Source organism: Dioscorea cayenensis, chromosome 9, assembly GCF_009730915.1.
Source record: "Dioscorea cayenensis subsp. rotundata cultivar TDr96_F1 chromosome 9, TDr96_F1_v2_PseudoChromosome.rev07_lg8_w22 25.fasta, whole genome shotgun sequence".
NCBI classification, from domain to species: Eukaryota; Viridiplantae; Streptophyta; class Magnoliopsida; order Dioscoreales; family Dioscoreaceae; genus Dioscorea; species Dioscorea cayenensis.
This window is the reverse complement of record NC_052479.1, coordinates 16,526,530-16,598,618: the sequence shown is the minus strand read 5'-3', so window position 1 is coordinate 16,598,618 and position 72,089 is coordinate 16,526,530. Positions and strand designations below refer to the sequence as shown.

Genomic DNA, 72,089 nt, shown 5'->3' with positions numbered 1-72,089 from the left:
CAGGGTCAGTATACTAAGATCGGTGTCCTTTTCTCCGGCCCATACATCACTAGACTCATCATTGGTATGGGCCTATGAGATGCTATTAGAGGGATGCGGAAGACAATCATGCCGATCCCCTTGGGTGTAGAAACGATTTGACAGATGGGGATGCTTCGCAAGTATGGGCACGGAGTGCATGTACTGATCGTACCTGATGATGGGAGTGGTGACATGATAGAGGGATCTCGGTTGGCACAGGATCTTCCGCCTACGCAGACAGAGACTAACGCACCACCGGTGGCGGAGGATCCACCCCGAATGCATATGTTTTCATAATCTCGAGCTTCTGATTGTTTTTAGAGGCTTGAGAATGCTGTGGGGGTCAAACCGTCGTAGATTGTTGAGACCCGCACAGAGATTGCTGAGGTTTGAGTGACGCAGGTGATTGATCGGCCACAAGTGTACGAGGTTGCCAAGTAATACCTTGTGTAAAAGCCCAAGGATCACATTCCACGGGGCTAAGGAGTTCCTATTACTCCTCCATCACTCACTTTCTAACCATACAACTTAAGCATTGTATACTACTCTAATACATGCAAGAATATAAATAAAACACAAGAATAACAATTCCAAGGCCAGCAATAAAATCACAAGAGCAATGATGATAAGAACAGGACTAGGGATGAGGATTCCCAAGAGGGGTCATCATGATGTATGGATGCATAGGAATAAAATAGAAATGGTGATTTAGACCGACGGACCTCAATAATAGTTCAACCCCAATTTCTCGGTGGTTAAACCCTAAGCCTGTACAAATGATGACAAGGATCTCTCCTTAATCATATTCCTATGATTGCATTAAGTGAATGGAGATTACGCAACAAGGATAAACTTAACCTACGTTTTTCCTCATGGTTCGGAGGGGCTACCTACACCTAATTTCTCGGTATGTTGGTCAACAAATACCAATATTAGCTCATTAACGATCTAGTACACGCGAGTAGGCCACGTCTACATGTACAACTCAAACAAGAACTAAGGATTTCTCCACATAATAGTTCTAGGCATGAAACACAATGAGCCAAACCATAAATCACACCAATGAATACCAAATAGAAGTGCAGCATCCAAAATACAAGATGAACCCCCCAAGGTTCACCTACATCAGGTGGCCTTGGGGGTCTATTGTGCCATCATACAAACAAGCATCTCAAACTCAACAAAAACAAGAAGTAAATGCATAAATGACACTCCCTAGTCTGAATGATGATGAGGATGGAGAATGCCGGCCGAATGACGATTCAACTAACACAAGGAAGGCCGAATGCTCCTCCTCCTTTGATGATGAAGCTCTCCCCTTGAAGTTCAAGCTCTTGATCTCTCCAAGCCTCAAGCCAAAACACTCTCCAAAATGATGTCTTCCTTTCACCTCTTCTTCCTAAGTGTTGGCTGCCAAGAAGTCCCCAAAAATTCTTCCAAAAGTCCCTCATATACCCCCACAATTACTCTCCAAAAATGGGCTCAATGAGGACCTCATTCGGGTGGTATACTGGCTCAATGAGGACCACATTGAGCCCCTCATTGACATTGTTTGGGGTAGGCAAACTCCACAAATGCTCTCAGAATAGTATCCATACAGGCTCAATGAGCACCTCATTGATCCAGTATGCCTTCAAACAAACATCTTCTTTTGTAGCTACAGTGATCATCCCAAGCTCAATCCAAGGCAACATTGAGGCCATATGCCATGATTAGATTCCTGACTCGAAAACCCACCAGGTGCTACAGTGCAGCTACAGTATCTTTGCTACAGTGCACTGCTATAGTACTCCAGCTACAGTACCATGACCTGGTTTTCTTCTCTTTTTCGCCCAAATCATATCTTCGTGTCCTCCATGGCGTTCCCGTGCCCTACAAAGCAAATAACACATGATTAAACAGAAAACGGGCATCAATTCTAATAAAAATACATGCTAGAGATAACAAATACATATATTAAAATACGTACATTTAGATACTTATCAAGTATCTCCACACTTAAGCATTTTCTTGTCCCCAAGTAAACACATCATGAAAAACAAAGATAATGATAAGTGGCTAAATGTATTACCTCTGGCTCAAATATATACAAGACTCTACAAGCATTGGAAAATAATAAATAGATAATGAGTTACAAACATTAAGCAAATATAAGAAAGATCCTGTCTCACCTCTTGTATGTCTATGCCATGTGTGCAAACATTGTATTTCATCTGCCCTAACTTGGTCCAGCGTACTGACTTTAATCAGAATAGCTCTAGATGCTAATCACTCCACATGCAAGAGTACTCAGTCTTAAAATGCTAAGTGCTAATTCAATGAACAAGTAAGATCCTTCCAAGTCTTGAACTCGAACTAACTCCCTTTTGTTTTCTCAAAGCCTCTAGTAGGTAGCCAAAAAGATCACTAGGGTTTTTATTTTCATTTTATTTCATTTTTTCTTTCTTTTTTGAGTCCGACTAACATAGACTGCACCAAAAAATCTTTCTGGATGGTGCACATGCTCGTTGGGCACAAGAGCCACCCAACTACTCGATTACAGTCTACATAGACACATTCATTCTTCATTAGCAGAAGAATACTTACATAGACTCATTTTTCTCTTTTCATTCATTCTTTTTTTGTTTGTTTGTTTGTTTTTTTTCATCATTTTCTTTTTCACATTCATCCCAGATCATGTCTTCAGACTACTCTACATGCCACAAAACTAGAGCTAGCTCAACAAGTCTCAGAAGTTCTTAAGAGTTCATTGAATGAAGGAACTTAGTACTCTAAGACTAAACATTCAAAGATGTGTGTTAAGCATTCAAGAGATATAGAGTAGTCATGTTGGCTATTCCCAGGGCATTAACATAAGATTCAGTGCACAAGACAATACTAGAGGTGAAACATGATTCAATAGAGAGTACAACAACAAATATGTAACTCAAATCAATCATTAATCCATGCTATAAGAGTCTTACAATAATGAACAAGCCATCATGGGTAACACTAGCATGCAAACAATAACACTAATACATACAATATACCCATCCCCCACCTAGTGTTGTACATTATCCCCAATATACACTAGTCATGAAAAACACAATAATATTTGCAATGAAAACAATGGAGGAGGGTGAAACAAACTTCCCCGGTTAAATCTTGTGCACACAGTGAGGGGTGACCCGAACAAAAGGTGTTGCAAGCTTTTCATGTCGTGTCCGGCTTCCATGGAATGTGGAGAGGCTCACCAAGCTCCCTTAATGCCCTGCACACCATAAAGGGGCATCATCATTCCAAATAAAAATTAAGATGACAAAAATAAATGCTAGGAAGTAGTCAAAACACACAAATACTAGATGTAGAGTAGCAAAGTTCTACACAAGGTTGGTACGAAATCCCCTTCCCAACTTATTACAACCAAACAAACACACTTGCATCAAAATTAAAGTCAAAATAAACAAACTACAGAAATAAAAATAAAAATAAACAAATACCCATGCTCAGAAGTGAAAGATATCATCAAATGGTGCTGAAGATGGCGGGGGAATGGAGCAGGAGGCAGTAGTGGCCTGCGATGATGATCCACGGTGGGAGATAACAAACTGATGAGAATGCTCTGTGAGCTGGTGCTGACCATCTAAAATCTGGTAAATTTGTCCTCGCATTTTGCTCTGCTCATGACGAATAGCCTGAATGTCATCCTCCGTATCCTTGAATCTAGAGTCGAAGTCTGAGGGAAATGAAGTGCCAGGTGGGTCCTGAGTGGGTGCTCCATCAGATTCGAACTCTGACTCACCATGGTCATGCTGACTAGACTCTCCCGTGGTCAAGTGTGAAGCAAGTCTGCATGTGCCACTCTTTTTCTGTAACAAACCAATTGCTCACAAGACAGGTGCTCCAAGGGTGGCACTTCCCCGACCATAGCCATACCTCGAGTACGGTCCAACAAATTCATGCCACGGATCAACCTTGTGATGTAGGGTCCTACAAAGATAGCTCCCAGACAAACAAATTGACCCTGATGAATGAATGATTCAGCGATAAGATACCCAAGATGGATAGGATACTCCTCAAGGATGTCAGTACATGGTGAACAAGTCAGATTGTGTAACTACACCTGTGCTATCTTTCCGACCTCCAATAGAGCGGATAATGAGAGCATGAATGTATCTATGGAGGGGGTCCACCAAATGAGTAGCCTTCCACGTATTTCTGGTGTCACTTGGCGCTAAAGAATTCCAATACTTGCTTGCATTCATGCTAAGTGGATAATCAATGCGGGGCCGATTAAGTAATGAAGCGCTAATGAACTCATCATCATAAATTCCCAAGTATTTCGCAAACTCCATGTGGTTCATTGCATGAGTCTTTCCAAAAGCTTGGAATTTAATGGCATCCGGTCTTCGAATAAGAACACTCATCTCATCTTGCCTCGCCTTGACTGTGCTCAACACCTCCAATGTAAGTTGGCGAAAAAGTAGGTTCATCAATGGAAAATAATTCCGTCCAACCATTGCAAGAAAATAAATCTCTCACTTGCTCATCGCATCCAAGTTCTCTAAGAACACTCCAATCAATATGCCGAAAAGTAGCAAATGGTTTAGTCTAACGTCACGAGCTTGACGTACCTTTTCACTTACCTTACGGGGCTTGAATAATTTCAAATCTCCCCCGGTCATCTTTGAATTGTTGGTGTTTCTTCCCGGTAAATTCAAGGACATCAATGAATAAACTTCACATTTTACATGAGTGAGAGGAGATGGATATTGTACCTCCTTTTCTTGATGTGTTGGATGGGATTGAGTGATACCTTTCTTCTTCTTTCCCCAAACCTCCCTCCAAATATTTTTCAACATTGAATCTTTCTTTTCTTTATCTTTGGCATTGGTACACATAACTTTCTCCTTTGGCTTCTTCAAATTGGAACTTGGAAGAGGAGAGTGAGGTTCTTCTTGATCTTTATTTCCTAGCTCTTCCAAGTATTCATCCAATGGGTTTAATGATAACTGATAAGTGCTTGTGCGATATGAATGTGAAGCGTTCTTTCCTTATGTTGAGCATTACTTTTCTTGGGTTTTTACACTAATATGTGTGTTCTATGTTACTTTTATGAAGGTTGGGTTGTGAAACCAATTATGAAGGAAAGAAGCCAATGTGGATCATAATGCACCGATTTTGTAGGAAATCTTGCTAAAGTTCAAACGCGAAGGTATGAGTCGGGTGCGAGATGCTAGAGTGTGTGCCAACCTCCCCGTATTTGAGTTAGTACAACCATTTGGAGGGGCACAAGGGCAGTCACACTCAAGCATTCCGACTTATGCACATATAACAAGATCTCCATCAACTTATCCGTCATTGAAGAAGCAAAGTGATCCACGGCATAAACGTGTGCCCGTTTATGTTACCTCGATGAAAAGTATGGACTCGGGAATTATTCTAGACCAGGTACTGTAGCAGAACACTGCAGCAAAGTATTTTAGCAACACTGTTCACAGCCGGCCGAGAAAACAAGAATTCAAAGAATCCACATGGGCGTGTGGAAATTATACACGCACGTGTGGAAATTCCACATGGGCGTGTGTGAAATCCATAGTCCCGTATGGTCGACCGATTCCAGCCCTATTTAAATCCGATTCAGCCCCGATTTCAGCATTCTTTTCTCCATCTTTTCCCTAACTTGAGAGAAGGTTTCGGCTAGGGTTTTGAGAGGTATTGGCTAAGGTATTGGAGAGGTTCTATGGCTCCAACATCGTCATTCATTAGGAAGAAGGTTGGTAGGGGAGCCTCCGTTGGATTGATTCGCGAGGCGTATCTTATACCGGATAAAGGGAATCTTGCGACGAGTAGAGGACTCTCCACAAGACCATCGCCACGACTATCGAGGGGGTTTTTCCTATGGATTGCTTTCTTTTGCATTTGATTTCATTATCATTTGTATTGTGCTCCATGGAGAGCTAAACCCCTAGTGGATACTTGGGTATTTGTGAACCCTAGGATGTATTAGTTTCATTGAATCTCTATATTATGATTGAGGGGAGTTCACATTGCACATGTCCTTTACATAAATTTTGATTGACATACATGCTCACATAGCCAATGGCAGTTCACCTTTGTTGCGATGTTTGTATTCTTGAGTTTAGTAGAAGTTTTAACATTGAATGTTTTCATGCTCTAGTTTCTTCTTGAATTTCTAAGAATTTTTGCCCGATTGACACTTGTTGCACCACCTACTCATTAAACTCTTTTGGAAACTCAAGTTTGTGCTTAAGGGACTAATTAGTTTGTTTCTTGTTCTATTTTATAAAAAAAAATTGTAAAAGAGAAAAGAAAGAAGGTTTAGTTGTGCATTTGGGGTGGAAAGACCTACCACCTATGAAATATGAAGCTACTCTCATTATTCGGATACTAGTTATGCCCTAATGAGAGAAAGAGCTATCTCATTGGATGACTGAAAGCTACCACCCCGGTAGAAAGAGCTACCACCTCGAAAGTGTCAAGGCCACCTTAGTGGATGCTTTAGAAAGGGCTATCTTAGAGGATGTGTGAAGCTGCTACCATCTTTTTGGTTTGTTATGTTTTGAAGTTAAATAAGTTCCTTATACTTAGAACTTTGAGGAGTATACTTTGGGATTGAATTGATTCAAGTTTTTAGCTAGAGCATTGATTTATCGTATTTAGTGTTAAAATTTTCCTTACTTGTAGAATGCTCGCCTTGCATGCTTTGGTGAACCTATGGCCAAGCACTTTCAATCTTTCCTTCATCTACACTTCAATGTTTTATTTCTTTGCTTGAGGACAAGCAAAAGCTTAAGTGTGGGGGAGTGTTATAAGTGCTTGTGAGTTAAGAATGCAAAGTGTTCTTTACTTATGATGAGCATTATTTTTATCAGGTTTAAGTCCTAATACATGTGTTTTTGTATTCTTTTGTGCATGTAGGTTTCTGAATCTAAGTATTAAGAAAAGAAGCTAAAAGTAGATCGTGAACACACTATTTGATGGAATCATGGAAGGAACAAACGTGAAGACACAAATGTAGCTCTAATATACCGGAATGTGTGCCAACCTCCATGTATTCAAGCTATTACAATGAGTTGGAGGGGAACGAAGGTAGTTACATTTGCGTATCCTTGATTGAAGAAGAGTTGCGATCTATGGCATAAACATGTGCCTGTTTATGTTGCCTCGATGAAAAGTGTGGAATTGGGAGTGTTTCGGCGGAGTACTGTTTCAAGATACTATAGCAGTTACTGTTTACAGCCTGCCAAAAATCATAATTCAAGAGAATCCACAGTGGCGTATGGATGCCCGATTCCAGCCCTATTTAAGCCGCGATTCAGCCCAATTTTGGGGATCTTCTTTCCTCCTTCTCTCCAACTTTTCTCCATCTTTTGAGAGGTCGTCAGCTAGGGTATTAAGAGGCTTTGGCATATCTTTGGAGTAGTTCTCTAGATTCAACACTGCGCTTCACTTGGGAGAAGGTTATTGGGGGAGCTTTCGTTGGCACCGATCCGTCGAGATGTGCCCTAGGCCGGACAAGGGGACCCTTGGATAAGATGAGGCTACTCCACAAGACCATCGACATGAATATCGAGGGATTTTCCTATGGATTGCTTATATTTACTTTCGATTTCATTGTTGATTGTATTGTGCTCCATGAAGAGCTAAACCCCCTAGTGGGTACTTGGATTTTGTAAACCTTAGGATATTATTGTGTCATTCACTTTCCATTGTGCTTTCCTTAATTGATGCTTTTATTTGAGTTCCAATCTTGAATGCTTTTTGAATGATTTCTCCCTTAGAGTGACACTAGGATTGAGAGTGAATATTGGTAATCTTTATGGATGGCTGACACGCCATGAGGGTTAGACAAAGCTGGATTGGAGAGGGTTGAGAGGATGAGTCGAGAGGTAGCGGAGCGTCCCCTTTCCCATCCGGTGTGATTTATACTACATCCATTTCCTAGAGTTGTTTGTAGTTACAATAAAGTGAAGTGCTAAGGGATGAACTCCGCTGGGGCTTAGTTGCGTGAGCAACAGAGTGAAGCGTTGAAGTCACCTTAGTATCTGGGGCTTAATTGTAATTAGGGGTATTTCTCCTTGATGAAAGGGCTAGATCTACACATAGGAATATGGTTTATCACTTGGAATCACTAGAACTCATGCAACTTTGTGCAGTGTGAGGTGTTGGGACTAAACGATTTCTCCATCGGGACAAAGTGTAGGGTTAGTCATGGTTGACCTTAGGTTTGTGACCGTGTTCTTTAGGATTTCCACGACTCATTGAGCATTAATTAGGAAGTATAATGGTAGGTCTTACACTTGAAGCATAAGTCTTAGGGGGAGCATTGACCGAGTACCCCATTTCTATCGATTGCCTTACCTCTCATTTACTTGTACCTCTCATTCTTGTTCCTTTTACTTCTGTTTACCTCACATCTTATCAACATAATCATTATTCATCTTCACATGGTTAAGTAGCAATTTAGATATTTTTATTTTCTACTCTCTGTGGATACGATACCCTATTCACTTGGAATTTATTACTCTGACAAACCCGTGCACTTGCGGGTCACAAGCAAGGGGCATTGTCACTTAGACAGATTACTCCTTTGTAATTACTAAAACTTGGTTTCCTAGAGTAGTGAGAACATCAACCTCATAAATCCCAGCCGACTTAACTAGATTATTCCTCTCGGAACTCAATTGATACTCATTGGTGCCAATTTCTACAATCAAAATCTGAGCGGTATCGGGTTTCTTGCTATGCAGAAAACAATCGGTGGTTGCATCAAACATTTGGCTACTTGCAACATTTAATTTATTTTAGAAAATATGAATTTGTATCCATTTAATAATGTAATGCTATGAATATTTTCTCAAGGGCTCTTTGTACCTTTCCAATGTGTCATAAAGAGTTTCTGACTCCATTTAATATAGGAAGAGATATCACTCCGCAATTTCATGATCTTTGCAGGTGGGAATATTGGGTAAGGAACTTCTCTACTAATTGTGCCCATGTAGTAATTGATCCTTAGGGCAAGGAACTTAGCCACTATTTGGCTCTTCCTTTCACCAAAAAGGGAAAAAGTCGAAGGTGAATAGCATCCTCAGACACTCCATTCGCCTAGCATGTGTCACAACTTTCCAAGAAGATTTTCACTTAATCATACAGAACCTCATCATGAAATTCATCAATTTGGCACAATTTTTGAACCATCTAAATAAAATTTGGCTTCAGCTCAAAGTTGTTCACTGCAATTAGAGGTCAAATGATGCTAGAAGTGGCACCCTCAATCTCAAATATTAGGTTACAGGGATGCCATTGGATTTAATTGCCCAACCTCAACTCTAACCTCAAAAGAATTCATTCCTCTCAAGACTGTTGTCCTTAAATTACATAAGAAAGTAAGTTCAATTTTAGTATCTTCCTCTATAAGTTGAGAAGTCCTCGAGTTATGCAATAGTACTTCACAAGAGAAAAACAAAATTAGCACATAACCAAGACAAATCTCAACAAAAAAAAGTGATTATGACAGATAAAAAGATTAAAAAAAAGGTAAAATAAAATGGCTAGACTAACAGAATCTCAAGATTCCTAGAATGTTGGTCCCCAGCAACGGTTCCAAAAACTTGATACACCCCTTGCGTATACTCTACAAATGCATGGATCATAACAAATAGTATAATGTACCTAAGGTTGAGTAGTCAAATCAATAGGGACAAGCTCTACTAGTACTTTTTCATCCTCTATTATCTAACTTATGAAAACAGATTGAAGTTGTTAAAACTAAATGGAAAATTCAAGAATTAAGGTGGAGAGAGATAACAAATTTTGATAAAATTAGAGAATGGAGTGGTACCCTAGGCTCAGTCCAGTGAAAACACATGTCCAGATTTCCTATATTGGCTATAGGTATAATACTTTTTAACAATGGAGATTCCTTAAGTAGTTGATTGCTTTGGTCCAAGCAATCAACACTAATCCCATATGATAATGATACATTACCATATAATTTCATGACACTCTGTGAATCCTTCTATTATGTTTAACCCTAATCCAGAGACACCATACACCCTATCTCTAGGTGTACACTCAACTTACAAAGAGTTCTACACCATACACCTTAGCTCTAAGCGTACACTTAACCCTTATCTTTTATGTATAACCTAAATTGATAGATTTCTTGATCATCATCATTCCAATCAAGTATGTAATTAAGGCTTTCATACAATGTAAATTTCACACATGAAACAACATGGAAGATTCACAAGAACATTCATAGACAATATATAAGAATAAAGAAATCAAATACCATAAGGCTTGACATTCATGAGCCAAGGCACCGAATGATGGTTTTGCCTCCCATGTTCTGTAACAACAAGATATAATCCATGATTAAATACAAAAATATCATAATGAAAACTCCTTCAAGCTCCCCACAATGGTTGAATTGAAATCTAAGGATAGAGAAGCAAATTTGTCAAACACTCTCCTCCAGGCCTTAAAAGAAGCTACAATCGACCCTTGATTGATGGCCTTTAGCTCTTCCTTTAAAGCTACAATCTTTAAAGGATACTGGCAAAATTTGGGGCTTGGATTATGCAAAAAAATCCATCTCTAGATATATACATGGGTTGAAGCATAGCTTGAAATACGGTCACACAAAGAGTTGGTTGCCCATTTTTCTTTTAATGCTTTAAAACCTTGTAAACTACAAGGGCATAAGAATGTTTGTGCAAGGAGAATAAGGCCATGTTGGTTCAATATACTCTGAATTCTTTACTCCTATGATCTACACAGCTTAGGCATGGCCTTAGCACGGTAGTGCTTCTCTATGGATTGCTTTGTCCTTCCATGTTTAGCTCCAATTCACACATATTCTCCTTCATTTACCATAAAATCTGTCTTTTTACTCATTAGTGTACAAAATACCAAAAGTAGCACTAAAATATAAAAAATTATGCAAGAAGTCAAGCAAAGTGTATACAAAATATATGTAAATCATGTATATAATATGCACTCATCAACTTTGTTTCAATAATGCATAGTAAACCTCATCATGGTTTCTGCAACAAGATCTTTGCAGTCTGTCTAAACTTGTTTTTAAAGTTTTGAATTAACACTTGTTGATTTCTCCAAATTGTTTCATGATTGTGAAACATGATTACTGTGGATTGGAAAAATTTAGACATTTACTATTCTAAGCTTGGTTTCTTTTCCATGAGGTGGTTGTACTTGATTGGAAAGTTTGGTTTTTGTTGTCCTTGATTACTCTATTCAAAGTTTGGATGATTCCTTCAACCCGGATTGTAAGTTTTGCCAAATGGATTGTTTAGTGGAAGAGTTGTTAACAATGCCCCTTGCGTATGTCCCACTAGTGCACAGGTTTGTCTAAGTAATAAAATCCCAGATGAGTGGGGTATCGTATCCACAGGGAGTAGGGAATAAAAACACTAAAATTTTTTCTTAACTAAGTGAAAGATGAATAGTGATATGTGTGACAAGATGTGAAATAACAAAAGTAAAAGAACAAGAAAGAGAGCACAAGTAAAGGAGAAGATAAGGCAATCAATATAAATGGGGTACCCGGATATTGTTCCGCCTAGGACAACTGTTTCAAGTGCAAGAACCCTCTATTATACTTTCTAACTAATGCTATATGAGTCATGGAGATCCTTAAATACATGGTCCCAAATCTAAGGTCAACCATGCCTAACTCTATACATGTCCCGGAGGAGAAATTGAATAACCTCTCAACCTCGCACTAGTATAGAATTGCAATGAGTTCTAGTGATTCCAAGTGATAAATCCTCTTCCTAGATGTAGACCTAACCCTTTGGTCCAGGTGGAAGGTCCCTAGCCACAATTAAGCCCTAGATGCTAAAATCACTTCAACGCTTCACTCCGTTACACCCGCAACTATCCCCAATGGAAGGTCATCCTTTAGCCATTTCACTCTACTATGACCGCAAAGAACTTGAGAAAATGGAGGTAGAATAAATCACATCGGAGGGGAAATGGGACGCTCCGCTACCTCTCGACTCATCCTCTCAACCCTCTCCAATCTATCTTTGTCTACCTCTCGTGGTGTAATACTCACTCACAAAGGTTACCAATAAGAACTCTAAACCCTAGTGTCACTCTAAGGGAGTATTCATACAATCAAGTATTCAAGATTGGAACTCAAGTAAAACATCAATTAATTAAAAGCATAATAAAGAGGTTCAATGAAACGAATACATCCAAGGGTTCACAAATACCCAAGTACCCACTAGGGGGTTTAGCTCTCCATGGACCTAATTTCAATCAATGAAATCAAACGTAAATGCAAAGAATCCGTAGGAAATCCCATCGATAGTCGTGGCGATGGTCTTGTGGAGAGTCCTCCACTCGTCCAGGGGTACCTTTGTCCGGCCTAGGATACAGCTCGCGGGATCGGTGCCAACGAAAGCTCTCCCACTAACCTTCTTCAAAACAAAGCGCGATATCGGAGCCATAGAACCTTTCCAAATCCCTAACCAATACCTCTCAAAACCTTAGCTGTCTCTCTCTCTCAAGTTGCGGAAAAAATGGAGAAAAGAATCCTGAAATCAGGGCTGAAATCGGCCTTAAATAGGGCTAGAATCGGGAATCCACATGCGCATGTGGGCGCCCCTATGGATTTTTTGCACGGCCATGTAGAATTTCCATAAACTAGCACATGTTTATGTCATAGATAACTTTGCTTCTTCAATAACGGACATGTTGGTGGAGATTTTGCATATATGCACAAGCCGGAATGCTTGAATGTGACTGTCCTTGCGCCCCTCCAAATTGTTGTGCTAACTTGAATACAAGGAGGTTGACACACATTCCCGCATTTCGAACCCAACTTATGTGATCACGTTTGAACCTTCTCAAGATTTCCTCCAAATGGTGCATTTACGATCCAAATTGGCTTCTTTCTCTAATACTCAGCCTCACAACACTCTCTGCATGAAAGTAACATAAATACACACATATTAGTGTTAAAACCCGATAAAAGTAATGCTCATCATAAGGAAAGAACACTTCGCATTCTTATCGCACAATCACTTATCAAACTCCCCCACACTTAAGCTTTTGCTTGTCCTCAAGCAAAAATTAAAACATTATGTGCATAGATGACGGAAATATTGGAAATTCTTGGCCTAAGGTTCACCAAAGCATACAAAGAGAGCATCCTACAAGCAAGGGAAATTTCAACACTAAATACGAAAAATCAATGCTCTAGCTAAAAACTTGAATAAAAATGGACAACAAACCCGAAATCGTGTAAGTGTGTGAACTCACTCAAAACAACCCAAAGTATACTCCTCAAAGTTCTAAGTACAAGGGACTTATTTATCTATAAACAGTAATAAAATTTCAAAGATGGTAGTAGCTTCACACATCCTCTAAGGTAGCCCTTTCCAAAGAGGCCGCTAAGGTGACTTTCACACTTTCGAGGTGGTAGCTCTTTCTACCGGAGTGGTAGCTTTCATTCATTCTATGAGATAACTCTTTTTCTCATTAGGACATAACTAGTATCCCACTTATGAGAGTAGCTTCGTACTTCATAGGCGGTAGCTCTTTCCACCCAAAAGCTCAACTAAACAATAAAACTATTTTTGTTCTTTTTTTCTCAGAATTTATAAAAGGAACGACCATAACTAGTCCCTTTAACATCAGACTTGAGTTTCCAAAAGAGTTTAAGGAGTGTGTAGTGCAACAAGTGTCAATCGGGCAAAAATTCCTAGAAATTCAAGCAAAAAGAGATGTGTGCACGATGAAACTCCCCTCCTCCCCCCCCAACACACACACACTTAAGTTGTACATTGTCTCCAATGTACACATGCAAGCTCACTCATAATATATATCAATCAAGAACAAATGTGGGAGAAGCAATCAAAACAATACTCCCCTGACTCCTAGTGTTGCATTTGATGGAGCTAAATCCTTGGGAGTAATGTTCCAACGAGTTGTGAAGCTCACACGGCCAAGTGCCGAAACGCCTTGGCCGTGTCCATGACAAGTTCTCAATTCCCATGTTGACAAGACCATCTACACACATACACAAGGGGGTTCAGTGAAGCACAATAAAACAAAAACAACTCAAGTATATAAATGATAAGGCAATGAATACCACTCGAGAACACAAAATGAAAATAAACTTAGAAGGAAAGTCCTTTCTGAGTATACAAGTCCGGAATAAAATGCAAAAGTAATAAGATGAAAGAAAATAAATCAAGTGTCGATGTCATCAGGTCTCTGCTCCACTACTGATGCTGGTAGTAGATTAAAGTCGCGGTGGAGGTGGTGATGGTGATGCTGGAGGGGCCCGAGATCTGCCAATCTGTAACTGATGTAACACATCAAAATGGGCCACCATCTCAGTATACTTTGCTGACTGTATCGCCTAAATCTTGATGATCTCAAACCACAATACATTCAAAGTGCTCTTGAGCCTCTCAATACAATCATAGGCTCCAGAAAGCGTACTCGGGCATCCTGAGGTCTTGGTCACCGTCGGTGTGGAATCCCCTGCTGCATCCCCTCCACCCTCGGTGCTCTCAGTGGTGGACGTGGCCAAAATAAAAATTCTAGACCCATATCTGCGCACTAATCCCATCATCGTGAGAGTATCGAGTCCAATTAGCGAAGGAATAACTGTCTTGTCGGCATCCCGAATGGCATCCACGAGACCCATCCCCTGAATAATTCTAGTGATTTAGGGACCAACAAATAATACTCCAATTTTCCCAAGCTGGCCCTGGTGTCACAAAAAGTCAGCCACAATGTGCCCCAGGTGAATCGGCATGGTCCGGACCATTGAATACAAATAAAGTAACCCCTCATTGCGCAGAACCCTTGTGTGGTAGCCCAGTCATTTAGAGATCTGCTAAGGATGGCGAATAAATACCTGTAGCTCAGTCGGGACAAACATGTGGCTTTGGACAATCACGGTTTATACTGCTCTTATCCGCACAAAGCTTGGTAAGCATGCTGTGAGGCCAAGGTGTTAGGGAAATCTGTCGACAAGTGTCTATACTCCTCGGTACCTATGTATGTCTCATCATAGAAGCCCATACGAACTGAAAAACTCAGTAACACTGATGTTAAAATGACGCCCGAATGCTCTGAACTATATGACATCTCTCCCATATGGCTGCCCGAACTCAAAAGATACCAATACTTCCAGTGTCAATGTGCGAATAACTGGCTCTCGTATCGACAATAGTCTCCTCCAACTTCCCACGTCCATCAGCGCATCAATCTCCCTAACCAACTCATCACCTCGCTGGACCATACTCAGGACACTCAGGTCAACAAATCGGGATTGTCCAAACCCAAGTCTCGATAGCCACTCGAATCGAGCTTGATGCTCGGGGTTCGAAAATTCAATATGCGCCAATTCTGGTAAAGTCTCTCGAGGGCACTTACCTTCTTGCTTCTTCAAATGTGGTACCATACCTATGATAAATGATGAAGAAAATGATCAGAGAAGGAAAAAAAATTCATACTGCAAAATTCCATGCGGGCTTGTGGAAATTACCCACGCCCGTGTGGATCTGCGGGGAATGAAAACCGCACGGTTGCACATCAATTCTCCAAAAATACAACTTAAAAATACTATTGAATGCTATCTAAACATGCATAAACCATAATAAAGTGAAAATTGGTGCAACTCAAGACTTTTGATCTATTAAAAACAAGAATTGGCAAAGAAGAGAGGGTAAAAAGGTTTACCGATGAAATAGGTATGAAAACTTCGAATTCGGCATGGAAATTGACTGGAAAACCCTCTAAAACAGCAATATGTGTGCCTGGAGACTAATCAAAGTCGATCTTCAAGTGATTGAAGAGAATTCAAGAAGATTTTAAAGAAAAACTCGCATATCTTGGAATTCTGCGCATCCACACGGGCGTGCAGAAATTACCCATGCCCGTGCGCCTCGACAAGAGAACTTCATAATGGCAGATGCACGCCCCTGTGCACTCTCGGGAAAACACTCATTGTTTCTAAATGCAACTGCACAAGTGTGCGAAAACTACCCACGCCTGTGCTCCGAACCCAAAGAGACAGCCGCACGCCCATGTGGCTTCTCTATCAAACCGAGAGAATCATCTAAGTGTTCCATATGCCCATGCGGAAATTATACATGGGCGTGGACTGACACGCCCGTATATATGTGTAAACCACAAGTACACGGGTGTTGAAGTAATAATCCTAGATGAGTGGGTATCGTATCCATAGAGAGTAGGGAATAAAGGCACTTCCTTAACTAATGTGGAAGATGAATAGTGATAAGTGTGACAAAATATGAAATAACAAAACTAAAAGCAACAAGATAGAGAGCACAAGTAAAGGAGAAAGTAAGAAAATCGATAAAGATGGGGTACCCGAACATTGATCCACCTAGGACAATCATTTCAAGTGCAAGAGCCCTCTATTATACTTCCGAATTGATGCAACAATGAGTCATGGAAATCCTTAATTACATGAGCCCAAATCTAAGGTCAACCATGCATAACTCTATACATATCTCAGAGGAGAGATTGAATAGCCTCTCAACCTCATACTCACATAGAATTCCAATGAGCTCTAGGGATTCCAAGGATAAATCCTATTCCTATGTATAGACTTAACACTTTAGTCCAGATGGAAGATCCCTAGCCACAATTAAGCCCTAGGTGTTAAAATCACTTCAACGCTTCACTCCGTTGCACTCGCAACTAAGCCCCAGCAGAAGGCCATCCCTTAGCCCATTCACTCTACTATGGCCGTAAAGAACTCTTGGAACGTGGAGGTAGGATAGATCATACCGGTGGGGAAAGGGGATGCTCCACTACCTCTCGACTCATCCTCTCAACCCTCTCCAATCTAGCTTTGTCTAAGTCTCATGGTGTGTCACTCACTCACAAGAGTTACCAACAAGAACTCTCAACCATAGTGTCACTCTAGGGGAGTATTTATACAATCAAGTCTCCAAGATTGAAACTCACAATAAACATCAATTAATTGAAAGCATAATAAAGAGATTTAATAAAACAAATACATCCTAGCATTCACAAATACTCAAGTACCCACTAGGGGTTTAACTCTCCATGGAGCTAGATACAATCAATGAAATCGAATGTAAAAACAAAGCATCCATAGAAAACTCCCCCGATAGTCATGGCAATGGTCTTGTGGAGAGTCCTCTACTCGTCCAAGGGTCCCTTTGTCCGGCCTAGGATACACCTCGCCGGATCGGTGTTGACGAAAGCTCTCCAACTAACCTTTCTTCCAAACGGCAAGCGAATTTTGGAGCCGTAGAATCTCTCCAAAGCCCTAGCCAATACCTCTCAAAACCCTAGCCACCGCCCTCTCTCAAGTTGGGAAAAAGATGGAGAAAAAAAAATTGCTGAAATCAGGGCTGAAATCGGCCTTTAAAGGGCTAGAATCGGGAATCCACACACCCATGTGGGTGTCCCTGTGGATTTTTTCACACGGGCGTGTGGAATTTTCACACATCTGTGTGGATTCTCTATTTTTCAGTTTTCTTGACCGGCTGTAAACAATGTTGCTGCGGTATTTTTGCTATAGTGTTTTCTACAATACCCTGCTATAGTATTGTCCTGAAATACTCCCGAATCCATACTTTCATCGAGGTAACGAAAAGGGGCACACATTTACATCGTTGATCGCCTTGCTTCTTTAATAATGGACATGTTGGTGGAGATCTTGTTCTATATGCCAAGTCAGAATGCTTGAATGTGACTGCCCTTGTGCCCCTCCAAATAGTTGTGCTAACTCGAGTACAAGGAGGTTGGCACACATTCCTGCATCTGGAACCCGACCTATGTCTTCGCGTTTGAACCTTAGCAAGATTTCCTACAAATTAGTGCATTACGACCCACATTGGCTTCTTTCTCTCATAATTGGCCTCACAACCCTACGTGCATAAAAGTAACATAAATACATCCATATTAGCATTAAAACCCGAGAAAAGTAATGCTCAACACAAGGAAAGAATACTTCGTATTCTTATCGCACAAGCACTTATCAAACTTCCCCACACTTAAGCTTTTGCTTGTCCTCAAGCAAAGATTAAAACATTATATGCATAGATGAAGGAAACATTGGAAGTTCTTGGCCTTAGGTTCACCAAAGCATACAAAGAGAGCATTCTACAAGTAAGGAAAATTTCAACACTAAATACAAAAAATCAATGCTCTAGTTAAAAACTTTAATAAAAAAGGACAACAAACCCGAAATCGTTTAATTGCGTAAGCTCACTCAAAACAACCCATAGTATACTCCTCAAAGTTCTAAGCACAAGGGATATTTTGATCTACACAAAGTAACAAAAACATTTCAAAGGTGGTAGTGGCTTCACACATCGTTTAAGGTAACTCTTTCCAAAGTGGCCGCTAAGGTGGCTTTGACACTTTCGAGGTGGTAGCTCTTTCTACTGGTGTGGTAGCTTTCGCCCATCCTATAAGATAGCTCTTTCTCTCATTAGGGAATAACTAGTATCCGAGTTATGATAGTAGATTCATACCTCGTAGGTGGTAGCTCTTTCCACCCAACAAGCACAAATAAGAAATAAAACTATTTTGATCCTTTTTTTTTGAATTAATGAAAGAAACAACTATACTTAGTCCCTTTAACATGAAACTTGAGTTTCCAAAAGGGTTTCATGATTGAGAAGTACAAGTGTTAATCGGGCAAAAATTCCTAGAAATTCAAGCAAAAACTAGAGCATGGGGATATTCAATGTTAAAAATTCTCCTAAACTCACGAATACAATCATTGCAACTAAGGTGAACCGTCATTGCCTATGTGAGCATGTATATTAATCAAAACTAATGTAAAAGATGTGTGTACTATGAAACTCCCCCCATACTTAAGTTGTACATTATCCCCAATGTACTCATGTAAGCTCACTCATAATGTATATCAATTAAATTCAAATGTGGGACAAGCAATCAAAACAATACTCCCCTGACTCCTAGTGTTGCATTTGATGGAGCTAAGTCCTTGGGAGTGTTGTTTCAATGGGTTGTGAAACTCACACGGCCAAGTGCCAAAACACCTTGGCCGTGCCCATGACAAAGTTCTCAGTTTCCATGATGACAAGACCATCAGCACGTATACACGAGAGGGTTCAGTGAAGCTCAATAAAAATAAAACAACTTGAGTATATAAAAGATGAAGCAATGAATACAACTCGAGACAACAAAATAAAAGATAAACTTAGAAGGGGTGTCCTTTATGAGAATACAAGTCCAAAATATAAGTGTAAAAGTAAAAGAAATGAAAAAAAAACAAATCAAGTGTCGGTGTCATGCTCTGGCTCCTCTGCTGGTGCTGGTGCTGGTGATGAAGTACATGGTGGGTCAACCGGTGCTGGAATAGGGGATGGAGGTTCTGGATATGCCGGGGGAGTTCTCGGGCGCAAGACAAAGGATGACATGACGTCTCGCTCTAAAATCCGCTGTAACATGTCGAAACGTGCCATGATCTCTGTATGCTGTGTGGCCTGTGTAGCCCGAATCTTAGCGATCTCTGCTCGGGCCTCAGCAACCTCTGTCCATATCACCCTACAACACTCTCGAGACTCTCAAAACGATCATGGGCTTGATATGGTGAAAACATGTGTAATGGGGTGGATCCTCTGCCATATGACGTGCCTTAGTCTCTATCAGTGCTAGCTGAGGCTCGGGGGTAGGCTTGGAAGCCTCGCCATCATCACCGACCTGCTCATGATGCCATGTAGATATCGATAAGTAGGTCAGGAAAGACACGTGGCCTTGGACACCCCCAGCTCATAGCCCTGACAACATAATGCTCTATAAGCACTGTGCAGGATTAAAGCTCCAAGATAATCTGTCGGTAAATGAGAATACTCCTCAGTGTCTGTAAATGCTTCCTCGTACAAGCTGAGCCGAACTCGAGAACTGAGTGATACTCAGACTATAGCGATGTCCAAGTGCTCTGAACTGAAACAATGTTAAGACTGTTAAATCTCGCATAGGATCTGGCAAACTCAAATAACGACAAGACCTCCAATGTAAGCTCACAGATGGCTGGCTATTTAATTGACAATAACTGCCTCCAACCACCCACCAAAATGAGATCCTCGACCTCATCTGCCAATTCATCTCCCTGCTGAAAGTCTCTCAGTATACTCGTGTCCAAGAATCGACTCTGTCCGAACCGAAGTCTCGATAGACGCTCAAACCGAGCCTGGTGCTCGAGAATGGTGAATCTCATGCTCTCGTACTCAGGAGATGACTCTCGCGGTCACTTATCAGCTTGCTTCATTGACCTGGGTGCCATAATCTGTAAAATGAAAAAAAAATCAATCAAACAAGTTAATTAAGGAATGTGCAGAAATCCAAATGGTCATGCGGAATTTCCACATGCCTGTGTGGATCCGCGGGGCGTAAACAACGCACGCCCACACCTCAATAATCCACAAATACACCATTACATCATTGCTAACTTTGCGCTAAATGTATACAATCATTCTAATTATAGAAACAAAGCATTATTAATTGACGAAGGAACTCAAAGATAGGGCTTACCGACGAGTTGAGATGAGAGAACTTAGAATTGGCCGAAAAACCAAACAAAATTCTTCCAAATCAGTGATACAAGGACGGGAAACAATATAAGAGTGCTCTCAGATGAATGGAGGTTATGAGGGTAAAGAGAAACAATAATCCTTTTAAAAAAAAACTTGTGCATCTTTGCTTTCTATACAACCGCACAGGCCTGTTGAAATTACTCACGCTCGTGCGCCTCCATAGGAAAGCTTCACAGGGGCAGTTGCAAACCCCTGTGTACTCTCGGGAAAACACTAGCTGTCTCTGAATGCAAATACATGGGCGTGCGAGAAATACCCACGCCCATGCGCCCGATCCACAGGGGTTGTCGCACGCCCCTGTGACTTCTTTGTCCACCAGAGAAGAATCGCTAAGTGTTTCAAACGCCCGTATATCAAATGTTACACAGAGTGATAAAGCTTCCCGGGTCTTTCTTCTTGTTCGGCATATTCTTTTGCAACACCACCGAGCAAGAAGCATCTAAGATCACTGAAACACTGTTCTCCAACTTCCTCTTGTTGGTCAACAAATCTTTCAAGAATTTTGCATACTTGGGCATTTGAGCCAATGCCTCAACAAAAGGAATATTGATGTGAAGTTGTTTGAACAAACTCAGGAACTTCTTATAATGTTCATCCCCTTAGTCATTCTTCAGTCTAGAGGGATAACGGATTCTTGGCTTGAAAGGTGGGGGTGCCACCTTCTTCTCTTTGCTTTCTGCCTCACAACCTCTATAACCTCAGGTGCATGTTCATTCGGTTTCTCACTCGGAAACTTACCCTCAACCTCACAACCACTTCTCAAAGTGATCGCCTTCACATGCTCTCTAGGGTTGGTCTCGGGGTTACTCGGCAAGCTTCTTTGTGGCCTTTCCGATAAGGACTTTCACAATTTGCCCTACTTGATTTTCAAGATTATGCAAAGAGTTGGTGTGGTTGCGAAGTGTAGCCTCAACTGATTGGAACCTTGTATTAGATGATTGCATAAACCTAGTTAAGGCCTTCTCCAAATCATTCATTCGGGTCTCCAAACTTAAAACTCTGTTTTCCATGTTTGGGGCTTGTTGTTGTTGTTGAAAACCTGGTGGCCCGATGGCATTTTGTGGACCTTGGTTGCTCCACGAGAAATTGGGATGACTCTTCCAACCCAAATTGTAGGTGTTGCTGTATGGGTTTCCTTGATTCCTTATAGCATTACCTACAAAATCGACATTCTCAGCCGAAGATGCATCACCAATAGAGATCGGGCAATCGGAGGGAGCATGTCTTCTACCACACCCGGTGCAAGTAGTCATGGCCGCCACTCTTTTCAAAGTTAGAAGATCTAACTTCTTACTCAATGATTCCACTTGAGCCGCCAATGAGGTTACTGCATCTATCTCATGGAGGTCGGCCACCTTTTTCTTCTCCCTAGCATTCCATTAGTAGTTATTTAACCCCATTTCTTCAATTAGTTAACGGGCCTCACCGGGGGTCTTGCTACCTAAGGTACCTCCTGCTGCCACATCCAAGAGTTGCCTTGTACTCGGATTTAAACCGTTGTAAAAGGTCTGAACAATCATCCACTCCAGGAATCCATGTTGCGGGCACTTTCTGAGGAGCTCCTTAAACCTTTCCCATGTCTCAAATAGAGACTCCAATTCCAATTGTACAAAGGATGAGATCTCATTCCTAAGCTTTGCAAATTTTTTGGGAGGAAAATAATGGGCAAGAAAAGCTTCTGCCATCTCCTTCCATGTGGTAATTTATGCTGTAGGTAATGAGTGTAGCCACTGCTTCGCTCTCTCTTTCAAGGAAAATGGGAAGTTTCTCAACTTGATGGCATCATCCGTTACCCTGTTTATCTTAATAATGTCGCACACCTCGAGAAAGTTCTCTATATGACAGTTCGGATCCTCATCGGCCAAACCATTAAACTGTGCGGATTGCTGCAACATGTGGATGAATGCTAGCTTCAGCTCGAAGTTCTGAGATGTAATCGGGGGATGCACAATGCTCGATTGTGTCCCTAATACTGAAGGTCTGGCATAATCAGATAATGTCCGTTGCTGCTCATTATATTCGGCCATGTTTTCAGATTCTTCAACTTCCAAATCAGCTAGATTAGACTTTTTTTTGCACAGGTTCTTTCCCTTTTATTCTAAGTGTACGTTAGAGATCGGGATCTCCTTCAATCAATATCAAAAGGTTCCCTCAGGTCATAACCTGGAGCTGCACCAAGAGAAAGAAAAAATCAGAACGATGATAGAAAAGAAGATATGAAATAGAATGAATGAATAGCTAAGAAAACAAAGTGCAAAGTATTTCTAAATGCCTAAGCCCCGGCAACGGTGCCAAAAACTTGACACGTCTGTATATGCGTGTAAACCGCAAGTGCACGGGTGTCGAAGTAATAATCCCAGATGTGTGGGTATCGTATCCACAGAGAGTTGGGAATAAAGGCACTTAAGTTGTTTCTTAACTAATGTGGAAGATGAATAGTGATAAATGTGACAAAATATGAAATAACGAAAATAAAAGCAACAAGATAGAGAGCACAAGTAAAGGAGAAAGTAAGAAAATCGATAAAGATGGGGTACCCTGATATTGATCTGCCTAGGACAATCGTTTCAAGTACAAGAACCCTCTATTATATTTTCTAATTGATACAACAATGAGTCATGGAAATCCTTTATTACATGATCCCAAATCTAAGGTCAACCATGCCTAACTCTATACATGTCCCGGAGGAGAGATTGAATAACCCCTCAACCTCGCACTCACATAGAATTGCAATGAGCTCTAGGGATTCCAAGTGATAAACACTATTCCTATGTATAGACCTAACCCTTTGGTTCAGGTTGAAGATCCCTAGCCACAATCAAGCCCTAGGTGCTAAAACCACTTCAGTGCTTTACTCCGTAGCACTTGCAACTAAACCCCAACGGAAGGTTATCCCTTAGCCGATTCGCTCTACTATGGCCTCAAAGAACTCTTGGAACTTGGAGGTAGGATAGATCACACCGGAGGGGAAAGGGGATGCTCCGCTACCTCTCGACTCACCCTCACGGCCTTCTCCAATATAGCTTTGTCTAACTCTCATGGTGTATCACTCACTCACAAGAGTTACCAAACAGACCTCTCAACCCTAGTGTCACTCTAGGGGGGTATTCATACAATCAAGTCTCCAATATTGGAACTCACAATAAACATCAATTAAATGAGAGCATAATAAAGAGATTCAATGAAACGAATACATCCTAGGGTTCACAAATACCCAAGTACCCACTAGGGTTTAACTCTGCATGGAGCTAGATACAATCAATAAAATAAAATGTAAAAACAAAGAATCCATAGAAAACCCCCTCGATAGTGGTGGCGATGGACTTGTGGAGAGTCCTCTACTCATCTTAAGGATCCCTTTGTCTGGCCTAGGATACACCTCGTCAGATCGGTGCCGACGAAAGCTCTCCCACTAACATTCTTCCAAACGGTGCTCAATGATTGAGCCGTAGAACCTCTCTAAAGCCCTAGCCAATATCTCTCAAAACCCTAGCCGACGCTCTCTCTCAAGTTGGGGAAAAGATGGAGAAAAGAATGCTGAAATTGGGACTAAAATCAGCTTTTAAAGTGCTAGATTCGGGAATCCACACGCCCATATGGGCGACCCTGTGGATTTTTCACACGGGCATGTGGAATTTCCACACGCTCGTGTGGATTCTATGTTTTCCTGTTTTCTCGGCCGGCTGTAAATAGTGCTGCTGTGGTATTTTTGCTACAGTGTTTTCCACAATACCCTACTACAGCACCAGTCTGAAATACTCCCGAATCCATACTTTCATCAAGATAACACAAACGGGCACAAATTTACGTCGTGGATCGCCTTGCTTCTTTAATAATGGACATGTTGGTGGATCTTGTTCTATATGCACAAGTCAGAATGCTTGAATGTGACTGCCCTTGTGCCCTCGAAATAGTTGTGCTAACTCAAGTACGAGGAGGTTGGCACACATTCCTTCATCTGGAACCCGACCTATGTCTTCGCGCTTAAACCTTAGCAAAATTTCCTCCAAATTAGTGCATTACGACCCACATTGGCTTCTTTCTCTCATAATCGGCCTCACAACCCTATCTGCATGAAACTAACATAAATACACCGATATTAGCATTAAAACCCAAGAAAAGTAATGCTCAACACAAGGAAAGAACACTTCGTATTCTTATCTCACAAGCACTTATCACTTCACTATTCTACTTCTTGCGACAACCCTTACGGGTACATGCTATGGTCATAAGCTCTTATGGATGGTCCTTACAGGCATAAACCTTACCTATAAGGTTTTATAACTTGGCTATAAATCCTCCGAGCACAAGCATGCCCACAAGGTCTTTTGGAATTAACTTACTGCTGTAAGTACGATCGTAAGCTGCACGTAAGCTACCCAATTTGCTTTATTCTTGTTCTAATGGTGATAAGAAAGCTCCAAACTCATTGTTTTTGGTCTAGAATGCTTCCTTTGACTCTCATTCATCTTTAAGCATTGCCCTAAGCCTGTATTTAGCATCAAATTCTACAATATAATTCTAATACATGCCAATTGTGTACAAATTAATATAAAATACATAAATATTGTACACTCATCAAATTCTCCCACACTTAAGCTTTTGCTTGTCCTCAAGCAAAATAAAATAATACAAGCCAAGTGGAGAAAGTACAGGACCTTGGGCACTCAAGAATCAGCAGTTTCACAAGTATTTCGAGTTTCCATAATACAAGAATGCTAAAACAATCAAGTTCCAACAATAGTGCACACTTTATTCAAGACTACCATTGTTTGTGTGTTACAATTCTCTACTTCACTTCTTTCGACCTAGAGGGTTTCCAAAAGTAAACAATCTCCCAAAAAATTTCTTATCCAAAAGTAGCCCTTTCTCGTGAACATTCAACGAGCGGTTTTCACACTTAAAAGAGGTAGCTTTTTCCACTTCTTTTCGTAAAAATATGGTATCTTTCACTCACCTAAAGAGGTAGCTCTTTCTCTCGTTAAGGCATACATAGTATTCAACTTATCAAGAGTAGCTTAACACTTCTAATAAGGTTAGCTCTTTTCGCTTATCAATTTTTCTCTTTTCTATTTTAAAACAAATTCTTTCAAATTTGCAAAATTTTTTATCAATTCAACCATAAGAAGTATAACGAGAAACTAAAAGAAGTCCAACAACGTCTATGTTGACATAATAGAGAAGTGTTGTGCTCTAATTATGTGAGTAGCCAAGAATAAGATGCACACTAAAACAAATAGAACTTAAAATGGAACAAACTTGCATGTGTCCACTCTAATACTAATAAGGTCCTCTACGTTTAAAATGCATCCAAAAGAGTTTACAGTGAAACTGAAACCCTTCCCCAGCACTTAAATTCATCATTGTCCTCAATGTGTGTAAAAGAGAAGTATGCAAGGCAATGTAAACAATATTAGGGAGATAGTGGAATACGATTAATTTTCTAGTTCATATTGAAGAGTTCATTGTTGCTTGGAACCAGCCTAGTGTGTCCTTTGTCATACCCTAGCAGTTTGGGGGTCAATCGAGGTCCAGAATCGACCAAGTGAGAATCCACTTTATAATTGAGGAGGTTGGGTATTGTAAATAAATCCTTCAATGTATATGAGAAGAACATTAAAGCTCAACAAAAATAAAATAACAAAAATAGAAAATAGAATCCACTGAGAGTCTCAAAATAGGTACAAACTAGGCAGGGCCAACCCTTTGGGAAAAATACTGAATACAATATCTGAAATAAAAGTAAGAAATGAAATAAAAGATAAGCATTTCTCAGTGGCATCGGATGGGATAGAATTAGTTGGTGGATCCGGTGATGATCGAGTTAATGTCAAGGGAACTGGACCTAGAAGAGGGATCAAATGTTATAGCAGATATAGGGTATGGAAAAGGTTGGCCTCCATCTGTGGCTAGCTCATGAGGATGGTCTCCTAGCCCTCTTACAACTATCATATGTCAGCTCACAGCTCTTGAATCTTTGACCATCGTATGGGACAAACTACTGCGGGGCTAGCTGCACTCACTTGTATAGTGCCCGATGGAAAGGATGACTCATCGTCTGACTCCTCATCCTCTACCTCTCCCCTTTGCTGGGTGCTCTGTCATGCTAGGGATAAGGATCCATCTGGAGCTGCATCACATTACCATCCCATCAAATATAGGTTATCCATCCTTAGGGGATTAATGCCACAGATGATCTCTTGGTCCTAGAGTCAATTTTCTAAGCCCATCCCACCATAGTGTACAATTGATAAGTTCCTGTGTACTAAGAATGTGAAGTATTCTTTTCTTATGATGAGCATTATTTTTATCAAATTTTAGTGCTAATACATGTGCTTTTGTGTACTTTTGTGCATGAACGGTTGTGATGCCAAATATGAAAGAAAAAAGACAAAGTGGATTGTGATTGTACTTTGTTGATGAAGTCTTGGAGTCAACAAATGTGAAGACACAAATTGTGATTGAAGATATGTGAATGTGTGCCAACCTCCATGCGCTCAAGCAATTACAATGGTTTGGAGGGGCACAAAAGCAGCCACATTTGCGTATCCCGACTTGTGCAATGATAGCGAGATCTTCACCAATGAGACTTTTTATTGAAGAAATGACGCAATCTACGGCATAGACGTGTGCCCGTTTATGTTGTCTCGATGAAAAATGTGGATTCGGGAGTATTTTGGCGGAGTACTGTAGTAAGTTATTGTAGCAAATCATTATAGTAATTTACTGTAGTTGTTACTGTTCACAGACCCGCGAAAAGCAGATTTCCAGAAATCCACACGGGCGTGTGGAAATTCCACACGCCCGTGTGGATGCCCGATTCCAACCCTTTAGAAAGCCCGACTTGTACCGATTTTGGGATCCATCTTTCATCACTCTTTCCACCTTTTCAACATCTTTTGAAAGGCTTGCCGCTAGGGTTTAGAGTGGCTTTGGCAAGGCTTTGGAGTGGTTCTATGGCAAGGCTTTCGTCGGCATCGATCCGGTGAGGTGTGCCCTAGGCTTGACAAGGGGACCTTTGGAGAGGACGAGGCTACTCCACAAGACTATCGACACGAATACCGAGGGGGTTTTCATATGGGTTACATGTTTTTACTTTCGATTTCATTATTGATTGTATCTTGCTCCATGAAGAGCTAAACTCCTAGTGGGTACTTGGATTTGTGAACCCTAGGATGTATTTGTTTCATTAACCTTTTATTATGTTTTCCTTAATTGATGTCTAATTGAGTTCAAATCTTGAATGCATGTTGAATGATTCCTCCCTTAGAGTGAAACTATGGTTGAGAGTCCATCTCAGTAATCTTTGTGAGTGAGTGACACACCATGAGGGTTAGATAAAGCAAGATTGGAGAGGATCGAGAGGGTGAATTGAAAGGTAGCGGAGCGTCCCGTTTCCCCTCCGGTGTGACTTGTCCTATCTCCACATTCCAAGTGTTCTTTGCGGTCACAATAGAGTGAAGGGTTAAGGAATAAATTCCTCTGGGGCTTAGTTGGCCAAGCAATAGAGTGAAGCGTTGAAGTAACTTTAACACCTAGGGCTTAATTGTGACTAGGGGTCTTTTGCCTGGACTAAAATGTTAGATCTACATATAGGAATAGGATTTCTCACTTGGAATCCCTAGAGCTTCTTGCAACTTTACACAGTGTGAGGTGTTGAGACTGGTTGATTTCTCTGCCGGGGCATAGTGTAGAGTTAGTCACGGTTGACCATAGGTTTGGGACCATGTATTTAAGGATGTCCATGACTTATTAAGCATAGTTAGGAAGTATAATAGTTGCTTTTTGCCCTTGAAGCAATAATCCTAGGAGGAACAATATACTAGTACCCCACTTTTATCAATTGTCTTTCCTCATATTTTATTGTACCTCTCTTTCTTATTTTCTTTAGTTTGTTTGCATCGATCTTTATCCACACCATCATTGTTTCATCTCCATTTAGTTAAGTAGCAATCTTGATGTTTCTATTCCTTATTCCCTGTGGATACGATTCCCCACTCATCGGGGATTTATTACTTTGGCAAACCCGTGCACTTGTGGATCACACACAAGGGCGTTGTCAACATTAAAGTCTACCAGTATGTAACCCAGGTGAATGGTACAACACTCAGTCATGCTATAAAAGAACAAAATCTCTTACAATCTCACCACTCAAGTGTTTCCTGCTCCACCTACAAATGAACGAGCAGTGATAGCGTGTATATACCTATGAGCCGGGCATGTCAAGAATGAGGCCTTGGTAAGGCCCAGCTCATAGCTCCTCCCTCTACTCAGTTGTTGCAAGACTCCCTTGGCAGTGATGCTTGGAGGAAAATCAATTAGTAGCTATTCATTCTGGGGTGATGGTGAAGTCCATGTTGTAAATACCTGACAGTAAAGTAAACTCAAGTATAAGAGAGACTCCGCTGCTTCCGGAATAGCTGAAATCGGATTTAGCTTATTCGATAAAAATCAACCAGTGCCCTATCAAGATCAAAGGATCTCAGAACCTCCGATGTAGTGTCTCAGTATACCAGCTCCTCATACGTGAACATTCAATGCTAATCATTGATAATAACATCCCCATACCTCCTTGTCGAGCCCCAGCTTGACAAGAACAAGCCAATCTAGCTAAACCGCTTCATCTTCAAATGGGCATACCGCTCTCAAAAATGCACCTCTGAGAATGTGGGGGCTAAGGGTGTCAATGGAATCATGATAGGGATGCAAGTGTATGTGCCAATCATGTAATAAAGTGTGCGTAAGTACAGAGTGTTGGTCGACAGGGAAGAAAGTGAGTACTAGTAATGACTCTAGGTTCAACATATAACATAAATAGTGAAGTGATTTGAGTCTCAACAATAGCAAATGAAAACAAGAAAAAATGGGAAATAACAGGAAAGAAATCAAGGATGAAAGCGATATTCGGGTATACTATCTCTCTAGGGTTATGAAGCACAGGACGTTTGTTGTCTAAACATGCAATTCTATTTGACCCGAAAGGTTTCCAGAAATATACATAATCTTGATTTCTTAGGCAAAGTGTAATTGAATAGGTGCAAAGCTGATATAGACATCCATACAATCACATTAACACTCTATGAAAATCCTATTGTGGGCTAATATAAAATCTCTTAAGTAGATAATCTTACCCAAAAGAGAGAGATTATCTCTAATCCAAATACAGAGTAAAAATGATATTTCTCCTCAAATCCACTCCACATGATTGCATAGAGCATGGAGATTATCACTAATTCACTCAAAAGGATTGTGGAAGACAAAGTCTCCTAGATACCCTAACTAGAGGTGTACCCACTATCCTCTCAAATTGTGGCAAGTTAATGCTAGATGAGAATTTCTTCTCGTCACACAGCAATACAAGGTATGATAGCTATGGCTTTCACCTCGTTAGAAACCAAGCATTCATTCACATAATTAGACTCAAATATATATGATTACAAATAAGGAATCAATTAAAGCATCAAAGATCCAACAACCAAAGTCAAGAAAATAAACCCTAGAGTCAACTATGCCCAAACATCTACAAATTAGCCCTCTATTAGTGGAGGGCAAGCATTCAAGATACAAAGAAGAGAGGAAAACATGAGATCCATGAAATCCCCTTATTCAATCCCTAGGATGAAGTGTCACCGAAGAAGCTTCCATGCACGTTACAATCTCAATCCCGTTAAATGTAGGACCAAATCCCTCTCCAAATCACTCCCAAAGTTCTAGAGATTCCCCTGTTCTTCCTCAACCTCACCTCCAAGAATCGCCCCGAAAAAAAAAGAAAGATAGAATAGACAATGCCCTAGAAATCCTTATAATTTCTATTCACATTTTGAATTCCTACCGTCTACTTACAAGCTTAAGGACTAGACCGTAAGGGAGCTAGGAAAGATTACCATGAGCCTTATGAGATGAATTATGGTCTGTAAGCCCTGTCAGTAAGGTTTTCTGCTTGTGTTGTGGTCTAGCTTAGGTTGTTAGCGTTGTATTGTAGGCTTCACTGTTCTGCTTTTTGCGACAATCATTACAAAAATATGCTGTTGTTTGTAAGCTCATCTAGATGGTCCTTATAGGCATTCTTATAGACATAAGCCTTACCCGTAAGGTTCTCTGACTTGTCCTTCTTTAAATGATGTGGAGAGAGCTCCAAACTCATTATTTGGGGTCTATAATACTTCCTTTGGCTCTCACTCATCTTTAAGCACTGTCCTAAGCTGTTTAATACAAAACACACTGTATTTAGCATTGAATTCCACAATATGATTCTAATACATGCCAATTGAGTGTGCAAATTGATATCAAACACATGAACATTTTACACTCATCAAGTAGTTGTCTCCTCCATGGTAGTTGTACTCAAGGTGGATCCCTCGATCCACCCTTTCTTGTTTGGTTGGGCTACGACCTTCTTCGCTCTAACGATGCTGCACAAGAAAAATACAAAGTTTAGAATGCAAAAATATGAAATTTAAACAACACTTAACTATTTACGACTTGCTTACGGGAAGGCTTATGACCGTAAGCATCAAAAAGTCACCTTTACAATGACCGTACGGCCGTAATCCACGGGGCAGGCTGTAAGGATCTCTCTTCTACATTAAAACTCTAAAATTTACATAATTCAATCCTAAACTATCATTTAAGCATTTCTCAACATTCATGCAGTCATTTCCATGCAACAAATCAATCAACGGACTCAAAAATTATGAAAACAAAGATTACCTTTAATGTGAAGAAAAAATTAAGAAACTGGCCGGTGAGAAGCTTCAAATCAGTACAATCCAACTCAAAATTACTTAAAAATAGAAGAGGAAGATGATGGAAAAAGAATGGGAGGAGAGACGAGTGTCGACGACTAAAATTCGGTGAAAAACAATTGGGAATAAAGATCAAAGGTGGCCGATTGTACTTAAACCCTAAGTGCTTGCCAGTGACTTACGGGTATAAGTTGTGACCGTAAGTCTTTCTAAATGAACAAATAGGAGGTACTTATAACCATAAGGCCTACCCCGTAAGGGTACATCTCCTTTACAACCTAGGTTACAACCATAAGAGGCTTAGCACTGTAGTCCATAAGGTTCTCTATCTTGCTCTTATGGCTTAGCTTACAGGTGTAAGATACCCTTAAGGAACTTAGGATAAATTCCCTAGAAGGTTATGGGACATAAGGGTTTAAGATATAACCATAAAATGCTCTGGATGACCCTTAAGGCCTCACTTATGGGCATAAGCCACTCATAAGAAACCTCTGAACTGTGCTCACCAGGACTTGCAGATCATAAGTGCACTCATAACGCTCTCTGAATTCCCCTTACATGATGGTCTATGAGCGTAAGATACCCGTAGAGCTCTCTATTTGAGGCTTACAGCCATGCTTATGGGCATAAGTAGCCGGTGTGAGTACTGGAAAATTTAGCAGAGTTTCCTATTTCCTACAGTTAAGATCAAATATATATATATATATATATATGACCTAGGAAGCATAAAATGAGTGTTTGTGATCACAAACATCCAACTAGTACATGCAAAACATGAAAGCTGAGAAATTTATTGCAAATTCAAGAAAAACTACAAAACTACTACTAAATCAACAAAATATGGAAAATCTTGCTTGGGTTGTGATGAGTGCTTCTGTGTTAAAAATGCATAGTGTTCTTTCCTTATGATGAGCATTACTTTTATCAGGTTTTGAGTGCTAATACACGTGTATTTGTGTTCTTTTGCGCATGTAGGGTTGTGAAGCTAAGTATTAAGAAAAGAAGACTAAAGTAGATCATAAACGCACTATTTGGTGGAATCTTGGAAGGAACAAACGCGAAGACACAAGTGGGGCCCTGAGATAAGTGAATGTGTGCCAACCTCCATGTATTCAAATCATTACAATGAGTTGGAGGAGTACGAAGACTGTCACATTTGCTCATCCAAACTTGTGCATTGATAGTAAGATCTTTACTAATGCGCCTTTGATTGAAGAAGAGTTACAATCTACAGCATGAGCGTGTGCCCATTTATGTTGCCTCGATGAAAAGATGAAAAGTGTGGAATTGGGAGTGTTTTAGTGGAGTACTGTAGCAAATCATTTTAGCAATACACTATAGCAGTTACTGTTCACAGCCGGCGGAAAATCAAGTTTCCAGAGAATCCACACAGGCGTGTGGAAATTCCCCACACCCGTGTGGAAATTCACAAGCCCGTGTGGAGAATCTACAGGGGTGTGTGGATGCCCGATTCTAGCCTATTTAAGCCGCGATTCAACCTGCTTTTTAGGAGGATCTTTCACCCTTTTCTCCAACTTTTTTGCATCTTTGGAGAGGCCGTCGGGTATGGTTTTGGGAGGCTTTAGGCAAGTCTTTGGAGTTGACAAGGTCCCCTTGCGTATATCCCGCAAGTGCACGGGTTTGTCGAAGTAATAATCCCGGGTGAGCGGGTATCGAATCCACAGGGAGTAGGGAATAAAAATACTTAATTCGATTCTTAGCTATATGAAAGATCAATGATAATGAGTGTGATAATGATTCAATTCTCAACAATAAAAGCAACAAGAAAGGGAGCAAAAGTAAAGAAGGGGGTAAGGCAATCGATAAAGATGGGGTACCCGGATAATGCTCCACCGAGGATAATTGTTTCAAGTGCAAGAACCCTCTATTATGCTTTGTAATCAATGCAATGGTGAGTCATGGAAATCCTTAATTACATAGTCCCAAATCTAAGGTCAACTATGCCTAACTCTATACATGTCCTGCAGGAGAAATCGAACAATCTCAACACCTCACACTCGCATAGAGTTGCAATGAGCTCTAGGGATTCCAAGTGATAAATCTCTTCCTAATTATAGACCTAACCCTTTGGTCCAGGTGGAAGGTCCCTAACCACAATTAAGCCCTAGATACTAAGATCACCTCAACGCTTTACTCCGTTGCACGTGCAACTAAGCCCCAGTGGAAGTTCATCCTTTAGACCATTCACTCTATTATAGGCGCAAAGAACTCGAGGAACGGAGGCAGAATTTATCACACTAGAGAGGAAAGGGGACACTTCTATACCTCTCGACTCACCCTTTCAACCCTCTCCAACCTAGCTTTGTCTAACGCTCGTGGTGTGTCACTCACTCACAAGGTTACCAACAAGAACTCTCAACCCTAGTGTCACTCTAGGGGAAATATTCATACAATCAAGCATTCAAGGTTGGAACTCACAATAAACATCAATTTATTGAAAGCATAATAAATAGAGCAGTCAAAACGGGATCGGGCGGGGTGGGCCGCCCACGACCCGCCAAAACCCGCCATTTGGCGGGGCGTGGCGGGCCGGCAAAAATGCCAACCCGACCCGACCCGCTTTTGGGTTAGGGTTAGGGCGGGCGGCCCGCCAAAAAAATCAAAAATATTTAATTTATTTTTATTTTTTTATAAATGTTGTAATATATGAAACATTGAAACATCCATTATAAATTCATAAAAAAACTAAATTAAAAATTAAAACATGTAATAATTAACAAAATAAAATCATCCATTATAATATTCAAAACCTAACAAAATCAACAATAATTACAAAATCTCTAAATAAAAAAACACTATTATAAATTTACAATCAACAAAAAGTTTTTTAAAAAAAAACAACAACAAACCACAAGATAAAACATCTATTACAATTACAACATTCATCCATTACAATCAACAAAAAAATTTAGCAAAAATTAACAAAGCACAAAAATAAAAAAACATCCATTACAATCATAATATTCATCAAAATCAACAAGTCATTAAAAATGTTTTGTTATCTCCATATTTCTTTTTAAAAACATAATTAAATGCATATTAAATTTCATTAAAATTATTTATTTATTTTTTAATTTAAATCCTTAACAATATATCAATATCATATATATATATATATATATATATAATATATTATATATAAATTAGAAGCCAGTGACCCACCCCGCCCTAACTCATGGCCCGCTGGTTGGCTCCCATTTAGGCCCGCCTCTAGGCGGGCCTATAAAAGACCAACCCGACCCGCCCATTTCTATTGGTGGGGCGGGCTGGCCAGGCGGGCCAAGCGCGAATTGACAGCTCTAATAATAAAGAGATTCAAAGAAACAAATACATCCTAGGGTTCACGATACCCGAGTACCCACTAGGAGTTTAGCTCTCCATGGAGCTAAGTACAATCAAAGAAATAGAATGTAAAAGCAATAAATCCATAAGGAAACCCCCTCGATAGTCATGTCGATGGTCTTGTGGAAAGTCCTCTACTCGTCGTCCAAGGATTCCCTCGTCCGGTATAGGATACGCCTCAACGGAAGCTCCCCTACCAACCTTCTTCCTAAGGAATGACGATGTCGGAGCCGTAGAACCTTTCCAAAACCTTGGCCAATACCCCTCAAAACCCTAGCCGAAGCCCTCTCTCAAGTTGGGGAAAAGATGGAGAAAAGAATACCAAAATCGGGGCTGAATCGGCTTTAAATAGGGCTGGAATCGGGCGACTACACGGGCGTGGATGCTCCATGGGGCCGTGCGGAATTTCCACACGGGCATGGATAACTTCCACAGGCCCGTGTGGATTCTCTGTTTCTCTGGTTTCTCGGCCGGCTGTGAACAGTGCTCGCTACAATACATACTACGATGTTGCTACATTTCTCTGCTCAGTATTCGGCCTGAATAGCTTTCCAATTCCATACTTTCATCGGGGTAACGCAAACGGGCACACGTTCATGTCGTGGATCACTTGCTTCTTCAATGGTGAACACGTTGGTGAAACTCTTGTTCTATGTGCATAAGTCGGAATACTCGAGTGTGACTGCCTTTGTGCCCCTCCAAATGGATGTGCCAACTCGAATACGAGGAGGTTGGCACACACTCTAGCATCTCATATCGACCTATGTCTTCACGTTTGAACCTTAGCAATATTTCCTCCAAAATAAAGGCATTGTGATCTACATTGGCCTATTTCCTTCATACTCGGCCTCACAACCCTACCTGCATAAAAGTAACATAAAAAACACACATATTAGTGTAAAAACCGGAGAAAAGTAATGCTCAACAGAAGGAATGAACGCTTCACATTCGTATCGCACAAGCACTTATCAGGAGTGGTTCTACGGATTCGACACCGCGCTTCTCTTGGAATAAGGTTGTTGGGGGAGCTTTCATCGACACCGATCCGGCGAGGTGTGCCCTAGGAAAGACAAGGGAACATTTGGAGAAAAAGAGGCTACTCCACAAGACCATCAACACGAATACCGAGGGGGTTTTTTGATGGATGACTTGTTTTTACTATCAATTTCATTATTGATTATATCTTGCTCCATGGAGAGCTAAACCCCCTAGTGGGTACTTGGATTTTGTAAACCCTAAGATGTTAATGTTTCTTTGACCTTTTATTATGCCTTCCTTAATTGATATTTTTATTTGAGTTTCAATCTTGAATGCTTGTTGAATGATTTCTCCCTTAGAGTGACACTAGGGTTGAGAGTTCATCTTGGTAAACTTTGTGGATGGGTGACACGCCACGAGGGTTAGACAATGCTAGATTGGAGAGGGTTGAAAGGGTGAGTCGAGAGGTAGCGGAGAGTCCCTCCAGTGTGATTTACCCTACCTTCTACAGTTCTTTGTGGTTACAATAGAGTGAAGAACTAAAGGATGAACTCCATTAGGGCTTAGTTGCGCGACCAACAGAGTGAAGCATTGAAGTAACTTTAGTATCTGGTGCTTAATTGTGACTACGGGTCTTTCGCCTGAACCAAAGGGTTAGATCTACACATAAGAATAGAGTTTATCACTTGGAATCCCTAGAACTCTATGCAACTTTACATAGCGTGAGGTGTTGAGACTGAGCGATTTCTCCATCGAGACATAGAGTAGAGCTAGTCATGGTTGACCTTAGGTTTGGGACCGTGTACTTTAGGATTTTGACGACTCATTAAGCGTTAGTTAGAAAGCATATTAGTAGGTCTTGCACTTGAAACATTAGTCCTAGGGGAGCATTGTCCGAGTACCCCACTTCTATCGATAGCCGTTCCTCTCACTTACTTGGGCCTCTCGTTCTTGTTTCTTTTGCTTTTGCTTACATTACACATTATCAAACCAATCATTATTCATTTTCGCTTGGTTAAGTAGCAATTTAAATATTTTTATTCCCTACTCCCAGTTGATACAGTACCCCACTCACTTGGGATTTATTACTTCAGCAATCCTGTGCACTTGCTGGTCACACGCAAGGGGCGTTGTCATGTTTTTTGTTTGGAATTTGTTATCTTAGCCATTCATCATTCATTTTACTTCACATATTCTTATTCTATCATCATTATGATTCGTTTTCTTTATTTTCGTGCAGCTCCAGCTTATGACCCGAGGGAAACCTTCGATATTAATTGAACATGATCCTGAACTTGAACGTACACTCAGAAGAAAGGGTAAAGAACTTGTGTAAGAACCATCAAATCTAGCTGATGTGGAAGTTGAATGGGTCTGACAACATGGCAGAACAGAATGAACAATAGAGAACACTTTCTGATTATGCCAAACTATCAGTATTGGGGACACAATCTAGCATCATGCGGCCCCCGATTATAGCTTTGAACTTTAATCTAAAGCCAGCATTTATCCAGATAATACAGCAATCGTCGTAATTTAATGGTTTAGACGATGAGGATCCAAACAACCATATTGAAAACTTCTTGGAAGTTTGTGATATGCTAAAGATTAATGGTGTTACAGATGATGCTATAAGATTGAGGCCTTTCCCATTCTCTCTAAAAGGAAGAGCAAAGTAGTGGCTACATTCTTTACCACGAGCATCCATCATGATATGGAATGAAATAGTCGAAGCTTTTTCTTGCAAGGTACTTTCCTCTGGGGAAATCTGCGAAGCTTCATTATGAAATATCGTCGTTTGTTAAGATGGAGCTTGAATCCTTGTTTGAGACATAGGAGCGATTTAAGGACCTCGAGCGGAAGTGCCCACAGCATGGTTTCCCGAAATGGATGATCATTCAGACTTTTTACAACGTGTTGAATCAAAGTATGAGAAAACTTCTTGATGCCACCGCAGGAGGTATGATGGGGAAAAAGACCCCTGAAGAAGCCTAGTTGTTGTAAGAGGAAATAGCCATGAATATTTACCAATGGAATGCAAAGGAAAAGAAGAAAATGGCCGGACTTTATGAAATTGATGCGGTTACGTCCGTAGCAGCCCATGGAGAGGTATTGAGCAAGAAATTATATACGTTGACTTCACCGAGGGTGGTCACAATCACAAGTTATGATGGTTATGGGGGTTCACATATGCCATCTGATTGTCCTATTTTGCTTGCTACTTCAGCCCTGACTGAATAAGTAAACTTTGTGAGTAATTCGGGAAGGGTAGAAGGTAATCCTTATAGCAACACTTACAACCAAGGCTGGAGGAACCACCCTAATTTCTCATGGAATAACCAAGGGCAGAAAAAGGCCATAGAACCACTGGGTTTTTGACAACAACAAGCCCCGAACATGGAGAATATAGTTTCAGGATTGGAAACTCGGATGATCGACTTAGAGAAAGCCTTGACTAGATTTGTGCAATCTTTGGATACACGGTTCCAATCGGTCTAGGCTACACTTCACAAGCACACCGCTTCATTGCACAATTTAGAAAATCAAGTGGGGCAAATTGTGAAGTCTCTATCGGAGAGACCACAAGGAAGCCTACCAAGTAATACCGAGACTAATCCTAGAGAACATGTGAAGGCGATCACTTTGAGAAATGGTCGTGAGGTTGAGGGTAGGTTTCCAAGGGAGAAGGCCAATGTTGAAGCACTTGAGGTCATGGAGGTTAAGGAGAGAGCTAACAAAGGGAAGGAGGTGACACCCCCACCTTACAAGCCAAGAATACTCTACCTTCAAGATTTAGGAACAACCAAAATGATGAGCAATACAAGAAGTTCTTGGGTCTATTCAAGCAATTGCACATCAACATTCCTTTTGAAAGATATTTTGACCAGCAAGAGGAAGTTGGAGGAGAGTGTATCGGTGATTTTAGATGCCTCTTGTTTGGTGGTGTTGCAAAAGAATATGCCGAACAAGAAGAAAGACCATGGAAGCTTTGTGATTCCATGCAACATTGGCAGTTTGGGTAAAGAGATGGCATTGGCGGATTTGGGGGCTAGTATCAACTTCATGCCATACTTGTTCTTTTAGAAGCTAGGCATGGGAGAGCCTAGGCCCACTCGGATGACATTGCAATTGGCGGACCAAACAGTGAGACATCCGAAGGGCATCATTGAAGACATACTTGTCAAAGTTGACAAGTACATATTTCCTGTAGACTTTGTAGTGTTGGATGTCGATGAGGATGTAGATGTTCCTTTGATACTTGGGAGGCCATTCTTGTGCACTTCCAAGGCACTTATCATGGACGGTGGGGAGTTGACACTGAGGGTCAGATATGACAAGCTCACATACCGCCTCACCAAAGCCACATGACATTCTCTTGACTTTGATGATACTCTTTATTTTCTTGACATTACCAATGAACTAATTGATGAATATGTGCAGGAAATGTTGAATCCAGACCCGTACAAGGGGTTGCTAGACAAAGAAATGGAGAACGAAGAGGTGCTGATGCTTGGTATAAAGGAGAAGGTACCACTACTCCGGGGTCCATGAAGAAGATAGTCCGGAAAATGAAGCAAGCTAGGAGACACCACAAGAAATGCCACAAGGCTGTTGGGGAAGCACATGAATAGAACAAGGGTGATGAACCCTTAAGTGGTAACAAGCTCGACAACTCTCCCTCTACCTTAAAAAGGTTATGTTCATCATGCTTCCAAGTCATGGGTAAGAGGGGAGCCTTCTTCATCTATGAACCCCCATAGGGTAAGACAAGGTACGTCAAGCTAAGTGGCGTTAAACAAGTGCTTCTTAGGAGGAAACCCAAGCTTTTAATATTTTCCTAGTTTTAAGTTTAGTGTTTGCATGAATAAGGCTTTAAGTGTTGGTGTCTTGATTTTTAGATACTATTTGATAAGTGCTTGTGCGATAAGAATACGAAGTGTTCTTTCCTTGTGCTGAGCATTACTTTTCTTGGGTTTTAACGCTAATATATGTGCAGTTATGTTACTTTCATGTAGGTAGGGTTGTGAAGCCGAATATAAAAGAAAGAAGCCAATGTGGGTCATAAATGCACCAAGTTGGTGGAAATCTTGCTAAGGTGCAAACGCGAAGACACAGGTTGGGTTCGAGATGTAGGAATGTGTGCCAACCTCCTCGTATTCAAGTTAGTATAACCATTTGGAGGGGCCAAAGGGCAGTCACATTCAAGCATTCCGAGTTGTGAATATAGAATAAGATCTCCACCAACATGTCCGTTATTGAAGAAGCAAAGCAATCCACGACGTAAACTTGTGCCCGTTTGCGTTACCTCGGTGAAAGAATGGATTCGGGAGTATTTCGGGCTGGTATTGTAGTAGGACACTGTAGAAAAACTATAGCAAGAATACTGTACCAGCATTGTTTACAGCCTGCCGAGAAAACAGGAAAACAGAGAATCCACACGGGCGTGTGGAAATTGCACACGCTCGTGTGAAAAATCCATAGGGGCGCTCACACGGGCGTGTGGATTCCCGATTCTAGCCTTTTAAAAGCTGATTTCAGTCCCGATTTCATCATTATTTTCTCCATCTTTTCCCCAACTTCAGAGAGGGTTGCGGCTAGGGTTTTGAGAGGTATTAGCTAGGGCTTTGGAGAGGTTCTACCGCTCCGACATCACGCGGAATTTGAAAAAAGGTTAGTGGGAGAGCTTTCATCGGCACCGATCCGCCGAGGTGTATCCTAGGCCAGACTCTCCACAAGACCATCGCCACGACTAACGATGGGGTTTTCTGTGGATGGTTTGTTTTTACATTCGATTTCATTGATTGTATCTAGCTCTATGGAGAGATAAACCCCTAGTGGGTACTTGGGTATTTGTGAACCCTAGGATGTATTCGTGTCATTGAATCTCTTTATTATGCCTTCAATTAATTGATTTTATTGTGAGTTCCAATCTTGTATGCTTGATTGTATGAAGAATCCCCTAGAGTGACACTAGGGTTGAGTGTTCTTCTTGGTAACTCTTGTGAGTGAGTGACACACCATTAGAGTTAGACAAAGCTAGGTTGGAGAGGGTTGAGAGGGTGAGTCGAGAGGTAGCGGAGCGTCCCCTTTCCCCTCCGGTATGATCTATCCTACCTCCACGTTCCAAGTGTTCTTAATGGTCATAGTAGAGTGAATGGGCTAAGGGATGACCTTCCACTGGGGCTTAGTTGCGAGTGCAACAGAGTGAAGAATTGAAGTAAATTTAGCATCTACGGCTTAATTGTGGCTAGGAATCATTCACCTGGACCAAAAGGTTAGGTCTATACATAGGAATAGGGTTTATCATTTGGAATCCCTAAAGCTCATTGCAATTCTATACGAGTGTGAGGTGTTGAGATTGTTTGATTTCTCCTCCGAGACATGTATAGAGTTATTCATGGTTGACCTTAGATCTGGGACTATGCAATTAAGGATTTCCATGACTCATTATTGCATTGATTAGGAAGCATAATATAGGTTTCTTGTACTTGAAACCATTGTCCTAGACGGAACAATACCCGAGTACCCCATCTTTATCGATTGCCTTACCTTCTCCTTTACTTATGCTCTCTTTTTGGTTATTTTTACTCTTGAGAATTGAATCTTGTCACACATGTCACTATTCATTTTCCAAATTAGTTAAGAAACAATTTAATTGTCTTTATTCACTACTCTCTGTGGATACGAAACCCACTCATCTAGGATTATTACTTCGACACCCGTGTACTTGCAGTGTACACGCATATTCGGGCGTGTCACTATTATTCTGTGATTTTCTCACCGACATTTTTGTGTTATCATGTGCTTACATGTTTATGGCGAAGTTGTTGGTCATTTGAGTGAGTTTTTCATGTTTTTCCCGGGTATATTTTGTATGATAAGGCAGGCTCTAACGCTCATGGTGTGTCACTCACTCACAAGGTTACCAACAAGAACTCTCAACCCTAGTATCACTCTAGGGGAGTATTGACACAATCAAGCATTCAAAGTTGGAACTTACAATAAACATCAATTAATTGAAAGCATAATAAAGAGATTCAAAGAAATGAATACATCCTACAGTTCACAAATACCCAAGTACCCACTAGAGGTTTAGCTCTCCATGGGACAAAATACAATAGATAATGAAATCAAAAGTATAGAGATGTAATCCAAGAATGAAAACCCCCTTGTGTTTGTGTCGAAAATCTTGTGGATTGGCCACGTCTTCTTCAAAGGTCCCCTCGTCAAACTTAGGGCACACCTCGGCGGATAGGTGCTGACGAAAGCTCCCAAAATAGCTCTCTTCTGAAGGAAACCCGGCGTCGAAGGCCGTCAAACCTCTCCAAAGCCTTGCCAAAAACTTTATCAAACCATAGCCGCCGGCGCCTCCAAAACTGGGGAAAGGTGGAAGAAAATTTTGGGGAAAGGATAGAGAAATCGGGGCTGAATCGCATCTTTTAAAGGGCTAGAATCGGGCATCCACACGGGCGTGTGGAATTTCCACATGCCCCTGTGGAATTTCCACACGGTCGTGTGAATTCTCTGGAATTCTGATTTTCGGCCGACTGTGAACAGTAAAATGCTACAGTGCAGCTACGTCGCTTTTGTTACAGTAGCTTTCTGCAATACTCCACCAAAAATACTCCGGAATCGACTTTTCATCGAGGCAACATAAACGGGCACACGTTTATGCTATAGATTGCCTCGCTTTTTCAATAAATGGGTTCATTAGTGAAGATCTTGCTATCAATGCACAAGTCAGGATACGCAAATATGACTGCACTTGTGCCGTCCAAATAATTGTAATTGCTTGAATACATGGAAGTTGGCACACATTCACGTATCTTTGAGCCCAACTTAGGTCTTCGTGTTTGTTCCTTCCAAGATTTCATCAAATAGTGCATTCACAATCTACTTTTGGCTTCTTTTTCTTAAAACATAGCTTCACAGCCCTACCTGCGCAAAAGAACACAAATACGCATGTATTAGGGCTTAAACATGATAAATGTAATGCTCATTGTAAAGAAAGAACACTTCGCATTCTTAACACACAAGCACTTATCAAACTCCCCCACACTTAAGAATTTGCCTGTCCTTAAGCAAAAATTAAACATTTTGTGCATAGATGAAGGAAATATTGGAAGTGCTTGGCCTTAGGTTCACCAAAGTATACAAAAAGAGCATTCTACAAGTAAGGGAAATTTCAACACTAAACATGAAAAATTGAAGCTCTAGCTAAAAACTTGAATCAGAAAGGACAACAAACCTGAAATCGTGAAAGTGTGTGGACTCACTCAAGTCAACCCAAACTATACTCCTCAAAGCTCTAAGTATAAGGGACTTATTTATCTACAACAAGAAAGCAACACCAATTTCAAAGACGGTAGTAGCTTCACACATTCTCTAAGGTAGCCCTTTCCCAAGCGGCCGCTAAGGTGGCTTTCACACTTTCGATGTGGTAGCTTGACAAGGTCCCCTTGCGTATATCCCGCAAGTGCACAGGTTTATCGAAGTAATAATCCCGGGTGAGCAGGTATCGAATCCACAGGGAATAGGGAATTAAAATACTTAATTCAATTCTTAGCTATGTGAAAGATCAATGATGATAAGTGTGATAATGATTCAATTCTCAACAATAAAAATAACAAGTAAGAGAGCAAAAGTAAAGAAAAGGGGCAAGGCAATCGATAAAGATGGGGTACTCGGATAATGCTCTGCCTAGGATAATTGTTTCAAGTGCAAGAACCCTCTATTATGCTTCCTAATCAATGCAATAGTGAGTCATGGACATCCTTAATTACATAGTCCCAAATCTTAGGTCAACTATGCCTAACTCTATACTGTCCCGGAGTAGAAATTAAACAATCTCAACACCTCGCACTCGCATAGAGTTGCAATGAGCTCTAGGGTTTCCAAGTGATAAATCTCTTCCTAATTATAGACCTAACTCTTTGGTCTAGGTGGAAGGTCCCAAACCACAATTGAGTCCTAGATACTAAGATCACCTCAACTCTTCACTCCGTTACACATGCAACTAAGCCCCAGCGGAAGGTCATCACTTAGATCATTCAATCTATTATGGCCGCAAAGAACTCGAGCAACGGAGGTAGAATCTATCATGTCAGAGGGAAAAGGGGACGCTCCCTGCACTCTCCCGACTCAACCTCTCAACCCCTCTCCAACCTAGTCTGTGTCTAACGCTCGTGGTGTGTCACTCACTCACAAGGTTACCAACGAGAACTCTCAACCCTAGTGTCACTCTAGGGGAAATGTTCATACAATCAAGAATTCAAGGTTGGAACTCACAATAAACATTAATTAATTGAAAGCATAATAAAGAGATTCAATGAAACAAATACATCCTAGGGTTCACAATACCCAAGTACCCACTAGGGGTTTAGCTCTCCATGGAGCTAAGTACAATCAAAGAATAGAATGTAAAAGCAATGAATCCATAAAGAAACACCCTCGATAGTCATGTCGATGGTCTTGTGGAAAGTCCTCTACTCGTCATCCAAGGATTCCCTCGTCCGGTATAGGATACGTCTCGACGGAAGCTCCCCTACTAACCTTCTTCCTAAAGAATGACGATGTCAGAGCCATAGAACGTCTCCAAAATCTTAGCCAATACCCCTCAAAACCCTAGCCGAAGCCCTCTCTCAAGTTGGGGAAAAGATGGAGAAAAAAATAATAAAATCGGGGTTGATTCAGCTTTAAATAGGGCTGGAATTGGGCAACTACACGGGCGTGGATGCTTTACGCACTCGTGCGGAATTTCCACACGGGCGTGGATACACACCGTGTGGATTCTCTGAACTACTTTTCTCTTGGCCGGCTGGCTACAGTGCTCTGCTGCAGTACTTGCTACCGTGTTGCTAAAGTGCTCTGCTATAGTATCCTGCCTGAATAGCTTCCCAAATCCATACTTTCATCGGAGTAACGCAAACGGCCACACGTTCACGTCGTGGATCACTTGCTTCTTCAATGATAGGCAAGTTGGTGAAGCTATTGTTCTATGTGCATAAATCGGAATGCTCTAGTGTGACTGCCTTTGTGCCCCTCCAAATGGATGTGCCAAACTCGAATACGAGAAGGTTGGCACACACTCTAGCATTTCACATCGACCTATGTCTTCGCGTTTGAACCGTAGCAAGATTTCCTCCAAAATCGGTGCATTGTAATCCACATTGGCTCTTTTCCTTCATAAACGACCTTACAACCCTACCTGCATAAAAGTAACATAAAAACACACATATTAGTGTAAAAACACGAGAAAAGTAATGCTCAACATAAGGAATGAACGCTTCGCATTCATATCGCACGAGCACTTATCATAGCTCTTTCTATCGGAGTGGTAGCTTTCACTAATCCTATGAGATAGCTCTTTCTCTCATTAGGGCATAACTAGTATCCGACTTATGAGAGTAGCTTCATACTTCATAGGTGGTAGCTCTTTCCACCCAAAATACAAAATAAACAAGAAAACTATTTTGTTTCTTCTTTTCATTTTCAATTTTTTTTTTAGCAAAATATCATAAGAAACAAAACTAAAACTAGTCCCTTTAACATCAAACTTGAGTTTCCAAAAGAGTTTAAAGAGTGAGTAGTGCACAAGTGTCAATCGTGCAAAAATTCCTAAAAAGTCAAGCAATAACTAGAGCATGAGAACATTCAATGTTAAAAATTCTCCTATACTCAAGAATACAATCATTGCAACTAAGGTGAACCACCATTGGCTACGTGAGCATGTATGTTAATCAAAACTTGTGTACAAGTCATGTGCAATGTGAACTCCCCCTCACACTTAAGATGTACATTGCCCTCAATGTACACATGCAAGCATAATAAAAGTAATACAATTTAGAACACATGTGGGAGTGGGCAATTGAAACAATACTCCCCTGACTCATAGTGGTGCGTTTGATGGAGCTAAATCCTTGGGAGTTAAATTCCAATGGGTTGTAAAGCACAGACGGCTTAACCGTGCCTATGACTAATCCTCAATTTTTATACTGACAAGACCATCTGCATGCATACGCAACGGGGTTCAGTGAAGCTCAATAAACAAAAATAACTCGAGTATATAAAAAAAATATAGCAATGAAATACAACTCGAGACAAAACTAAAATATAAACTCAGAAGGAAGATCCTTTCTGAGCACACAATTCCAAAATAAAATGCAAAAAATAAAATGCGAAAAATAAGAACAGAGAAGGTTAAGACGCATCAAGTGTAGGTGTCAATTGCTGGTGCATCCGTTGTCGCTGTTGGTGAAGATGACGATGCAAAATAAATAAAGATTGGGTGAAGAAAAGAGAAAGAGAAGCTTACCGACGAAATGAGAATGAGAGACTTGAAAATGGCCAGAAAACTCAAGTAACAACCCTTTAAAACGATGGTGAGAGGTCAGGAGAGTGGAAGGGTGTTCTCTGAGTGACTAGGAGTGTAAATATGAAGAAAACCAAAAAGATTTTAAAGAAAACCTGCGGCTCTTGACTTTTTTGTGCATCCACACGAGCGTGTGGAAATTACCCATGCCCGTATGACTCCCCAGGAGAGACCCAAAGGGGCAGACGCACGCCCGTGTGGCTTCTCTGTCCAACCGAGAAAATTCTCTAAGTGTTTCACACGCTCGTGCGAGAATTCCACACAGGGGTGGATCCTTACTGGAGGAAAAATTCTCTGCAGAATAACACACACCAGTGCAGAAATTCCACACGTGCGTGGGCCATCACAAGGTCGCTCGCAGGGGTGAGTCCACGCCGCTGTGCCGTATCTGGATGATCTCTGAACGAAAACGCACGCCCGTGCGAAAATTCCACACGGGCATGTGTTTCTCTGGATACTTAGAAAACTTTGCAGGCTTTGTAGAAAATTCCTGAACACAAATATACACTCAGAGCCTGCCTAATAATGCAATTTTAACCAGAGAAAACACGAAAAATATGCTCAAACGACCAAGATTCTTCGCTACGCACAATTAGGCACATGATAACACTACAATGTCCACAAGAAAATCACAGTGAAAACATCTCAGAATCAAGATCACAACACTCAAGTCCTTATTCATGGAAATACTAACTAAAAACTAGAAAAATATTAAACACTTGGATTGCCTCCCAAGAAGAGCTTGTTTTACGTCACTTAGCTTGACGTACCTCTTCCTTACCTTATGGAGGCTTGAAAAGAGTCTATTCCTCCCGGCTAGACATTGCATAGCTACTTCCTTTAAACCAAGAATCTACTTGCCGGGTTGGAATATTTGTTGGAGAGACCAACCATCTTACCTTTAGCCTCCAAGGAAACAATTTAGGTCGGGAATTGTCCAAGCTTAGCACAGGTGGGTCATTGGATGGTTTAAATCTCCTACCCACATCTTCTCCCAAACCCAAAATCTCTTTCTTGCAATTTATGAATTGATCAATCCCAAAGAGTGGCGCTTGTTCCATTACCTTAGGATTTACTTCTTCTTGTGTATTTTCAGCTTGAAAGGAACATGACAATAGTAAAATCCCCTTGAAAATTTTCTCGCTCACAAGCACAATCTTCATTCACACTGTCCAAAATCTAAAAATGGTATTCAGATTCTCCCTTTTCATTTTCTGCACCAATGTACTAAATTTGCCCAACTTCTTCATTGTTGTTCACTACCACATCATCTCTACAAGGAACTTGAATTGCTTGCTCAAATGCTTGTTGTTCCTTGGAGAGTGTGTCAAGTATCCCTCCTAATTGATGCTCAAGGTTTTTATAGGAGGCTTCATGACATCTTAGTGTGGTCTCCATATTTTGGAGGCAGACATCGGATGCTTCAATGAAGTTAGCTAATACTCTTTGCAACTGAAGTGCATCCTCTCCGAGTATCTCACCCTTTTGACATTCCTCTTGAGGGGCTTCCCAATATTGTCCTTTTCAATTGGATGATATGTGTTGCAACAAGGAATGCTTTGTTGTTGTGAAACAAAAATTCTATCAACTTTTTCACTCAGAGCTTCAACTCGAGAATACAGAGCAATAAGAGGATCAATCATCATTTAAACTCCTTGCAAGAAAAAGTAAGACATGACAAAAGAAAATAAATGAGCATGATGGAAGAATAAGAAAATGTGAAATAGAATGAATAATAAATAGTTAAAATAGCAAAGTGCAAAGTGTTTCTAAACACCTATTCCCCGGCTACGGCACCAAAAACTTGACACATCCAAATATGCTTATAAACCGCAAGTGCACGGGTGTCGAAGTTATAATACCCCGGTGAAAGGGTAGTCGAATCCTCAGGGAATAGTGCTTGGAATGACCAAGATTGCTATTTAACTGGAATGAAAATATGTTGAAAGTGATATGGAAACAAACTCAATGCAAATAAAAATAAGAAAACATAAAGGAGGCGCAAGTAAAAGATAGGAAAGGCAATCGACGATAAATGGGGTACCCGGATATTGCTCCGTCTAGGACAATCATTTCAAGTGCAAGAACCCTCTATTGTGCTTCCTAATCAATGCAAGTGAGTCGTGGAAATCCTCAATTACATAGTCCCAAATCTAAGGTCAACTATGCCTAACTCTATACATGTCCCGGAGGAGAAATCGAACAATCTCAATACCTCGCACTCGCATAGAGTTGCAATGAGCTCTAGGGATTCCAAGTGATAAATCTCTTCCTAATTATAGACCTTACCCTTTGGTCCAGGTGGAAGGTACCTAACCACAATTGAGCCCTAGATACTAAGATCACCTCAACGCTTCACTCCGTTGCATGCGCAACTAAGCCCCAGCGGAAGTTCATCCCTTAGACCATTCACTCTATTATGGCTGCAAAGAACTCGAGGGACGAAAGTAGAATCTAACACATCAGAGGGGAAAGGGGAAGCTCCTATACCTCTCGACTCACCCTCTCAACCCTCTCCAACCTAGCTTTGTCTAACACTCGTGGTGTGTCACTCACTCACAAGGTTACCAATAAGAACTGTCAACCCTAGTGTCACTCTAGGGGAGTATTCACACAATCAAACATTCAAAGTTGGAACTCACAATAAACATCAATTAATTGAAAGCATAATAAAGAGATTCAAAGAAATGAATACATCCTAGGGTTGACAAATACCCAAGTACCCACTAGAGGTTTAGCTCTCCATGGAGCAAAATACAATAGATAATGTAATCAAAAGTATAGATATGTAATCCATGAATGAAAACCCCCTTGTGTTCATTTTGAAGGTCTTGTGGATCAGTCGCGTCTTCTTCAAAGGTCCCCTCGTCAAAACTAGGGCACACCTCGCTAGATCGGTGCCGATGAAAGCTCCCCCAATAGCTCTCTTCCGAAGGAAAAACGGTGTCAAAGACTATCAAACCTCTCCAAAGCCTTGCCAAAACCTCTCCAAACCTTAGCCGCTGGTGCCTCCAAAGATGGGGAAAGGTGGAAGGAAAGTTAGGGGAAAAGATAGAGAAATCGGGGCTGAATCGCGGCTTTTAAAGGGCTGGAATTGGGCATCCACACGGGTGTGTGGAGTTTCCACATGCCCCTGTGAATTCTCTGGAATTCTCTGGAATTCTGATTTTCGGCTGGCTATGAACAGTAAAATGCTACAGTAGTAGTTTACTACAGTACTATGCCAAAAATACTCCCGAATCCACTTTTCATCGAGGCAACATAAACGGGCACACGTTTATGCTATAGATTGCCTCGCTTTTTCAATAAATGGGTTCATTAGTGAAGATCTTGCTATCAATGCACAAGTCAGGATACGCAAATATGACTGCACTTGTGCCGTCCAAATAATTGTAATTGCTTGAATACATGGAAGTTGGCACACATTCACGTATCTTTGAGCCCAACTTAGGTCTTCGTGTTTGTTCCTTCCAAGATTTCATCAAATAGTGCATTCACAATCTATTTTTGGCTTCTTTTTCTTAAAACATAGCTTCACAGCCCTACCTGCGCAAAAGAACACAAATACGCATGTATTAGGGCTTAAACATGATAAATGTAATGCTCATTGTAAAGAAAGAATACTTCGCATTCTTAACACACAAGCACTTATCAAGTGCCCCTATGAGCTGGTCCTGTGAAGGTCCACGCCCATGCGGAATTTCTGCATGGGCGTATGAAACATATAGAGATTTTTCTCGGATTGACTGAGAAGCGACAGGGGTGTGCGTTTGCCCCTGTGCGTCAAGCACACGGGCGTGGGTAATTTCCGCATGACCGCGTGGTTGTGCAAAATTCCAATAAACACTCTTTACTTGATTTTTGGGGCCGATTTTGAAGATTTTATCTTCATCTAGTCGGTAAGCCTCTAATCCATCTTTTATTTGCTAGTTCTCATTCTCATTGGATTAAAACTGGTGGTTATGCTTCGGATTTCCTCTAGAAGGGTAATATCATGCTTATAAGTTGTTTAAGAACATCTTGGAGCTGTATACATAAACTCTTGGTGCGCAGCCATGCGGCTTTCACGCCCCGTGGATCCACACGAGCGTGGGGAATTTCCACATGACCGTGTGGATTACTGAAGTATTAGTTTGTGAGCTTCTTTGATCATTTCTTCTTCAATTCTTGTAGTTATGGCACCCCGATCGAAGAAGCAAGCTGACAAGAGACTACGTGAGCCATCTCCTGAGACGGACGATATGGGATTCGCTATTCTCGAGCACCAGGTCCGATTTGAGAGGTTATTGAAAATTGGATTTGGACAGTCTCGATTTTTTTTATTTGGATGTACTGAGAAAGGTACAGCGAGGTGGTAAACTAGCTGCTGAGATCGAGGAGCTGTTGGCCGTAGAAAGCTGGAGGTGACTATTATCGATTCGAGAGCCAGCTATCTGCGCATTGACACTCGAGGTTCTAGCGTCCATTCAGTTCGATCAGTCATATTCTAGATTTGATAGTGTTAACACCGTACAGTTTCGAGCATTTGTATATTATTATCGTATGAGTGTTACATAGTTTTTGATCATGATGGGATTTTACTGACACAGAGGAGTACAGGCGCCCACTGACTGATTATCCTCGCAGCTTAACTCCTCAGAACACGTACAGGATATTGTGTGGACAGCGTCAGTACGGGCCAGGAGTGTCTAAGGCCACATGCCTAACCCAGACGAGCTATAGATATATACACGCATTACTTAGTAGATCAGTGAATGGCCCAGGTGAGAGCACAAGTGAGTTGAGTCGGCAGGATCTATTATACTAATCCTCGATGGTCCAAATAGTGCCAATTCATCTAGGACATATCATCGTCGATTATCTTCATCATCAAGGCTAGTATGCGAGAGTTGGTGTTTTTTTCTCAAGCCCCAACATCACCAGACTTATCATGGGGATGGGATTATTAAATGCTATCAGGGAGGCCGAGAAGGCCGTTATACCGACACCACTTGGCATATATATAATGAGATTGATGGGGATGGTCTGGAGATGCAGACTATGAGTGTATATTATGATCATGCCTCCTTTTGAGGCAGCCGAGGTCGAGGGTGACACCTTAGATGGTTCACAGCCAGTGTTGGAGCCACAGACAGAGCAGACACGTGCAAAGGCCCTTCCCTACAGAGATAGGAGCCCCCCACCCGCCTCGGTATTTTCTTCACCTCGAGCCCATGATCAATTTAAGAGGCTCGAGAGTGCTGTAGGGGTGCTACATGTAGACTTGGCTGAGGTTCGCGCTACACACACAGTGAAGCACATGGAGGTTATGGCACATTTTGATATTTTACAGCATTTACTCGAGCGTGATGTGTCTTCACTCTTCATCGTGAGACCGAGTACCCCTCCGGTACCTCCAGCATCAGCATCACCAGATCCACAGGCACCATTTGATCTATTTCCACCAGCAGCAGCAGCAGAGCCGAGGACACCGACGTTTGATGTGTCTTTGCTTTACTTTGTTTTTATATTTTTCATCTTTTAGTTTCAGTATTATCTTTTGGACTTGTATACTCAGAAAGGATCTTCCTTCTGAGTTTATCTTTTATTTTTGTCTCAAGTTGTATTTATTGCTCTATCTTTTATATACTCGAGTTATTTTTTTATTGACCTTCACTGAATCCCCTTGTGTATGCGTGCAGATGATCTTGTCAATATGAGAATTTGTTTCACCACCCATTGGAACTTCACTCCCAAGGATTTAGCTCCATAAAACGCAATACTAGGAGTCAGGGGAGCATTATTTCAATTGCCCCAATCCCACATATTTGCTTGATTGCTATACTTTCTATTGTGCTTTGCTTATGTATATTGTGGGCAATGTACATCTTAAGTGTGGGGGGAAGTTCACTTTGCGCATGTCTTTTACACAAGTTTTGATTGATATACATGCTCACGTAGCCAATGGCAGTTCACCTTAGTTGCAATGTTTGTATTCTTGAGTTTAGGAGAAGTTTTAACATTGAATGTTCTCTGGCTCTAGTTTTTACTTGAATTTCTAAGAATTTTTGCCCAATTAATATTTGTGCACCACTCACTTATGAAACTCTTGGAAACTCAAGTTTGATGTTTAAGGGACTTATTAGTTTTGTTTCTTGTTCCATTTTGCTAAAAAGAATGGAAAACAAAAAGAAAGAAAAAAAAATAGATTGTTTAGTTCTGCATTGGAGGTGGAAAGAGCTACCACCTATGAAATATGAAGTTACTCTCATAAGTCAGATACTAGTTATGCCCTAGTGAGAGAAAGAGCTATCTCATGGGTTATGTGAAAGCTACCACCCCGGTAGAAAGAGCTACCACCTTGAAAGTGTGAAAGCCACCTTAGCGGCCACTTCGGAAAGGGCCACCTTATAGGATGTATGAAGCTACTACCCTCTGTTTGTTTTGTTATGCTTGTAGATAAATAAGTCCCTTGTACTTAGAACTTTGAGGAGTATACTTTATGTTTACTTGAGTGAGTTTACACACACTTACACGGTGTCGGGGTTTGTTGTCCTTTTTTTATTCAAGTTTTTTTAGCTAGAGCATTGATTTTTTTCGTATTTAGTGTTGAAAGTTCCCTTTCTTGTATAATGCTCTCCTTGCGTGATTTCGTGAACCTAAGGCCAAGCACTTTCAATTTTTCCTTATTCTATGATTCAATGTTTTATTTTTGCTTGAGGACAACCAAAATCTTAAATGTTGGGGAGTGATGAGTGCTTGTGTGTTAAGAATGAGAAGTATTCTTTCCTTACGATGAGCATTACTTTTAATCGAGTTTAAAGCGCTAATACATGTGTATTTGTGTTCTTTTGCGCATATAGTGTTGTGAAGCTAAGTATTAAGAAATGTGAAGACACAAGTGGGGCTCTAAGATATATGAATGTGTGCCAACCTCCATGTATTCAAGTCATTACAATGACTTGGAGGGGCACTGAAAGGCAATCACATTTCATGATCCCGACTTGTGCATTCATAGCAAGATCTTTAACAATGAGGCCTTTGATTGAAGAAGAGTTGTGATTTACGGCATAAATGTGTGCTCATTTATGTTGCGTTGATGAAAAGTGTAGAATTGGAAGTGTTTTGTAGGAGTACTGCAGCAATATACTATAGTAGATTCTCTATTCGCTGACCCGAAAAATCGGGTTTTGCGAGAGAATCCACACGGCCGTGTGGAAATTCCCTATACCCTTGCGGAAATTCCATAGGCCCGTGTGGAGAACCCACAGGGGCGTGTGGATGGCCGATTCCAGCGCTATTTAAGCCGCGATTCAGCCCGATTTTTGGAAAGATCTTTCACCCTTTCCTCCAACTTTTCTCCATCTTTGGAGAGGCTGGTGCCTAGGGTTTTAGAAGGCTTTTGGAAAGTCTTTAGAGTGGTCCTACGGATTAGACACCACGCTTCTCTTGGAAGAAGGTTGTTGGGGATGCTTTTGTCGGCACCGATCCGGCGAGGTGTGCCCTAGGTCGGACAAGGGAACCTTTGGAGAAGAAGAAGCTACACCACAAGACTATCAACACAATTACCGAGGGGGTTTTCCTATGAATTACTTGTTTTTACTTTTGAGTAAGTACATCCATTTGGAGGGGCACAAAAGGCAGTCACACTCGAGCATTCCGTCTTATGCATACAAGAACAAGAACCCCACCAACATATATATCATTGAAGAAGCAAGTGATTCACGACGTGAACGTGTGCCCGTTTGCGTTACATCGATGAAAGTATGGAATTGGGAAGTTATTCAGGTCAAAGACCGTAGAAGAATACTATAACAATACTGCAGCAGTTACTGTAGCAGCACTGTTCACAGCCGGCCGAGAAATCAGAGAAATAGAGAATCCACACGGGAGTGTGGAAATTATCCACGCCTGTCTGGAAATTCCGCACGGGTGCGTGTACTGTCCACGCCAGTGGAGTTGCCCGATTCCAACCCTATTTAAAGCCGGTTCAGCCCCGATTTTGGTATTCTTTTCTCCATCTTTTCCCCAACTTGCGAGAGGGCTTCGACTAGAGTTTCGAGGGGTATTGGCCAAGGTTTTGGAGAGGTTCTATGGCTCTAACATCGTGATTCCATTAGGAAGAAGGTTGGTAGGGGAGCTTCGATCGAGGCGTATCCTATACCGGACTGAAGGAATCCTTGGACAACGAGTAGAGGACTTTCCACAAGACCACTCGACACGACTATCGAGGGGTTTCTTTATGGATTCATTACTTTTACATTCTATTTCTTTCATTGTACTTAGCTCCATGGAGAGCTAAACCCCTAGTGGGTATTTGGGTGATTGTGAACAATAGGATGTATTCATTTCATTGAACTTCTTTATTATGCTTTCAATAAATTGATGTTTATTGTGAGTTCCAACCTTGAATGCTTGATTGTATGAACATTTCCCCTAGAGTGACACTAGGGTTGAGAGTTCTTGTTGGTAATCTTGTGAGTGAGTGACACACCACGAGCGTTAGAGAAAGCTAGGTTGGAGAGGGTTGAGAGGGTGAGTCGAGAGGTACAGGAGCGTCCCCTTTCCCCTCCGACGTGATAGATTCTACCTCCGTTCCTCGTGTTCTTTGCGGCCATAATAGAGTTAATGGTCTAAGGGATAAACCTCTGCTGGGGCCTAGTTGCGCGTGCAATAGAGTGAAGTGTTGAGGTGATCTTAGTATCTAGGGCTTAATTGTGGCTAGGGACCTTCCGCCTGGACAATAGGGTTAGGTCTAAATCTAGGAAGAGATTTATCACTTGGAATCCCTAGATCTCATTGCAACTTTATGCGAGTGCGAGGTGTTGAGATTGTTCGATTTCTCCTCCGGGACATGTATAGAGTTAGGTATAGTTGACCTTAGATTTGGGACTATGTATGTAAGGATTTCCACGACTCACCATTTCATCAATTAGGAAGCATAATAGAGAGTTCATGCACTTGGAGCGATTATCCTAGGTGAAACATCATCCGAGTACCCAATCTTTATCGATTGCCTTGCCTCCTCCTTACTTTTGCTCTCTTACTTGTTGCTTTTAATTTCTGAGAATTGAATAATTACCACACTTATCATTTTTTATACTTCACATAGCTAAGAATTGAATTAAGTGTCTTTACTCCCTACTCCCTGTGGATTCGACCCCGCTCACCCGGGATTATTACTTCGACAAACCCGTGCACTTGCGGGATATAAGTAAGTGGACCTTGTGATGCTCCATGGAGAGCTAAACTCCATAGTGGGTACTTGGATTTTGTAAATCCTAGGATGTTAATGTTTCTTGGACCTTTTATTATACCTTGCTTAATTGATGTTTTTAATTGAGTTTCAATCTTGAATGCTTGTTGAATGATTTCTCCCTTAGAGTGACACTAGGGTTGAGAGTTCATCTTGGTAACCTTTGTGGATGGGTGAAACGCCACGAGGGTTAGACAAAAATAGATTGGAGAGGGTTGAGAGGGTGAGTCGAGAGGTAGCAGAGCGTCCCATTTCCCCTCCGGTGTGATTTATGCTATCTCCAATTTGTAGAGTTATTTGCAGTTACAATAGAGTGAATAAGTAAAGGATGAACTCCGCTGGGGCGTAGTTGTGTGAGTAACAGAGTGAAGCATTAATGTGACTTTAGTATCTAGTTCTTAATTGTGACTAGGGATCTTTCGCCTGGACCAAAGGGTTAGATTTACACTTAGGAATAGGGTTTATCACTTGGAATCCGTAGAACTCCATGCAACTTTGTAAAGTTTGAGGTGTTGAGACTGAGCGATTTCTCCGCCGGGACATAGTGTAGAGTTAGTCACGGTTGACCTTTGGTTTGGGACCGTGTACTTTGGCATTTCCACGACTCATTAAGCATTAGTTAGGAAGCCTAATAGTAGGTCTTGCACTTGAAACATTAGTCCTAGGGGGAGCATTGTTCGAGTACCCCACTTCTATCGATTGTCTTTCCTTTCACTTACTTGGGCCTCTTGTTCTTGTTTCTTTTGCTTTTGCTTACATTACACTTTATCAAACCAATCATTATTCATTTTTGCTTTGTTAAGTAGCAATTTTAGTATTTTTTATTCTCTACTCCCTTTGGATATTATACCCCACTCACTAGGGATTTATTACTTCAACAAACCCGTGCACTTGCGGGTCACACGCAAGGGGCGTTGTCAGGTTGCGTCCCAAGAAGCACTTGTTTAACATTACGAGCTTGATGTACCTAAAATGCGCATGTCCTGGAGGTTCAAAGTAAAAAACACTCCTTCTATCAAGAATCAATGTCCCCGAAATAATACAAAAGTGTGAGATCAGAGAAAATAGGGAACTTCAGAATGTATTTGACTAACTCAGGGGTTACCTCCTTGGACGAAGGTTTTCTCTTACCTTCTTGGGAGAAGTGACCTCGTACCATTGCTTCTTTAACATACTTTCCTTAATAATGGTAGATGTGAGCAGCGAGGTGGTCTCTTCAATGTTAGGGTTGCCCACAAGTATACCGAATCGCCAAGTAATACCCTGTGAGTGATACAGGGGGTCGTATTCCACAGGGTTAAGGAGCTCCTATTACTCCTCCATCACCTATTATTAAACATTACAAATTAAGCATGATTTACTACTCTAACAAGTGAGATAATACAAACAACTTGCAAGAATAAAAACTACAAGCAACATAGGAGATCACAAGAGCAACAATTTGATATAGAGGCATTGGGATGAGGATCCCCTTTAGGGGTCATCATGATATATGGATGCACAGTAATAGCATGGGAGGGGTGATTTATACCGAAAGATCTCAAGATTAGTCCAATCACAATTTCTCGGCGATTGAACCCTAATCCCATACAAATGTCAATAAGGATCTCTCCGTAATCACATTCCTATGATCGCATTAAGTGTAGTGAAATCCCGTAATAAGAACACACTTACTCTAAGTCTATCCTTAAGAATCGGAGGGGCTACCGACATCCAATTTCTCGGCATGTGGATCCAAGAATACCCCTTATATCTCATTAAGAATCTAGTATATGTGAGTAGGTCACATCTACATGTACAACTCAACAAAGAACTAAGGATCTCTCGATTTAATTGTTCTCGACATGAAGAATAATGAGCCAAATATAAATCAACCAAATGCATTTCAAATAAGAGTATAGCATCCAAAATACATGATGAACACACCAAGGTCCACATATATCCGGTGCCCTTAGGGGTCTATTGTGCCATCATACAAACAAGTATAGCATGATCAAGAGAAACAAGAAACAAATGCATAAGTGGCACTCCCTAGTCCAAATGATGATGAAGAAGAGAAATGACGGACGAATGATGCTTCCTCTAGCCAAGTGAGTGTCGAATGCTCCTACTCCCTTGATGGTGAAGCTCTACCCTTGAAGTTCAAGCCCTTGATCACTTCAAAGCTTCAAGCCAAGACTCCCAAAGATGTCTTAGTTCTTCTCCTTCTCCCCCCAATTGTTAACTGCTAAAGAAGCTCTTCCAAGAAGTCCTCTAACTAAGTCCTCATAAGCCCCCTCCCAAGTATCGAGGCCGTATGTCCCTCAAAAAATGACCAAAAACTCCACAACAACATGCCATACTGGGACAATGAGGGGGTCAATCCCAGGGTCAATGAGCGGGTCAATGGTGGCCGCATTGAGGCCATAGAAAGCAAGCAAAACCCATTCTTCTCTTGCTACAGTGTTCATCCGGGGTCAATCCCCTGAATCATTGAGGCCGTATGGCCTGGATCAATTCTTGATTCGAAAAATCATCTAGATACTACAGTGATTTCTACAGTAATCTTACTGCCACGCCAATGCTACAGTACTCCAGCTACAGTAATCCACTACAATACTGCGACTTGGTTTTCTTCTCTTTTTCTGCCCAAATCGTATCTTTGTGTCTTTCATGGCGTTTTCATGCCCTATAAAGCAAATAATAGTCGATTAAGCACAAAACAGGCATGATAAGTGGAAAGAAATTGATCCAAGCCATACAAAGCAAATAATAGTCGATTAGCATGTATTTGATACTTCTAGCATGTATTTTTATAGTATATGTTGAAAAAAATTTGGAGGGAGGTCTGTGAAAAGAAGAAGAAAGGTTACACTCATTCTCATCCAACACCTCAAGAAAAGAAGATACAATCTTCACCTTCCTTTACTCATGAAAAATGTGAAATCCATTCATTGATGTCCTTGAATTTACCGGGGAGAAACAACAACAATTCAAAGATGACCGAGGGCCAATTCAAATTATTCAAACCCCTGTGAGGTAAGTAACAAGGTACATCTGGCTCATGACATTAAACAAACGCTTCTTGGGAGGCAACCCAAGCATTCAGGGGTTTAATTTCATGTTTTCATGTTCTTTGTTTTCATGTCAATATTCTTTTTGTATTCTCTTTAGAGTTTTTAATTTGAATAAGTCCATGCTCTCATTGGTTTGTATATCATTATCATTGTCTAAGTGGTTGTTTACTTGTTTTCATCAATGAGAAATACTTGTTTTGGCTATCATTTCATGCATTAGATCAAAATTGTGAACCATTATTTCATTTTGGAGATGTTTTGGAACACTTTGAAGCCATGCCCATGTGTTTGGAGAAGTGTTTGATGCCTTAAAATACCATTTCTACGGCATACGGCCTCAATGAGGACCTCATTGAGGCCGTCTGCCCCATACAGAGAGAAGGGCCTAGGGCAAACCGCCTCAATGAGGTCCACATTGAGGGCGCCTACCCCATCCAGTGAGAAATAAGTAGAGCATATGGCTTCAATGAGGGCCTCATTGAGGCCGTTTGCCCTAAACCGAGATAGTGCACTACTCCATACGGCTTCAATGACCCCTTTCATTGAGGCCATATGAAGTTGAGTTTATCATGCCAACTTGCCGCCTTATCTTTCTCTTCACTATTCTTCTTCTCCAAACCGAGTTCCATCCTCCACTATCCATCAAACCATGGCCGGATATCATCATTTCATGTTCTAAATAATCTCCTAAACTCTTTGAGAAGTAGATCTAGTGGTTTTCTACAAGCTTCACTCAAGTTTTCTTATAAGGGACCTTACATGTGACCTGCAAGTGCACAAGTTTGTTGAAGTAATAAATCCCAAGTGAGTGGGGTATTGTATCAATAGAGAGTAAGGAATAAAAAATACCTAAATTGCTACTTAACCAAGTGAAGAAGAATAATGATTGTGTTGGTAAGATGTGATGTAAATAGAAATAAAAGGAACAAGAATGAGAGGCACAAGTAAGTGAGAGATAAGGCAATCGATAGAAGTGGGGTACTCGGATAATGCTCCTCTATGACTTATGCTTGAAGTCTAAGACTTACCATTATACTTCCTAATTAATGCTCAATGAGCCATGGAAATCCTAAAGCAAATGGTCCCAAACCTAAGGTCAACCGTGACTAACTCTACACTATATCCCTGTGGAGAAATCGCTCAGTCTCAACATCTCACATTGCACACAGTTTCATGGAGTTCTAGGGATTCCAAGTGATAAACCCTATTCCTATGTGTAGATCTAAGCCTTCGGTCCAGGCGAAAGACCCCTAGTTACAATTAAGCCACAGATACTAAAGTCACTTCAACACTACACTCTATTGTTCACGTAACTAAGATCCAACGGAGTTCATCCCTTAGCACTTCACTCTATTGTAACCGTAAAGAACTCTAGGAAATGGAGGTAGGATAAATCACACTGGAGAGAAAAGGGGACGCTTCACTACATCTCGACTCGCCCTCTCAACCCTCTCCAATCTAGCTTTATCTAACCCTCGTGGCGTGTTACCCATCCACAAAGATTACCAATATTGACTCTCAACCCTAGTGTCACCCTAAGGGGTACTCTCAACACCTCACACTTTGTGGGACTGCTTGAGGTTCTAGGGATTCCAAGTGATAAACCCTATTCCCTAATTTAGATCAAACCCTTTGGTCTTGACGAAAGATCCCTAATCACAATTAAGCCCCAACACTAAAGATTTCTCAACACATCACTCTATTGCTTGTACAACCCTCTTCAATCTTGCTAAGTCTAACCTAATAAAGTGCTACTCATTCAAGAGGTTACCTAGATGAATTCTCAACACTAGTCTCACTCCAAGGGAAAATCAAACCAATAAGTAAACAAGATTGAAACTCAATTAAAACATCAATTAAAGGAAACATAATAGAAGTTAATGAAACAAAATCATCCCAGGGTTTACAAGTCCAAGTACCCACTAGGGGTTTAGCTCTCCATGAAGCAATACAAAATCAAATATAGAATCAAAAGTGAATACAAAAACTCCATAAAGATGAACCACCTACTTTCTGTGGTGATGGTCTTGAAGAGCCTCTCGTACTTCTCCAAACACTCCTTCGTTGAGCCAAGGGCACCCTTTCCGAAGCAATGCCGTCGAAAGCTCCACCAATAAGTCTCCTCTGAAGGAAATCGATGTTGAATGCCATAGAAATGCGTCAAAATAAAAAAAAACCTCCCCAAATCTTAGCCGCGCTCTCTGCATAAGAAAGGAAAAGGATCCCCAAAACAATATCTCGAAGAGGTATTTAAAAAGGTCAAAATCGGGTTTTCACATGCCCCTGTGGAAAATCCACACGGGCGTGTGAATTTCCAGGCTCTTTATGTTTTCGCGCTCTAGATAGTAACCGCTATAGTACTTCTGAAATCTTCTTCTTCCATTAAGGTTATATGGTTGGGCACACATCCATGATGTAAATTATGTCGCATCTTCACTTTCAAACACATTGACGAAGCTCTTGACAATATTACACAAGTTGGAGCATATGCATGTGGCTGCCTTCGTGCCTCTCCAATTTGTAGATTCACTTGCAAATTTTAGAGGTTGGCACACACCTATATGCCTATGATCACAACTTGTGCCTTGATCCTTGTTTGGTATTAATCATTCCTCAAAAATAGCGTTTATGATCTATTTTTGCTTCCTTTCTTCCAAACTTGTCTCCATAACCCTAAATGCATAAAAGAACACAAATACATACAAATGAACCATAAAAAGTGATAAAAGTGATACGTAATGTAAAAAAAGTATACTTAATAATACTTATACTCAAGCACTTACCAAATGGCACTCATGCTGAAAATACCCATTGCGTGTCCCCAAGCGCATGGGTCATATAGTAATAAATTACCCAATGGTTCGGGTAGTTGAATCCACAGGGATCAAGAATATTAGTGATAACTATAACCTTATTATCTAGCCTAAGCAATGGGTTGAGATGATCAAATTCGCAAACAAGTAAATAAGAAGAAGTAAGCAAGAAATAAAAGAGATGAACATAAATCAGTCGAGATAATGAGGTACCCAAACAATGTTCCTCCTAGGATCATATGATAAGTGTTGGACTAATATTGTGCTTCCTCACTGAGTTTTATAAGTGCTTGTGTATTAGTAATATGAAGTATTCTTTTCTTACGATGAGCATTAATTTTGAAAGATTTTATTACTAATATAAGTGTATTAGTGTTCTTTTGTGCATGTAGGGTTGTAAAAAAAATATAGAAGAAAGTAGCCAAAGTAGATTGCAAGTGCACTTGGTTGATTAAATCTTGGAGTGAACAAACGTGAAGACACAAGTTGTAGTCAAAGATATGTGAGTGTGTGACACGTCCGAATATGCGTGTGAATAGCAAGTGCACGGGTGTCGAAGTAATAATTACCCCGGAGAGTGGATAGTGGAATCCACAGGGAACAGGGCTACTAGTACTAACTTCTTCTCTGCTTTCTATCCTAATGATAAATAGAAAGGTATGGTGATCTAATGTGCGAAGAAAAGAATACCAGAGACGAATATGCAAGGGTGAAATGGATGGAGATCTCAATCAGTAAAAGTGGGGTATTCGGGCAATGCTCCCCCTAAGATTCAGGTATTAGGTACCAGATAAGCAAAGTATTTCTATGATGAGTAAGTTAAGTCATGGAAATCCAAATATAATCAGATCTGGCCTCCCGATCACCGATACTAGTCCCCTACAAGGTCCCGGTGGAGAAATCGCTCAATCTCAACACCTTACATCACATATGACCGCAAAGCACTCTAGGGAATCTAAGAGGTGTATCCAATTCCTAAAGATTGATCCAACCCTAATTCCCGGCGAAGGATCCTAACCCCCTACAAGGTCCCGGTGGAGAAATCTCTCAATCTCACGCCTCACACCAAAAATGGTTGCATAAAGCTTAGGGAACGGAGATAGAATACACCAATCATAGGGGAAAGGGGATGCTCACTATCTCATGACTCACCCTCTCAACCCTCTTCAATCTTGAGATTCTAACCCTAATGGAGACCTCTCTCTCACCAAGGTAACAAATCATGCAAACAAAATAAACAAAAGATCAATAAGCTAAGCAAGCATTAGACAATCAAGATTAAAACTTAATCAAACTCGGATTAAATAGAAACACTAAGCAAATCCACAAAAGATGAGAATCCTAGGGTTCACAAGCCCAAATACCCTCTAAGGTTTTAGCTCTCCATGGAGCAACATAAAAAACACACCATCAATGAATGAAAGTATATTAAAACCATAGAAATAAACCCCCTTATATATGAACTAATGGCCTTAATGGAGAGCTTCGATGTCTTGAAGGACCCACTCCGAAGCTAGGTTCACCGGTGGTTTCCTTGATGCTATGACGGAGGAGGAATCGATCAAAGTTGGTGACGAAGCGCCTCCAAAGCCGCAAATACCTCATCTCCAAACCCTAGCCATCTCACCCCTCAAGAGCCGCACAAAAGATAAGAAAGAATAGGCAAAATGGCTATTTATAGGCCTTAGACCGCATCTATCACGTGCCCCCACGCGCCCATGTGTATTTTCCACACGCCCGCGTGGGCTGCAGGAATTTCCACGCGGGCGCATGAACGGTAATTTTGCTACTAGTACTTTTCACAAAATGCGGTCCAAACACTCTTCTCTTGAGGCCACATGTTCGGGCACACGTCCATGTGGTAGGCTATAAAACTTTTCTTTATCGACGTATCTTTGAGAGGTCTTGCAATCTCCACAAAGAGAAGGAAAATGAAGATGTGGCTGCCTTTGTGCCCTTTCAACTAGTGAATTGACTTGAATCTTCTTGGAAGTTGGCACACATCTCCACGTTGATGAACTCCTCTCGTGTCTTGGTCCTTGAATTGAACAAGAACTCCCAACATTGTGTCTTTTATAGCCCTATCTTTGCTTCCTTTTTACTCTTCAAGGCATTCACAACCTATATGCATAAAAGAACACCAAATACACAATATGAGATATAAACCATGGTAAAAATGATGCTCAATGCATGTAAAACATATATAAAAATATGTCTACTCAAGCACTTATCAGTGTGTGTAGATCTCCATTATGTTCAAGGAATTATGAAAATTGGAGGGCACAAAGGCAGTCACACTCATGTGTTCTGACTTGTGCAAAGCTAGCAAGATTGTCGTCAAATGTGCTTTTATTTGCAGATGCAACGTAATCTATAACATAGAGGTGTACCCATTTATGTTGCCTCAATGAAAAGTATGGATTCGGAAGTATTTTTGGCGAAGTACGACAACAGTTCACTGTAGAAAAGTACTATAGCAGTTATTGTTCACAGGTCGAAGAAAACTGAACTTCCAGAAATTCACATAGGCGTGTGAAAATTCCACACACTAGTGTGTATGCCTAATTCCAACCTATTTAAAACCTCGATTTTAGCCATTTTTGGGGATCCTTCTTTCGATCCTTTATTCATTTTTTCCCCATCTTTGGAGGCGCCCGCGGCTAGGGTTTAGAGAGTCTTTGGCATGGTTTTTGGAGTGGTTCTGTGGCCTTCAACACCGCATTCCTTCGAAAGAGAGTTATTGGGGAAGCTTTCATCAGCATCGATTTAGTGAGGTGTGCCCTTGGCTTGACAAGTGAACCCTTGAAGAAGACAAGGCTATTCCACAAGACCATCGACACGAACACCAAGGGGTTTTAGTTATAGATTGCATGTATTTACTTTTGATTTCATTATTGATTATATTGTGCTCCATGGAGAGCTAAACCCCTAGAGGATACTTGGACTTGTGAGCCCTACGTTGTTATTATTTCATTGACCTTTTATTATGATTTCTTTAATTGATGTTTTTAAATGAGTTCCAATCTTGAATGCTTGTTGAATTGATTTTCTCTTAGAGTGACACTAGGGTTGAGAATCCATCGTGGTAACCATTGTGGATGAGTGACACACCATGAGGGTTAAATAATGCTAGATTGGAGAGGATTGAGAGGATGAGTCAAGAGGTAGTGGAACATCCTCTTTCCCCTCTAGTGTGATTTATCCTAACTCCACGTTCGAAGGATTCTTTGCAGTCACAATAGAGTGAAGTGCTAATAGACGAACTCCACTGGGGCTTAGTTGCAGAAGCAATAGAGTGAAGCGTTGAAGTAATCCTTAGTATCTGGGGCTTAGCTGTGACCAAAGGTCTCCAAAGGGTTAGATCTATATTAGGCAATAGGGTTTATCACTTGAAGTCCCTAGAGCTTTATGCAACTTTGCACAATGTGAGGTGTTGAGACTGAGTGATTTCTCTGGCGGGATATAGTGTAGAGTTAGTCACAGTTGACCTTAGGTTTGGGACCGTGTATTTTAGGATTTCCATGACTCATGAAGCATTAGTTGGGAGACATAATGATTAGTACTGGACTTGAAGCAATTATTGTAGGGGAGCAATGTCCGGTTGCCCCACTTTCTATCAATTGCCTTTTCTCTTATTTTTTTATAGAGTATCTCTTTCGTCTTGTTTCTTTATTTCCATTTTCATTGACTTTGTTCACACCATTATCAATTCGTATTCATTTTAGTTAAATAGTAATCTTGGTGTTTCTTATCACTATTCCTTATGGATACGACTACCCAATCACCAGAATATTATTACTTCAACAAACCCATGCACTTGCAGTTGACACACAAAACTGCGTTGTCAAATTTTTAGCGCCGTTGCCGGGGAATAGGCGTTTTAGAAACACTTTGTGCTTTGCTATTTTAGCTATCATCATTTATTCTATTTTAGATTTTCTTATTCTTCCAGGTTATGACCTGAGGGAACCCTTCGACATTGGTTGAAGAAGAACCTAAACTTGAACGAACACTTCCTAGAAGGGGAAAAGAACATATGCAAGAATAGTCAAATCAAGATCAGGTAAACGTTGAAGTGTTAGAAAATATGGCAGAACATAATGAACAACAAAAGACATTATCAGATTATGCGAAACGCGGAGTTCTAGGCACACACTCTAGTATTGTGCAGCCACTGATTACAGCTTAGAACTTTGAATTAAAGCTAGCATTCATCAAGATGATACAGCAGTCAGCACAATTTAATAGTTTGGCTGATGAGTATCCGAACAACCACATCAAGAACTTCTTAGAAGTGTGTGACATGATTAAGATTAATGGAGTTACGGATGATGTTATCAAATTGAGGGCCTTCCCATTTTCCTTGAAGGCTAGAGCAAAGCAGTGGTTATATTCATTACCTAGAGCATCGATTACTACTTGGGAGGAGATGGTAGAAGCTTTTCTTGTCAGATATTTCCCTCTGGGAAAACCTGCTAAGCTCAGAAATGAAATTTCCTCCTTTGTGCAAATGGAATTAGAGTCTATTTTTGAGACACAGGATAGGTTCAAGAAGCTCCTATGGAAATGTCATCAACATGGGTTCCTTTAGTGGATGATCATTCAGACTTTTTATAATCGGTTGAACCCGAGCACAAGACAGTTACTTGATGCTGCAGCACGAGGTACCTTAGGAAGCAAGCCCCCAGAAGAAGCCTGACATCTCAATCAAGAAATGGCTATGAACAGTTATCAGTGGAACACAGGGGACAGAAAGAAGGTAGCCGTACTTCATGAGATCGATGCAGTTACTTCATTGGCGGCCCAGGTTGAGTCGTTAACCAAGAAGTTCGATACTCTAACTTCTCCTAGAGTGGCTACCTTAAATAGTTATAATGGGTTTGGGGGAGGACATGCTTCATCCGATTGCCTGATTTCTATTGGTGGTACATCCTTGGTTTAACAAGTGGATTTTGTGGGTAATGCAATGAGAAGCCAAGGTAATACATATAGCAATACCTATAATCTGGGTTAGAGTAGCTACCCGAATCTTTCTTGGAATAATCGAGGGCAACAAAAAGCCATGACACCACTGGGTTTCCAACAACAACAACAAGCCCAAACATGGAAAATCGAATTTCAGGCTTGGAGACCCGGATGACTGACCTAGAGAAGGCTTTGACCAAGTTCATCCAATCATTAGATACAAGGTTTCAGTCGGCCAAAATTACACTTCACAACCACACCGCTTCATTACACAATTTAGAGAATCAAGTGGGGCAAATTGTGAAGTCATTATCGGAGAGACCTTAAGGAAGGTTGCCTAGTAACACCGAAACCAATCCGAAAGAACATGTGAAGGCGATCACTTTGAGAAGTGGTCATGAGGTTGATGGTAGGCTTCCAGGTGAGAAGACCGATTTTGATGCACCTGAAATCGTGGTGGTTGAGGAGAAAACTAAGGGAAAGTAGGTGGTATCCCCACTTTACAAGCCAAGAATCCCTTACCTTCAAGGTTGAAGAACAACCAAATTGATGAGCAATAGAAGAAGTTTGTGGGTTATTCAAGTAGTTATACACCAACATCTCATTTATGGAGGCATTGTCTCAAATACCTCGGTATGTAAAGTTTTTGAAGGACCTCTTGACCAACAAGAGGAAGTTGGAGAAAAGTGATTTGTGATCTTAGATGCTTCATGTTTGCTGGTGTTTTAAAAGAATATGTCGAACAAGAAGAAGGACCCAGAAGCTTCATCATCCTGTGCAACATCAGAAATCTGGGTGAAAAGAAGGCATTGGCGGACTCAGGGGCGAGCATAAATGTCATGCCTTATACATTCTTCCAAAAGCTAGGCTTGGGAGAGCCCAGGCCCACTCGAATGACATTACAATTGGTGGATCGGACAGTTAAATATCCGAGGTGCATCATTGAAGACGTACTTGTGAAGGTTGACAAGTACATATTTCCTGTAGACTTCGTAGTGTTGGATGTTGATGAGGATGTCAATGTCCCATTGATACTTGAAAGGCCCTTCTTGCACACTTCTAAAGCTCTTATCGACATGGACGGTGGGAAGTTGACTTTATGAGTTGGGCACGACAAGCTCACATACCACCTCGCCGAAGCCATGAGACATTCTCTAGACTTTGATGATACTCTTTACTTTCTTAACACTACAAATGAGCTAATAGATGAATATGTGCATGAAATGATGAATCGGGACCCATATGAAGGGGTGGTAGATCAAGGACTGGAGAATGAAGAAGTCTTGATGCTTGGACTAGAGGACAAGGTGCAAAATACCCTAGGGATCTTGAAGAAGATGATCCAAAAGATGATGCGAGCAAGGAGATGGCAAAAGAAACGGCCCAAAGCTAATAGGGATGTGCAAGAATGGAGTAAGGGTGATGAACCCTCATGTGGTAACATGCTCGATAACTCCTCCTCTACCCTCAAAAGATTATGCTCATCATGCTTTCAAGTAATCGGTAAGAGGGAAACCTTCATCCATGAGCCCCAGTGAGGTAAGAACAGGTATGTCAAGCTAAGTGACGTTAAACAAGCGCTTCTTGGGAGGCAACAAAGGTCTTTACTTTTTTCTAGGTTTTAGTTTAGTGGTTGCATGAATAAGAGCTTGAGTGTTGGGTCTTAATCTTTTACATGCTATTGTTATGATTTTCTGATGGATTATTTGTGTTTTCATATGCTTAATTGCGTATGGCGAAGTATCTTGGTCGTTTGAGCATGTTTTCTTGATTCTCTGGTTTTATTTGCAAAATATCGGCAGACTTTGAATAGATGTAAATTGTTCAGAAATTTTTTAATTTTTTCTAAGTTATCCATAGAAGACACACGACCCTATGGAAATTCCACGTGGCCGTGTGTTTTCGTTCAGAGCTTATCCCAAGAGGACACAGGGGCACGTGAATGCCCCTATGAATGACCTTGTGGTGGTCTCACACTAGTGGGTAATTTCCACACGGGCGTGTGTTTCTGTGCAGAGTTCGGAGCTCTATCCCGAGAAGACAAAGGGGCTTGTACCTGCCCCTATGGATGACCCTATCAACTACACAAAGGAGTTGGTAATTTCCACACGCTCATGTACAACTCTGTAGAGAAGATCTCCTCCATTCTGAGAAGACATAGGGGTTTGTGAGTACCCCTGTGAATGGCCCTGTGAAGATCCACGCCCGTGTGGAATTTCCACACGGGCGTATCAAACCCTTAGAGAAATTTCTCGGATGGACAGAGAAGCCACAGGGGCGTGTGGGTGCCCCTGTTGGTCAGGCAAATGGGCATGGGGAATTTTCACACACCCATGTGGATGTGTTCAGAGGTGAAGTGTGCTATCCCTGGAGCACACAGTTGCGTGTGTGTGCCCCTGTTAAGCTCCCATGTGGTGTCACACTAGCGTGTGTAATTTCCTCACGCCCGTGTGGATATATAGAACTCAAAAGGACGTGAATCTTCTTTATATATCACTTGTGGCTTTTCATTTTCACAATCCCAAACACTCAGAGAACACATCCTTACACTTAGTAAATCACTGCAGCAGGTACTGTTCACACCTGGCCGAAGGAGGAGCAAAACAGAGGAGCCACATGGGCGTGTGGAAATTCCACATGCCCGTGCATTAAATCCAAAGGACTGTGTGGAATATCCACAGGGGCGTGTGGAATCCTGATTCCAACCCTATTTAAGACCGATTTCAGCCCCGATTTCAACATTCTTTTCTCCATCTTTTCCCCAACTTGAGAGAGGACTACGGCTAGGGTTTTGAGCGATATTGGCTAGGGATTTGGAGAGGTTCTACGACTGCAACATCATCATCTCTTTGGAAGAAGGTTGGTAAGGGAGCCTCCATTGGATTGATTCGGCGAGGCGTATCTTATATCGGATAAGGGGATCTTTTGACGAGTAGAGGACTCTGCACAAGACCATCGCCATGACTATCGAGGTCCTTTTCCTATGGATTGTTTTCTTTTACATTTGATTTCATTATCGTTTATATTGTGCTCCATGGAGAGCTAAACCCTTAGTGGGTACTTGGGTATTTGTGAACCCTAGGATGCATTAGTTTCATTGAATCTTTTTATTATGCTTACAATTAATTTATGTTCTTGTGAGTTCTAATCTTGAATGTTTGATTGTTTGAATACTCCCTTAGAGTGTTACTAGGGTTGAGAGTTCATGTGATAACCCTTGTGAGTCAGTGACGCACCATGAGAGTTATATAAAGCTTGATTGGAGAGGGTTGAGAGGGTGAGTCGAGAGGTACAGGAGCGTCCCCTTTCCCCTCCGGTATGATAGATTCTACCTTCGTTCCTCAAGTTCTTTGTGGCCATAATAGAGCGAATGAGCTAAGGGATGATCCTCCGCTGGGGCTTAGTTGCGAGTGCAACGGAGTGAAGCGTTGAGGTCATTTTAGAATCTAGGGCTTAATTGTGGTTAGGGTCCTTTGATCTAGACCAAGGGTTAGGTCTACAATTAGGAAGAGATTTATCACTTGGAATCCCTAGAGCTTAATGCAATCCTTCTTACGAGTGCGAGGTTGAGAGGTTGTTCAACCTCTCCTCCGGGACATGTAGAGGATTAGGCTTGGTTAACCCTAGATTCAGGGCCATGCATTAAAGGATGTTCCTGACTCACCATTGTATTAGTTAGGAAGCATAATAGAGAGTTCTTGCACTTGAAAAAATTTTCCTAGGCGGATCAATACCCGGGTACCCCATCTTTATTGATTGCCTTACCTTCTCCTTTACTTTTGCTCTCTTTCGGGTTGTTTTTACTTTTTGAGAATTGAATCTTATCACACATATCACTATTCATCTTTCATATAGTTAAGAAGCAAATTAAGTATTTTTATTCCCTTTTCCATGTGGATATGATACCCCACTCACCTGGGATTTATTACCTTGACAGCTCCGTGCACTTTATTAAATAGTTGGTGCATGCATTAGAGTAGATTTAAAGCGAAATTTTATTTATGGATTTCTGTATTATTGTCCTGTGAGTTTATTTGATCAATTTTCATTTCAATTTTTCTAGATATGGCTCCCAGGACAAAGAAAGCTTCTAGAAAATATCCCCGAGAGCACTCCCCACAGCCGAAATGCATAGATTTTTCGATTCTTGAGCTCCAGGCTCATTGACACACCCATTGTGTGTGACGCGCAAGTTCACCGTTTTGTCGAAGTAATAATACCCCGGTGTGTGGGTAGTCGCATACACAGGGAATAGTGATAAAAAATACAAATATTGTTACTTTACTAAAGTGAAGATGAATCTATAGTGGTGTGAACAAAATTGATATGAAAAGAACCAAAGAAAATAAGAAAGTGAGGCACAATAATGTGAGAGGAAAGGCAATCGATAGAAAGTGGGGAACTCAAACATTGCTCCCCTAGGATTATTACTTCAAGCGCAAGACCAACTATTATGTCTCCTAACTGATGGTTAATGAGTCACGGAAATACTAAAATACATGGTCCCAAACCTAAGGTCAACCGTGACTAACTCTACACTATGCCCCGATGGAGAAATCAATCAGTCTCAACACCTCACACTGTGTACAGTTGCAAGAAGCTCTAGGGATTCCAAGTGATAAACCCTATTCCCTAATATAGGCCTAAACCTTTGGTCCAGGCAAAAAACCACTAGTCACAAGTAAGCCTCAGCACTAACGATTACTTCAACGCTTCACTCTATTGCTCACGCAACTAAGCCCCAACAGAGTTCCTCTCTTACCACTTCACCCTATTGTGACCACAGAGAACTCTTGGAACACAAAGGTAGGATTAATCACAACGAAGAGGAAAGGGGCACTCCACTAACTCTCGACTCACCCTCTCAACCCTCTGTAATCTTGCTTTGTCTAACCCTCATGGTGTGTCACTCACTCACAAGAATTACCAATATACAGTCTCAACCCTAGTGTCACTCTAAGGGAGGAATCCTTCAACAAGCATTCAAGATTGGAACTCAGTTAAAGACATCAATTCAAGAAACATAATAAAAGGTCAATGAAACAATAACATCCTAGGGTTTACAAGTCCAAGTACCCTTTAGGGGTTTAGCTCTCTATGGAGAAAGATACAATCAATAATGAAATCAAAAGTAAAAACATGCAAACCATAAGTAAAACCCCCTCGGTATACGTGTCAATGGTCTTGTGGAGTAGTCTCGTCCTCTTCAAAGGATCCCTTGTCAAGCCTAGGGTACACCTCGCCGGATCAGTGCCGATGAAAACTCTCCCAATAACTCTCTTCCAAAGGGACACATTGTCGAAGGTGCAGAACCACCCCAAAAACTTTGCCAAAGCCCCTCTAAACCCTAGCCATAAGCCTCTTGATAAGTGCTTGTGTGATAAGAATATGAAGTGTTATTTCCTTATAATGGCCATTACTTTTCTCGGGTTTTAACGCTAATATGTGTGTATTTGTGTTACTTTCATGCAAATAGGGTTGTGATGCCGAATATAGAAAAATAAGCCAATGTGGATCGTAAATGCACCATTTAAAGGAAATCTTTAGAAGGTTGAAACGCGAAGACATAAGTCGGGTTCGAAATGAGGGATGTGTGTCATCCTTGATAAGTGTCTAAATGTACGTATTTGAGTGTATGTATTTGTTACCTATAGCATGTATTTTCATTAGAATTGATGCCCGTTTTGTGCTTAATCATGTGTTATTTGCTTTGAAGGGCACGGGAACACCATGGATGACACGAGGATATGATTCGGGTGAAAAAAAGAAGAAAACCAGGGCGCGGTACTGTAGCATAGGCATTGCAGCAAGATTACTGTAGCTGTCACTCTAGCACCTGGAGAGTTTCAGGTCAGGATTTGGATCATGGCATATGGCCTCAATGCTGCCCGGTATAAAGCCCGGGATGATCACTGTAACT

General features: G+C 41.0%; 3 non-coding genes across 3 annotated transcripts; 1 reads left to right on the top strand and 2 right to left on the bottom strand.

Moving 5' to 3' along the window:
• Positions 1-22,172: 22,172 nt before the first annotated feature.
• LOC120269664 lies at positions 22,173-22,279 on the top strand. The gene has a single exon (XR_005539307.1). It is a non-coding gene; the product is annotated as a small nucleolar RNA R71 (small nucleolar RNA).
• A 15,222-nt stretch (positions 22,280-37,501) lies between these two features.
• On the bottom strand, positions 37,502-37,608 carry LOC120269762. Its single transcript, XR_005539398.1, has one exon. It is a non-coding gene; the product is annotated as a small nucleolar RNA R71 (small nucleolar RNA).
• A 28,073-nt stretch (positions 37,609-65,681) lies between these two features.
• Positions 65,682-65,788, bottom strand: LOC120269636. The gene has a single exon (XR_005539281.1). It is a non-coding gene; the product is annotated as a small nucleolar RNA R71 (small nucleolar RNA).
• Between the last annotated feature and the right edge of the window lie 6,301 nt (positions 65,789-72,089).